Source organism: Procambarus clarkii, chromosome 38 (assembly GCF_040958095.1).
Source record: "Procambarus clarkii isolate CNS0578487 chromosome 38, FALCON_Pclarkii_2.0, whole genome shotgun sequence".
In the NCBI taxonomy this organism is placed as follows: Eukaryota; Metazoa; Arthropoda; class Malacostraca; order Decapoda; family Cambaridae; genus Procambarus; species Procambarus clarkii.
Genome location: NC_091187.1, coordinates 20,572,092 through 20,644,180, shown reverse-complemented (window position 1 = coordinate 20,644,180; position 72,089 = coordinate 20,572,092). Strand labels below are relative to the sequence as shown.

The 72,089-nt window shown below is 40.9% G+C and overlaps 1 protein-coding gene and 1 long non-coding RNA gene across 4 annotated transcripts; one reads left to right on the top strand and one right to left on the bottom strand.

Annotated features, from left to right (window-relative positions):
• Positions 1-11,716: 11,716 nt before the first annotated feature.
• On the bottom strand, positions 11,717-23,101 carry LOC138372405 (uncharacterized). Its single transcript, XR_011230851.1, has 3 exons — positions 22,828-23,101; positions 19,194-19,293; positions 11,717-12,112 (listed from the first exon to the last, which is right to left on the bottom strand). It is a non-coding gene; the product is annotated as an uncharacterized lncRNA (long non-coding RNA).
• Positions 23,102-23,743: 642 nt separating this feature from the next.
• Positions 23,744-70,956, top strand: LOC123771921 (uncharacterized bromodomain-containing protein 10). 3 transcript variants are annotated; one of them, XM_045764723.2, is made up of 17 exons: positions 23,744-23,928; positions 31,912-32,224; positions 32,818-32,982; positions 33,264-33,553; positions 35,200-35,330; positions 36,084-36,252; positions 39,146-39,246; positions 41,501-41,688; positions 44,384-44,653; positions 46,887-47,024; positions 47,227-47,484; positions 49,160-49,582; positions 51,504-51,587; positions 52,450-53,223; positions 55,072-55,226; positions 55,595-55,722; positions 66,542-70,956. In XM_045764723.2, exons 2-17 carry the CDS (start codon positions 31,961-31,963, stop codon positions 69,907-69,909), a joined length of 6,906 nt encoding a protein of 2,301 aa, XP_045620679.1. In that variant the 5' UTR covers positions 23,744-23,928; positions 31,912-31,960; the 3' UTR covers positions 69,910-70,956. The 3 variants fall into 3 exon arrangements, with proteins under 3 accessions (XP_045620679.1, XP_045620680.1, XP_069193963.1); XM_069337862.1 differs by lacking the exon at positions 23,744-23,928 and adding an exon at positions 24,001-24,124; XM_045764724.2 differs by lacking the exon at positions 31,912-32,224.
• Positions 70,957-72,089: the final 1,133 nt, after the last annotated feature.

The window sequence follows — 72,089 nt, the reverse complement described above, 5'->3', positions numbered from 1 at the left end:
TCTTGCATCTAAGGCCAAAAACTGTCGTACTAGAAAATGGAAGCGGCTGGCGAAATTGCCGTATGTTCCCGTTTTCTGTTTGTGGGTCCTACTAGCCTAGAGTCCCGCCAGTAATACACCCAAGAGTCAGACATTAACCCGCTTGCTACACCTGCAATCAGGCACCTCCAGCCAGCCTTCACAGCTGCTTGTTACCTGCTGTGCTCACCCATTACCACCACACCCAGTACCACGAGAGAGAGAGCGCCAGCCAACCACACAAGTAGAAGACCTGAGCACTTGGGCATTCTATTTACATTTTAAGAGTTATGAGCACAAATTTTATTCATTAATTTGTTATTAAAACAGTGCCTTTAATGCGGTGTAAATAGCACAGGTAAAACGAAACCATAAATTATCAGCTAATTAAAAGTGTATTCCTCACGTACTCGCCTAACTGTGCTTGCCGTGTCAGAGGCTACAGCTTCCGAGCCTCGCCTTTCCCTCTAATGTTTATTATTTTGAAGACAGCCCGGGGAATAAGGCAAGAATATAACCTCTCTTTAGCCTAATATAGTGTATAATGCACTAGGCCTAAGATGACTTATGTTAGGCCTAGGATTGGTTGTGTTTAGATTAAGACGGCCTCGGTTCCTGTAGTTTGAAGCTTGTTAGTATACAATATAGAAATTGGGGGGATTTCTATTCCCGACACAGTACACATTTTGCGTGCGTGCGTGTGGTAACAATGATACCCAAAAGGGTAATGTTTATAGGTGGCATTTAGACGATGTGGGAAGCAGACATACGAAGATAACCAGGCTGATAACGGGTGATAAGGGGCCACTAGAGACTGCTCTCAGCACCAGCTGGGTGTCAGAAGGAGAGGCGACCTAGCTGCTGCTGGCCCAGTCCCCTACACGCACCACACACAACAATACTCTAGCACTCTCCACCAACCAACAATTCCATTTTCCTACACAATCTCACATATATGCAGCATAATCACAAACAAAATCATGGGATGCGTAACTATCCACTAGGAAAATGGAGCTTTGGTGTCATTTTCCCAGTGGATACTTACGCGCATATACATATATGTCTATATCTATATGACGGGGGGGGGTTGTGTGCTGACGTCACGGCTGTTGTGCAGCATTGTGTGCTGACTGACAATTCACACAAGGTGACCACCGCCTTACTGGTTGTAAGGTTAAGTACGAAGGCTAGTTCATGTGTCACCACCCAGGCCAGCCCCACCATGTGTCATCACCCAGGCCAGCCCCACCATGTGTCACCACCCAGGCCAGCCCCCCATGTGTCATCACCCAGGCCAGCCCCACCATGTGTCACCACCCAGGCCAGCCCCACCATGTGTCATCACCCAGGCCAGCCCCACCATGTGTCATCACCCAGGCCAGCCCCACCATGTGTCCCCACCCAGGCCAGCCCCACCATGTGTCCCCACCCAGGCCAGCCCCACCATGTGTCCCCACCCAGGCCAGCCCCACCATGTGTCCCCACCCAGGCCAGCCCCACCATGTGTCCCCACCCAGGCCAGCCCCACCCCCACCCCCCCCCATGTATCATCAGGAGAATTTAAAAGACCCAAGCAAACACCTGAACTCCTTCATGACCAAACATGCTATATATTGATGCAACAGCATTCTGAAATAATGTGCAGATTTTTGTAAATAAACTTTTAATATCGAGCCTAGTGCCAGCAAAATTGATATAATAAACTCTCATTTGTCATTTTGTTAAATTCATCAATTTTTTATACATCCTAAATTTACAACAAAAATCCATTTTCATCCGAAATAATTACAGAGTATTAAATATGACGCTGAAATGATAAGGTTGTGTAAACAACTCGAGTAAACAGGAAATATGTGGGTGACGTGTCCGGCCAGCAGCCTACATCAGATAGCCTAAGCTACGCTATCCCTTTGAGATGTATTTTTTCCTTGTCTCCATAAACGTACTTGAATTGGGAGCAACCAGTTTTGTATTAACTGCCTTAGGTATACACAGGTATTTTTTTTAGGGGACACAGGTGGAAACTGAGTGCCCAAATGAGCCACAGAAATATTAGAAAGATCTTTTTTTAGTGTCAGTGTTTGACAAATGGAATGCATTAGGAAGTGATGTGGTGGAGGCTGACTCCACACGCAGTTTCAAGTGTAGACATGATAGAGCCCAGTAGGCTCAGGAACCTGTACATCTGTTGATTAACGGTTGAGAGGCGAGACCAAAGAGCCAGAGCTCAACCCCCGCAAGCACAACTAGGTGAGTACAGCTAAGAGCCAGCTATACATTCCCGCTATGTGGCCATCTCACAAAATGGTTAGCCATACACGGAGTCAGGAGAGAACGTGAGCTGCGAGCCTAGTCTACCAGCCTGCATGGTAGGCTACTAACACACTCTGGGTCGAGCACGAGAATATATATCCTCCTATATTCCTGTGTCACTACTTCATACACTCACACACCCAACACCTGCCCTCCACTATAGCTTACAATTAGTAGGCAAATACTTCATCCAAGTCCATACAGGTTTGAACGTTTTCATTCTGTGTACACACATTGTAGAACACAGTATGAGGGAGGTGGGCTAACAGCATCGCTCCACTTCCGCAGTCAACTACACTACCAATACAACTGTTGTGACAGAGACAGTGCCCAGTCAAATTCTTGCTGCACATGCATTCACACACACTGTCACCACATGCACCCGAAGAAACTCCCTAACAAGTCACAACTTCTCATGTAGCAGACGACACTTGCGAAGTCAATCAATACACGGAGACAGGACGCGCACACCGGCCTCTCACATGCCATGCACACTTTCCTCACTCTCTCTCTCTCCCTCCCTCCAGTAGTGCTCAAAATACATCAGATGCTCAAGAAGAGCAAAAGCCAAACCTACATGGCCAGAGCAGGCCAGGTTGTCAACGTATCGTAGAGCATTGCACAGCAGTGCTCACACATCCCCCAGGCCGGCCCTGCAACACCTCGCCTCAACGTGTACATCTGACAAGCGGCAAGCTCGTCTTAACCACTCTTACAGTCTTCCACACCCTCACTCACAACTATGAATGCAAGAAGAGAAAGCGATGACATGCATCCCGACAAGCAGACAGGCACCCCCCACCCCACCCCTGGAACCCTCCTCCACGCCTCCACATACTGCCACAGGAGCAAAAGTACCATCCCAGACTCACTCCCAGGCACGGCTTGCCACGAACGAACAGCATCACATACACAGGTGCAAGTCTTCTACCACTTGAGCGCTCACATGTACACCGCACATGGAGAACGTCAACCACCTATCCAGCCTCGAGGGTAGACCCGTCCTCCTCAGACAGGGGGTGCTTTAAGAGGGGACCAGTCCTCCTTAGACAGGGGGTGCTTTAAGAGGGGGACCAGTCCTCCTTAGACAGGGGGTGCTTTAAGAAGGACCAGCCCTCCTTAGACAGGGGGTGTTCCATGGATACTGTTTACACCAGCTCATGTTGTGGTGTGATGGCTGGCGGCCAAGAACCGGGACGTGTTTAGTGACCCAGTATTCTCCACCATGTTCTTACACACTCGCTTGATACCCAACAATTAATAACAGCGCTGATTTGACTATCTTATCTAACGCAGTAACTAGACAGATCAATGTGATATTACTTTTGGGTCATAGGTAGACAGTATAATGGTTATGGAAGTTATGTTGGAGACTGGGGTGAGGTACAACCAAAGGAGCTACTTGCCTTACACGTTGGCCTGGCCCAACCATCTTTGAACTACGGTACCCACCATGGCTTCACCTACAACTACCTCAGCACTACGGTACCCACCATGGCCTCACCTACAACTACCTCCGTACTACGGTACCACCATGGCTTCACCTACAACCATCTCTGAACTACGGTACCCACCATGGCTTCATCTACAACCACCTCTAATACGGTACCCACCATGGCTTCACCTACAACCACCTCTGAACTACGGTACCCACCAAGGCTTCACCTACAACCACCTCAGCACTACGGTACCCACCATGGCTTCACCTACAACCACCATGATTCGTGGGCAGGGGGCTGTGGTAGCCTAGTGGTACTATGGGCGCCACACCTCCAGTGTTGACGTCAAACCCCAGGAAAGTTTTGCGGCGCGACAGAATTCATACCAGTTTTTTTAAAAAGTGATAAAGCACTTATAAACCATTAACACTGTGAGCGTGTACAAGTATAGTACAATCCGAGGGACTTTAACTGAAGTACTAGAGATGTTGAACAAACATAATAATATAAAATGTGAGTCGAGACCGTTGATAGAAGTATTTGCCCGAAACGCTATGTGTATTAGTGGCTTTAGGTATTGTATGTACTAGCTCTATATATATCATATACTATGCATTAAACCATGTATCATGCTTCACAAAACTGTAACTTGCTTAACTAAATGAATTTTGTGTTGGTTCAGGTCCTGAGCCCATTATGAGGTTACAGAGGCACTGTAACCTTTACCACTACCGCTCACGTCCGCTGGGTATGGGGTAAATAATAAATGAACCAAATACAAAAAATACAGTGGCCATGTTGACTAGTAGAGGTGTGTGACGTGCCCTGGGGTACACAACAGTGTTATGTATCTCAAATGACCTTGTCTGCCCTCTCCCCCCCCCTACAACAGATGTAAACAAAGTCTCCATATTTGTCAACCAGGCTAAACTGCTGAGAAAACTGTACATACTGAAAGGGCATTGCAGCTCTTCCCATTTAAAGAATTAATTTACAGTTGCCGATATTTCAGCTACCAACCAATGGTTATGCATAAATTTTGTGTTATTTTGGCAACCCAACCATAGAAATAAAGATATATATGCCGTATGTTAAAAAAAACATTTAATGACATTTTATACTATTTGAATAGATTTTTAATACGCCGTTATCATAAATTACCCTCTTGCATTTTTTAATTTGATTAAGTTGTGAATGAGGAATCTCAAAAACAAAAACTAACAAAGAATTGATGAAAAAGAGGAATTTCATCGTCACCCTTCCTACCCAGCACGTTTTCTCTGATGCTTCAACACCATCTTAACCCAGATCATGTGTTAAACCGGTTTCCCAGCTGCTCTGGCTGAACAGTCATGTATGCAATACCGGTTTTCATGAATTACGGTAGAACCGGCAGGTGGCGGGTATAAATACCAGACGGTGGCAATGCTTACAGATAAGGAAGAAAGATATCCTGCGTCATTGAGATGAGCATCTTTGCTATATAAAGGCATGGCGGCGAAGATAACCTCGCTGCCACTCATGCAAACAATGCCAACTGTGTATTGATTACTTGCCACACAACCTACTGTGGCTCCACTGCTTTGTATGCCTTTACAGGAGAACAATTAGCTCAGCTAGGCGTTAACGTTGTGTTAAAAATATTAAAACGTCACCCCTATTTAATTAAAAATGCAGAAAAAGAGCTCGGCAGAAAACTATCGTCCGATCACATCTGGAAGGTCATGGAGAGAATCCTAAGGGAGGCATTCATTCACCATCTCTCTCGCAGTGAAAAATCTTGTAAAATCAACGCAACATGGGCTTATTAAAAATAGATCTCGCTTCACAAACCTGCTCAATTTTTTGGGGGGAAACGGTAACCAGCTATTCCACGTCACAATCATCAAATTAACATTACCTTGCATAGGACTGATGATGAAAAGGACCTTGGAGTCCTTTTCATCATCAGTCATCATTATTCAATCATCAGAATCATTATTCAATTAAAGTTGCACAACAGGCTGGTGCAGCAATAACAAATTATAACTAAACCCTAGGAATTATCAGGGGTGCTTTTGACTTTAAAGAAAAGAAGGTAGTTATTTAATTACACATTTTGTGTGTGTTTCATCGAAACGTTCAATATAGTGAACAATTTGGAGGATGTTGACCCAGATAATTTCTTCAAAAGGTCAGATTTAACACAAACAAGTACAGTAACAGTGGTTTCAAGCTCAACAAATCACAGTGTAGGACAGAAAACAGGAGATGCTTTTCATCCACTGGATTGTACTCATGGAACCACCTACCCGCCGAAGCCATAAATGCCAAACCTCTTGAATTTTATAATCCAGCTGGAAAAAATAATCAGAACAAATGTTTTTATAAGAATATGTTTTTATTATTATTATTATTATTATTATTATTATTATTAAATTACAGTAGTATTCTATAGGATAAATAGGGGACCTTTGACAAGCCACCAGCTTGCTATCCTCATCGAGGTCACTATTGTGTTAGAGGCCCTTAGGTAAATTTAGGTAAATAAGTAAATGATAATCTAGTTTCATAGATTTACTTGAATTTACCTGAGGGCAACCATATCTCTAGTGGCCTCGATCAGGACAAGAACCCAGTGGCTTATAAAGGTCCCCCATTTATCCTATAGAATACTAATTTAATAATAATAATAAAAGCATATGCTTAGTAAGGAACACAAATTTCAGTACATAGTCTTCTCTGAGAACAGTTGTGTGAAGTCTTGCTATTAGAAAAGATCTTAGGAATTTATAAAAGGGAACAATTTATACACATCATCGCCTTGAGGGACTCAATCAGGGGCGTACAGTACTGTATCTGTAAAAATAGCGCCCATGACAAACACTGAAATTATGTCCCTGTTCATCTGACAAATCTCTTAGATGGAGATTCTCAAATGCGAAAGTATCAGTTTTAACTTGCTGAAAGATCAAGTTAAATGTGTAATAAAAATCAGATTATATATATCTGAAGAAAATTCCTATTGTTCTCTATCAGAGAATAGCTTGTCTGACTTTAATTAGATAAGCCTGAATGGTCCCCCTGAATGGAATGGAATGGAGTGCTCTCAGCTGTAACATCAACTCTCGCCCCCAATGGTGACGGTAGATGCACACAGCATTTTGTATAAAATATTAACCTGCACCATTATTATTTAACGTAAATTTCACATGTATATATTTCTCTTTTGATTGTGTGCAAGCCAAGTGGATAAGGGGTTTTGTTTTTATTAATTGTCACTTGTCATTTTGTGTAAAAAAATTTTTTTTATTATATTAAATGTTTGAAGTGTTTATTCTCCGGTTTTTACTCGCAGCTCTCACACCGTAGAGGTATCAAGCAATATATATTTTTTATTAATGTGCAATGGACACAACACCTGCCTGAATTGCCACTGCTCTATTCCAGATTCTCGTCACAATATAACATATACTGTATATATACATACAGTATATAATTCTGAAGATTCCTTCAGAAGATGTATTATTAAATACGAAAGTACTTAAGGAAATTCCTGTTTCAATTCTTCCTTCGTCGTCTGACACTCACATTTTTCATCACGTGTTAATTTTCGTGATTTACACACACAGTATATATTATATATATAAATACTGCATAGTCCCTGTGACTCGGTGGTAATACAGTACAACCACCCCCCCTGCCCTTCACAAGTGATTTGGCCTGGGTTCGTATCCTTGTCAGGAAGGATCGACTAGGCGCCAATCCTTAAGTGTACGTCTCTGTTCACTCAGTAGTGAATGGGTACCTGGTTGTTAAACAATTTGGCAGGTTGAATTCCGGGAAAAATGAGATTAAGGACCTGCCCGAAACACTATGCATGCTAGTGGCTTTAAAAGAATGTAAGAACTCTTGTATATATACTGTAAAATAAATACAAAAAAATTTAAATAATAAATAATAATATATATATATATCACACCTCAGAATCATCAAAAGTAAATGCAGCCAAGCTTTACTCACCTTCCTAGACTGACCCTGTGATGTAACCCTCATGCAGATCCCACCAGCCCAAAGTAACGATGAATGACTAATGACCCTGTCAGCACAAAACCCACCATTGCAAAGTGGGAAGGGAGTAGATAACACGGCAACATTGCAGACTCAACAATGCATGGCAGTTGGCAAAACAATTCCAACCAACCCCCTTTGGATGCTCACAGCATAACCTTTACCACATCCTCCATCTACAGAGAGCTACTTGTTCTCCAATGTTACTACTCTTTCAGCCGACAAATCCTGCAGGCTTTCACCGCTACCATTTTGCATGACATCCCACACAGAATGGGAAAACATATCTGGAAAAACAAATACAACACCTCGTGCAACCTTCTTTAAGAATAAATGAATTTGCAGGCCTTTTAGCCTGTGCAAGGCAGCTCCTATTTACAGTGGAACCTCAGTTTGGTGAATCTGCAGTTGAAACACACTTTCCATGCTGGATTTACTCACCTGATTTGATGAACAAGACGCAGTGCATGTGTGGATTTGCTATGGATGTTAAGTTAGTTTAGCTAATTAAATATGCACCCCATAACCATTCTGTGGGCAGTAGTGAAAAGGGTTACAGAGGCACACAATGGGCTCAGAGACTGAACCCCAAAAATTCATTTAGATAAGCAAGTTACAGTTTTTATGAGCTAGTTACAAGATTCAATGCACATCGTCACATCAACAATGGGCTTGAGACTGACCACATGTACTGTCGCTAAATTCAGCAACTGACGCATGTGGAGAACTAGTGTCATAATTGATATGGTTATCCTGCACACCCCATCCACCCATCTAGTAGGCAGCCGTGGATAGGTTACAATCACCCAGTTACTGCCTACAGTTAGCAGATCATTTTGAATGAAATATTTACATATTTCTTGAACATTTGTTATAGAATTGACTCTGAATTCATGTATCTTTTTGCACTCCAACATAGTCATGCAGGCTGTGTAAATAATTTAGTTGATACAGTTTACATTTGGTCAGGTCAACATCAGCAAGTAATGAAAATTCCTAGAGATACTTATAGCCGAGTCTAAGCCGAGCAGTAGTAACATCTAGGAGTCTGCTGATTTTATTGGATGATCCAGAGATGTGTGGCTCTTCTTGCATTATAGTATGATGATAGATGGAATTACAGTACTAGTGTCAATTTCACTTTCTTCAGATCTACAAGGTTTTGTTTACATTCTTGTTGTATTATTGCTTTCAGAGTGCTTATAGGCTGTCCAAGGTACTAATGAACTCCTTTGAAGGCAGACTCTTTAGCTAACTCATTAGCTCTATCATGCATTTGGAGGCCAACATGAGATGGAATCCACATAAAATGGATTCAGTTACATCATTAATAATTTTGTTGTACTGTATTTGTATCTAGCTTCAGATGCGAGCATGTTGCAGTTGTGTTTTAAAAGTGGAGCGCAATTAAGGATGATAAAGAATCACTAACAATTAATGTTTCAAGTAAAAACATGCAACTAAATGGCTCCTGGAACTGAAAGACAAGAGCTACAAGGAGAGGTTAGAGGCATTATATATACCAAAACTTGAAGATAAAATAAAAAGAGGTGATATCATCACTACAAACAAAATAGTAACAGGAATGGACAAAACTGATAGGGAAGAATTCGTGAGACCTTTGCTAACTAAGCAAACCTGCCAAAGAAATATAGGAAATTTCACTTTCATGAACAGAGTGGTAGACGGTTGGAGCAAGTTAGGTGAGAAGGTGGTGGAGGCAAAAACCGTCAATAATTTCAAAGTGTTATATGACAAGAGTGCTGGGAAGAGGAGACACCATGAGCGTAGCTCTCATCCTGTAACTACACTTAGGTAATTATACTTATGCCTATGCTGCTTGAAGCAGCACCCAGCCAACAGGCTTTGTTATCAAGACAACCTGAAATGTCTGAACTACCAAACTGCTTTGTGACACCAAGGCTCATATTGTAACCTGAACTATCAAGCACTAATTGTCAGACTCTATAGTCTTACAAAGTTAAAGTCTTACAAATAACATCATGGTTTACCTTCCAATGCCAATTAGGAAGCCAACCTCTCTTTTTTCCCTCTTTGGGAATCCCATCATAACTCTGCCATTGTGAGATTCTTACTGTAATTACCTAAGTGTAGTTACAGGATGAGAGCTATGCTTGTGGTGTCCCGTCTTCCCAGCACTCTTTGTCATATAACACTTTGAAACTACTGACGGTTTTGGCCTCCACCACCTTCTCGTCTAATTTGTTATTAAATAAAGGTCGAACTGGTGATCGTGTGAACACTAGGTCCGACCTCCCTGTCTAGCCACGACTTTTCCTTACAGTTACTCTGGTCAGTGTCCCTTGTTACTGCCATTGCTGTGTGCAGTTGACATCATAGTGTTCACGAGTGTTCTGTCAGTTCACTTTGTGCCCAAGCAAGCAACCTGTCTTCAGACCAAGTCCATTCCATCTTGTGGTCGACCCCAAAGACACATTATTAAATGTGTCTTTGGGGTCGCACCCCAAATTCATAAATTTTAACATGCAGTTCTTTCAAAATAGTAATTTTCTCAAATATAAATTAATATTATTTTATATTAGCATATTGTGCATATTTAAGTATTTGTTAGGCTAGGTGTTTAGGTTCTGTAGGCAATTATTTGTATTTGCAGTACGTAGGTGAAGCATTTACCGTGTTTTGGTTCGAATAAAAATCGTCAGCAAAGCACTTGTTCCGGAAGTGATTAGACATCATCAATTGTAAGTCGTGTGTAAACCGTTTTTTATTCATAAAGAGCGGGTTTGGCAGATGCATGGAATGGACTTTGGCCTTTGATTATAAGGACAGGCTGAAACTAGAGGACCATGACCCAGTGTCTCGGCATATTAATTAATGCCATGGGAACGAGTCCTGCTGTGCATGTGCTTTCGTTTAGCTTTCTGCAATTGACGCTCGTGATTAATATAACGAAAGCTCCCTGTATACTAGAAGTAAGTTTACTGAATAAAACTATTTTTGTAATAATGGTAACTTTTCATCAACCCTTCCATAAGTACTGCTCCCGCATTCTTTTACTATTTATATATTTCGGTACAGGCTTTGGGAATCGATGTGCTACAGCCTTAAACAGGAGGTACAGTATCCATATGATCATTGGGAGATCAACATCTTGCAACACCCTTTCACCATCTAAGATATGGTGAACCTCGGCAGCTGCGGTCTCATACTTTAATTACTGCTAATTAATGGTGGTGCCTGTGCACAGGCACCACCACTGGGATTGGTGCCATTGTATGCAGTGCAGTCAATACAGGTAGTTAAAGCACCCTCACACTATCTTACACAATTTAAAAATTTCCCATAAAAATTTTCAATCTATTATTTCAATGTATTGTATTTACTTACCTTTATTATGAATTAGCATCTCCTTGCCTTGTTTGATCATGTCACAAAAAATGAGGTTTTCCAAATTTGATGTATACACACGATGCATTTTTTCTTCCAGATAATAATAGGTTTATGTTAAAATTAGATGAAAGTTTTGCTGATATATGTGAGAGAAGTAATGATTATGAAGAGAGAGAGAGGGGCTTAGTGTTAAATTTGGGCAAAGAGGAAGTCCATGGTTAGTCGACATACAGTACCTATATTACCATAAACATAAATTCTGCAAACCATTTAAACAAAAACACTAGATCAACACTTATAAACCAGACATAGATTAATATAGGTATCATCTACTATGCTCCAGGTTACACAAATGTAATAAAGTAGAACCCCCTCCCCACTTCCTTTTCTGGATCCCCACTTTATGGATTCTTGTATTATCCAGACATACAAATTTCCAGTTCTTCACCACCATTAATCTGTGCATATCTGGTAAATGAGGATTAACCTTCAATATTGTCAAGCCTTGATACATTTCAGTGGTGGAGGGCACTTATTTATACCAAATACAGGTTTCATTGGTTTCCTAAATATATATTGACACATTCCTTTCAAAATACCGATACAAGTACTTTTAGTGTGGCCACTTCTGTTGTAGAAAATAATAATAATAAAAAACATGTTAAAATACTAAATATAAAATTAACAAATTAACGGGAATTACGCAACACAACCATATATTTGATCATCCAGACTTTCATCCAAACATCTTGGAGGTACCAATTGGTTGAGATAATCATGGTCACACTGTATACTGGAAAGTCAATGTTCTGCAAAAAAAAAAAAAAAAAAGGAACATCATGTCACTTTACCTTCAAGCGCTTTGGTCGTTCATCTTCAGGAATATCCATACCTTGTGGACTTGGGCTATGGAAAAAACCCTGCAATAAAAACAAAGCTGTTGAAGAACACAAAATTTGCAAAAATATTATCCATAATTATATAAAATTAAATGTATGCAGTAAATTATATTTACTGTACAGATAAACTTAAGGGTCCCGGAAGTACAGTCGGGTTCATTCTCGACTCACAATTGAGAATTCTGGGTTAAGACTCCCAGGCAGGACAGTATTAGGTTAGTTAGACAAAATTGGCTAAACTAGCTAAGCAATCAGAGAAGAAATGGGTCAACAAAGAGGAAGCCACACTGCAACTGGGGTGTGCAAGGTTCCATAACAAACAATTTTGGGTGATAACATCCAAAGTGTATGTTGTTTACTAAAGTTTGGTTATTAGGAGTAGGATGTTAGAAATGCTACGATGGTGTCATAATAGGTTGAGATGCAGATGCTTGTTATGTGCTGCTAGTGGAGTTAATCCTGCTGGCAGAGTATGGTAGGATGTAAAGCTGCAGGTAACCAGAGACCTTGTGTGAGGCCTGAAGCAGAAAGCAGAGCTTGAGCGAGGCTGGGGATTGAGAGTTCGAAGGAGGGCGAGACTGGCGAGCTCAAATGAGGACGAGAGCGGAAAGCTCGGATAAGGCCGAGATTGGCTGTCTACTTTGAAGCAAGGCAAGTAGCATCTTGTGTAACAGTTGAAACTTGACTGACTCAATGCTGTGATTCTGGTGGCTTATATTCTCACTCACCTGACTGGTTTCTAGGCCCAGGTTACTTGTAAATTGACTGAAGGGAAAGTTTGCTTGCTAGACATTATCAACAGTTTGTATAATTCCTTTGGAACATATGTTGATTGTAATTACACTGTGATTATCAGAAAACCTTTAAATTTTAATTGATTACAATAGAACTTCTGAGAACTTGGAATAACTATATTACTCTTAACACAGTTGCAACAGTTCCAGCAAAAAGAAAAATAAGAATCCCTGGAGAAACTAGCAGAGAACCCCCACAGCCAAATTCAGCCCAGTTGGTACCAGGCAGGCAAAATTTAGGCTGTTGCACATTTACTTGATATGCTGACAAGTAATCAGTGTTCCCCATCACAAAATGGATGCAAGCAGTTGGCCAAATTAGGGCTGGCAACAGCAGAGAAAGGAACTTGTAGAACACAAGGATTCCATTATCAAGGGAGCCGGCACAAAGGCAATACCTGCTTGATGGGGTTCTGGGAGTTCTTCTACTCCTCAAGCCCGGCCTGTGGCCAGGCTTGACTTGTGAGAGTTTGGTCAATAAGTCAGGGTCTATGGTACAGAGTACCTTTCTGAAGTTAGTAGACTGAGGATTTTTTTTATGGGGGGTTTCCTTTTGGCTCTTGCATCTGACCTTTTGTATGGTTAGCAAGCTACACACTCTTCTCTGGAAACATGGTTTTCTGGATGAGCCGAATGGCTTCCCACTAGCGAGCCACACCAGCACTACAATTCCTGTATGGTCTACAAGGGACCAATGCCAGAACCTGGCCCCATTAAAGAGCCTCGGGAACCAGGGGATTGTTAAGATCACTATCACCAAGAAAACATCCTAAAGAAAGTGATGCAATATAGATAACTGTAGGGTTCACTGAAAGCAAAGACTAAAACAGCCAAATGACACTACAAATGATTTGCTCAGACTAGGTCAAACCTTCCTAGTAATAGCATGCCATCAACAGGTGGCAGCACCTCCAGGAGCTCCTAGCTTTCACTCCATTTTAGCCTCAGTCCTGTTACTGACATCTTTGAAATTGGATGTACCCGAATTGCCAGCAGTAGTGAGTCCCACTTTTTTTGCAAGTGTAGGACATCTCTTGGACATTGACATAGGGGCCCATTTGTGTGCCATTTTCAACTTGGCTATTTGTTTCATGGGCATGATTTTCAAGCCTCACTTATTTATTTGTATTTATTTATATATACAAGAGTTCTTACATTCTTGTACAGCCACTAGCCCGTATAGCGTTTTGGGCAAGTCCTTAATACTATGTTCCCCGGAATATGACCCCGCCAAATCGTTTATTAACCAGATACCCATTTTACTGTTGGGTAAACAGAGGCTACAGTTAAAGATTGGCACCCAGGCCAGAATATGAGCCCAGAACAAAGTGCTCGCGAAACACCAGGCGAATGTCTTAACCACTATACCACGGACTATGGGACTACAGTTCTGAGTGGACCCAGTATATTCTTCACATTGAGATGCATACTCTTAGGGCAGCTCTTTTCTAAGCACTCGTTTTGGCATTGCTCTTGCTCTGAAAGAGTGACTTCTCCTGAAAGCTAGGAGTTTGTCCCCCTAAGAGGCATACAGTACTACTGTGTAGGGTGCCACACTCTGGATAATGGAAGAATCTTGGACTCCTCTACAAGGCCTTGTAGTTTGGGGGCATTTGGGATTTTTGCTGTGGGTTAATTACCTAAGTGTAGTTACAGGATGACAGCTATGCTAGTAGTGTCCCATCTTCCCAGTACTCTTTCATATAACACTGAAATTACAATGCTGACGGTTTTCACATCCACCGCCTTTTCACTTATCTTGTTCCAACTATCTACCACTTTACACACAGAAATCACAATAGCGTGATGCATCAAATGAATAAATCCGTGACGAGGATGCTCTCGGATGCAGGTTCGAATTTTCGTCACAGCCTTTATGGATTTGTTCATCTACCACTTTGTTTGCAAAAGATAATGTTTTAATATTTTTTGGCAATTTTGTTTCCTTAGCTTGAATCTATGAATTCTTTGAGTTGTAGGTTTCAAGAATTCCTCTGTCAATTTTGTAATTCCCTTTACTATTTTATCTTTACTGTAGTGATTGAATTGCCTCTCACTTTCTTCTAGCTTTGGCATAATTAACACTTCTAACCTTTCCTCGTAGCTCTTGTTTTTCTGTTCAGGAAGCCATTTTGTTGTATGGCTTTGCACTTTTACCAGTTTATTGATGTGTTTTTTTGAGATATGGGCATCATTCAACTGCTACATATTCCAATTTTGGTCTCACAAAAGTCATGAACAATTTCTTTAATATCTCACCATCCATGTACAGTATTTAAAAGCAATTTTGAAGTTGGAAGCATAACATATGCACCTGACACAATGTCATTTATGTGGTCCTCTGGTGGTCTACTACTCAGAACTACTGCTAGATCTCTTTCTTTGTCATAGTTCTTAATGCTTTCTGCATAATTTATATGTTGTGTGCGGCCTATTTTCTCCTAGGGTTTGCGTGCTTGTCTATACTGCATATCTCCGATGCTCTTCAGGCCTGTGTTTGGCATTAGTACTTTCGGTGAGTGTCCATAGTGCCTGGATATCCTGCTTGGATATTTCTTCAGGCCCTGATAAGTCCTGTAGGTCTTCTACATGTCATGAAGATTGAATTGCTGAGTATGAGGGTTATCACTTGCAAGTTTAAGGGTTATCAGTCAGTTTTACTATAGAACAACGATCAATTTTATTGTCTCCCTCTGATATTAGGTATCAGAGGGAGGGTAGGTATTACTCTCTTCCCCAACAGCCTGCAATGTACTGGTTCGCTGGTCTACTGTTTGATTCAAGCCTACATCTTTTAGGTTTTATTTACTATTACGTACAGTAATGAGGTTCCCCAGGCGGTAGCCACTTCAGGTTTGTTTACCTGCTTTTGTGTGTGGCTTGGTGCTCGTATAGTTGCCCTGGAGTTAGCCTATTTCATTTATGGGGTTTTGGGGATGGAGTGGCTAGTGTTTTGTCATACACTTTTTGCTGTTCCTCATTCTGTTGCCTGTCTGGTTTTGCTGTGTGGACCCCTTGTGCACCCTCCTCTTAATCCGGATTCTGGGGAATCTGAGGGTTTCAGAGCCTAGGCTGTGTTTGTTGTGGGTTTAGCCTTCTAGCTCTTTTGCAAGGTTCCTGTTTCATCCTGGCTTAATGGCATCCCTCTGTTTTCCTTGGGGGAGCTTGATATGGTATTTGCCATACCCCAAATACTTGAGCGGTGGAAAGTTAGAACCATCTTTCAGGTGTTCCTGGGCAGTTCTTTTTTTATGCCCCTTGAGAACTGCTCATTTGCTTTGGTTTTAACCAAGGACATGGGCAGAAGGCAGTTCCATGTACACCTGCCTGCCTGCCTCTCTGAAGCATGCACTGCAGAGGATTATTACTCTATTATTATCACTCTATGTTCTCTTTGATCACAGGGCTCGTGCTTCCCTGGTGGCCTGGTCAGATCACTCTGACCAGGCCTCCTCATTGCTGGTGTGATCCACCAGGCTGTATGATGCAGCTGCTCGCAGTCTTAGGTATGAGTCTCAGCCTGGTTGGTTAGGTTCAACGATCTCCGCCAATCTTCATGTCTGGACTCTTTGACCCAATTTCTATACTGTATGTACTGTTGTGTGTAGATGGCCGAATGACATTTCTTGGCACTCCTTTTGCCTCTTTGTCTCTCTTCATTATGTCTCCTCTGAACTCATTCTAGTTGTTTTGTCCTTTTTGTCTTGGTTGTTTGTTGATCAGCATCTCATGCCTAACACTATTGTCTCTTATAATTTTGCCTTGATGGAGCTGGCACCGACATCTCCTTGGCACCGCTTTGAAAGTTATCTCTCATTAGCTCATTACCCAATATTCTTAGTCCACATCGAGCTAGTGTTGCCCTGAGTTGGGTACCTCCTGGAATCTCATCTTCAAGAGAGCTGTTTTCACTCTCTTCCCTGAAACCTCCTATATGTTCCTTCTCCTCCTCTGTTGTTAGTTACCTGAATTTACCTGGTTAGCTTCAGGGAGCAACCATTCAGCTCCACCAGAAAACCAATACTGAATGTAATGAAATGCCTCTTTCTGGTAGGGACTTGAGGCAGTCCCCCCCCCCCCCTCCTCCTTTTCTCCAACCAGGGAGAAAGGTTAGGGAACCTATCAGGAAAAAGTGTTAAGCCATTATGACTTTAAAGCACTTAGAAGGGGTCAGGATAAGGATTTGGGATGGGACGGGGGGAATGGTGCTCATCCACTTCATCGGGGATTGAACACCGACCTGCATGAAGCAAGACAGTCGCTCTACTGTCCAGCCCAAATGGTCGAACATCCCCCTCCCCACTCAGACCTGGGGTGTTAGTTCATGGTCTTCAGCATTGGGCTGAGGTCAAGATGTCATGGAAGCAGGAGCTTCCATGACACGGGAAGTTCCAGGTGGTCCTGTCACCTGTTGGAGGTCAGACTTAACTAGGTGAGGTTTTGACTTAATCTGAATGAATCTTTTGTTGAGTTATTTGTCTGTTTCAGTACTTTGCTTTCTGTGAGCCTTGCAGTTGTCTGTATTACTTCATTTATTTTATGGATGATTTCTCGGAAGGAATGATTGTAACACACACCTGTTACCTGTGCCTTTTTGAGAGGACAAGGCTCTAAGTATACTATACACAACTCCTATGACTGATGTGACTTAGCAGGAGGAGCTATTTCAGTGAGCTAACTCCAGGGAGCCACCAAGACCCTACCAGAAACAGGCATTTCATTAGTGAACATTCAATGCTGGTTTTTGTTCCTTTATGTCAGTTTTCTGTACCTATAGTCTTCTCTTTTTTTTTTTGTATAGCTAAGAATGAGATGTTTGCCTCCTGGAGGGCTTTTACCATAGAAATTGTCTGACCAGAAGTGCACATCACATGCACTGTCCTGTGGCCACAGTGCAGAGTTGTTTGCATGCTACATATTCAAGATGTGCACTTTAATGATTTGTCAATCCTGTCTCACATTTCTAGTTCCTAGACCCATTTCTCTAAGGTAAGTTTAGTCAGCCGGTGGTTTATTCCCACTCTCACGATGTGTGGAAGGTTGCTGCTTTATCGTCTTTCTTTGCCAATATGTGCACTGTGAATATCCGGGCTCAGGACTTTGTAGTCCAAAAGAGTATTTACCTCCTGCTACTTGGTGGATATCCCTCACCATGTCTGTGTGGCACTTGAGCATCTGGCATTGAAGTGATGTTGCTCTCTTCTGGGACCTCCTCTCTTATCATCTTCTCCAACAGGTAAGCCCAGTCAATCTTTACTGTTTTATCATTTTTTGTTTTCCTTTCAGTAAAGGCAGCTTTTGCTGAGGTGCCATTAAGCATTAGCAAGGTGAGCTACTGAGGAAGCCTTCCCAAAAATCAAGTATTTAATATAATGAGGCACTCTTTTTCACTGACGGGAACTCGGTAGCTGCCAGTACGTGCCCTGTTCCTTTATTTTTCACGTGAGTTGAGGAGTTTGCATTTCTCTAGCTGGCTAGCTATGACCCTAGGTGACCTGGGCTGCCATCTGGTGGCAGTCAGGCACATTACAACTACCTGTACTGTATCTTGAGTTATCTTGAGATGATTTCAGGGCTTAGCATCCCCGTGGCCTGGTCCTTGACCAGGCCTCTTTTTTTTTTCTTACACACCCCTAGGAAGCAGCCCGTAGCAGCTGTCTAACTCCCAGGTACCTATTTACAGCTAGGTAACAGGGGGCCATCAGGGTGAAAGAAACTCTGCCCATTTGTTTCTGCCTCCACCGGGGATCAAACCCGGAACCTCAGGGCTTCAAATCCGAAGCACTGTCCACTCAGCTGACAGGCCCCTAGGGAGTCAGCTAGGGTGTTTATTCTGCAGCAATGATTGTTTACTTGGTTTTCAAGGTTAATCATTTCCCTTCAAACAGTTGCTTGTTTTAATATATCTATTATTTCTAGCAAGTTTTTTTTCTCGGTTTTCAGTCGTTATATAATACCCAGTCCTCCTCATCCCATAGATATATGCAGTCAGATTTTGGTACTTGTTTCCAGTAGGCTCAGCTGTTCACAGATCCCTGATGCATATCCCTAGGATTGGAAGCTCCATTGTAACAGTTCAGAAAGCTCCTGATTGGCCAACCAGAAAAGGCAATATTACTACTTTGACACTTAATTTTATAAAAATATAATAATTATGAGAAGATTTAAAAGAAAACTTGATCTTCAATCAACAAAGGAAGCTGTTATCATACTATGTGGGAAAACATGTAGAAGAAGTCATAGCACACATACTACAAAGACAAATGTGCCGTACCAGGTGGCCATCTTGGAGTAATATTATGACTTACCCCACGACTCAGTGTGTACTTGAAGGATGGGTCAACTGTTCTACTCCCTCGGCCTCGCCCTCGGTTAGCACCTCGTGGCCTTCCACGGGTGGCCATCACACTGGAAAGTAAATTTAACGTTGAATTATAACAATGTGTTTTATATGTGATTAAAGCATAAACATTTTGTATTAAAGATGAACACAAACATTTTTGCTGTACAATATTTTTAAAGAATGCATGTGATAATGTTATATGGTTTATTTATAAATAATATTTTTAATGAATCTATACTTCTCCAATTTAAATACATTGTTTTATGTTCTATTTTGTGTTGATATATATAAAACCTTGTTTATATTCCCTTTGTACTTTATACTCCCTTTCATCAATTTATATACTGTACAGTAATATTTAAGCAAAGTGCAGTATATAATGGCAATAATAACACTGGAGATATAGTTAACTTTATAGATTGAGAGAATCGCAAGTAAATTTGTAAGATTTATATACATGCTGATGTGGCTCTATGCTGTTGGCACTAAGCAAGTGTAATACACAAGTTATTACCAGACTTCAAAAAGCAAGGGTGAGGATGAATAGTTAATACAGTAGTGTTTTGGATATATTATACAGTATGTATGAAGGATACAAAATGGTAGACAATTAGATGCTTGTTAATGTGTTTTAATTAAGTGACTTATTCAATTCTTTATTTCTTTTTGGAGAGTTACCCTATTTCTGGACTTTAATTTTATGTCATTGTAACAAGTACTGTATATTATATCAGTAATATACTTGCTCCTATATATTGTAATATATAAGAGTAAGTATATATATTACTCCTATATATATACTACTCCTATATATATTACTCCTATTGTAATATATTTATGTCAGTAATATACTTGCTCCTAAGCTTATGTGCAGATAATGAGAGTGATTTGTTAATTCTACTTAGTCCACTAATGACAAATGCATAACGCTTTCCTAATTACAGTTAACACTACTTCCTAACCTACTAGTCTGCTGTGTGTGGAAGCTGAAGGGTAAGGGTAAGCTGAAGGGTAAGGGTAAGCTGAAGGATACCCTCTTGTGAGGGTAAGAACTGGACCCGCCGAGTGTTACATTGTTGTTGGTGAATGTTGAAGATGTGACGCATCTCTCAAGCGTCTTTACTGAACCACTCTTGGAGTTAGACTTATGGTTAATCGATTGATAAAGATTAAGCCACCCCGGAGGTGGCACGGGCATGAATAGCCCATAATATAGTTATTCATGTTGTTGTTTTAGATTTAGCTACTCGGAACAAAAGTTGCAAGTAGCACGGACTATGGTGAGCCAGTAGTGGACTTCCCTGGCACAGGAGTGAGGCTGTATGTGTATGTATTCGATTGATAAAGATTAAGCCACCCAGAAGGTGGCGCGGACATGAATAGCCCGTAATGATGAGTATTTGCTATAGATTGCTTATATAATTGATCCACACCTCCCCTGAGTATCATCTAGTAAGTTAGGAAGTAACCTTCCCCCCATTCCCATTACTGTTGATGATCTAATTTCTTTATCTTATTAAGCATTATAATATAGCATTTACAGAATATTTTGTATTGTATTGTATAAAACTGTACTCCATACATTATACCTTGGTGACATACATCACTAAACTGTTATATACGTACTGTGCAGTAGGTGAAAAATCACACACACAGACACTCAAATAACTCACTTATTGGTTTGAAACTTGCTTAGCTAAATGACTTTTGGGGGGTTGTGTTCCCGAGCCTCTGTGCATCTGTAACCTTTTATACTGTCCTCCACAAGATGGGTGTGGGCTCCACTATCACTCACAGGATGGGGTATGGGGGTTCTGTGCCACTTACAGGATGGGTGTGGGCTCCACTATCACTCACAGGATGGGGTATGGGGGTTCTGTGCCACTTACAGGATGGGTGTGGGCTCCACTATCACTCACAGGATGGGGTATGGGGGTTCTGTGCCACTTACAGGATGGGTGTGGGCTCCACTATCACTCACAGGATGGGGTATGGGGGTTCTGTGCCACTTATAGGATGGGTGTGGGCTCCACTATCACTTACAGGATGGGGTATGGGGTTCTGTGCTATTTATAGTATGGGTGCAGGCTCCATTATCACTCACAGAATGGGGTATGGGGTTCTCTGCCCCTTATAGAATGGGTGTGGGCTCCACTGCAACTCACAGGATGGGGTATGGGGGGAGACTTTCACTACCACTCATAGGATGGGTAGAGTGTCCACTACCATTCACAGATTGAGTATCATTTACAGTACATATTAAAGTAACAATCAAAATCAAATGTAATATATAGTACTACATGATAATTAAATATTAAATATATAGCTTATGCTGTTGTAATCCTTGTGAATACATTAGTCCTGACCACTGAACAAACACATTAAAATAAATATTAAACTTTGACATTGCACTTTATGAACTCTTGGTGTACATTATGTACAGTAATTACACTTGGGAAAGTGTAATTATATGAGTTTAGGAACTGGATTCTCAGCCAAATTAGCCTGTTTAAATGAGCAAGTTAGCAATTAAACAGACCTAGAGAACATATGTATATATATGGCTCTGTGGTATCTCAAGAACTTTAAGTCAACTGAATAATGTAGAGGAGAGATATACATACAGGAAATGTTTCAAAAATATAATCTCTGGCCTCAGGGATAGAAGGGTTTTAATTAGTATTAACTTATTAGTGGTCAAATATATATGTGAAGGATCAGCAGCCTAGTGAGCAATCTATAGGCCTATACTAGAGGCCTAATATAGGCCTCTCACACGGCCTATCACAGAGCAATGTAGGCTTATAGGCCTCCATCACACACATACTGCCTCTTTAAACCCCCAAAAATACATATGTCTTCTTTAAAAAAAATATAAAAAATAAGATATTTCCTCGGTAAAACTTTCAACATATCTCATACAGCATAATTTTTGTTGATGTGTCACTAGGAAGATACGATCTTAATTATATAATCCCCCAAGTCATTAAAATTCAGGTCCCCCAAAAATATACCAGCAGTTGGTGGTATGATATTCCTCTAACACATGTCTTATCTGCTGACATATAACAAGGCACAGTACCACCTAATCACCTCGTTACACACACACACACCTGTAAGTCTTGATGTAACACAGGAAATAGAGAGATTATCAACCACCTCCTCTGGACGAGGCCATCAGACTGACCCAGAGTAATTAACCACACGTTCCTATAGTCCTTCTTCTCTTCCTCTCATTTATCTCATTTTCACTATATTACCATCTTTTTTTCCACTTTTTAAAACATTTAACAACCATTAAAAAAAATCACTTATTATTTATACATTCAACTTTCGATTATTAATATTTTTATTTTATAATCTATTTTATAAGTCACATCAAGGTATTATATATTATTAAGTTTATTATGCTTATTCTTAAGCTAATAGTTTTATATTGATAAATATAATAATATAATTGACATATTTATAATAATATACACTTTAGTAATTAAGTGCATATGAATTATTATTTATATTATTATTTCCCGGGAGAATAAACGGGATCTTGTGCTAATAATTGACTTGTTACACAATAGGAAGCGCAAACTGTAACTTGCCATATGTAGCAGTGAGGGCGCTGGTGGAGTGAGAGTGAGGGAGAGTGAGTGAGGGAGAGTGAGGGAGAGTGAGAGAGAGTGAGAGAGAGCGTCCCTGCTCCACCTCCTGCTTCAAAAAGCCGAATAACACAACCAATGGAACATTAGAGCCACTGGAGTATTCCCCCCTTAGGGGAGGTTCAACTACCCTTCCCTGGCTTATGGTGGCTGGTCTTTCCTGCCCTCTCATGCCTCTCTCTCACTCTCCCTCTCCCTCTTACTATTCCTTCTTCTGTTCCGGAAAATTGTGATGGTAACATTAGCTGGTTTTTGGTGGATTTGTGTAACGGGAATGAGTTATTTTGTGGATGAGTTAAAGCCAGATTTGTTAGGATATATAATAGTCGACGTTTGTGCAGTTTTATCTTACAGATTTGAAGATTTCTTTATTTGTTGTTAATTTTATCTTAAATTCATTGTTTTAATTCAATATATACAAGGAAAAACTTATTTTAATCAATCTTGGAAAGATAGTTGAGCTTATTGGTCCTCCATGACAGCTCTACCAATGACGGTCAGTGATTTTTATTCTCGCGAAATATAGAAGTTATTTAAAACCCTTTAAATGACCACCATTCTCACTTCATTAACCAGAGTGTTTTAAACCACGACTTTTCCGCTTGAATGGCTCTTTAACAGCTAATAAATTAATAAATTAAAGTTCCCGCTTTGCCTCTCAGGGCCGCCTTCCCGCCTTGCATCTCCAGGGTTTCTCATTCGCTCATGAAAGTAGTTCTACATTAAATAATTTAATTATAATTTATTGCTCTTTTTTCCCCTTCAAAATATTTTATTCTAGCGTCAAATAATACGAGAAGCCTTTTTGCAATGCCATTTTTGAGACTAGGCGAGAGTTGGGCAAGTGAGTCAATGTATGTGATCGCGGAAGAAGTTGTGTAGCCAAAACAAGCCCACCGTTTTCGGTCTTGTGCAACTTCACGCTCAAAGGAACGAGAGATTGGCCGATTTGTGAAGTTTGGGCGTGTGTAGGAGCCTCCGGGAGGGCCGCGGGAGCCCCCGATACCGCCCGCGCCCACATGGACGCGAGGACACGTTAATTGCGTGAGTTGTCGTGGATGGGTTGTGTGTGAAAGCTTGCGGGGGCCCACACGAGCCTCTACTCATTTTGAAGTTAGCGAAGGAGTGTAAACAAGAAACAGCTGACTGGGATGAATGAGTGACGTAACAGTGGCAGGTGACCGCGTGCTGGGTCAGCTGGGGGGTCACCCCCGGGGGGCCAGGTCAACCCCCGTGGCAGGTCAACCCCTCTTCCTGGCTCTCGTTGGCCCACCCTTTGTCCCTTTTTTCGTGTTTGTAGGCATTTAAGTAGTGGGGTTAATAGACTCATTTAAACACCATGATTGAAATGTCTGTGATGATAGCTTGTTGGTGAGGTTATGGGAGGTGTGTAATGTGGCATCATGAGGCACCTGGGATGAGCTCACTGGATGCTGTAGGCTTTTTCATATCAAGTTTTTAAATTATTTTCTTGGTCCACTTTGGTATGTAAAGCTTCTCTGTTATTTTAAGTTTTTTTTCCCCAAGGCAAACTTTTGACAATATATGATACAAATTAAGTAAATTAAGTTCAGGCATAATCTACAGCTTTTAAATTAATTAATTGCTTGCGGTGCAAGTGAGGTATATTATTAGTCTACTTAATTTGCACACAAGTAATGTTACCTATATATTTTGAAAATGAATATCCAAGTACCTGTATTAAAAATAATTTTTACGTGGATGAAATATTAGATATTTTTGAGTGAGAGCTCAGGCATGGTATTGGCTGTATGCACACAACTGAATACCTCTGGTGGTGGGGTTGGAACAGCGGGGTTCTTGCTCACCGATGTACACACCACTATGCTGTACTCGTCTCCCATATTCTCTTGGGTGAAAAAATGTGGATTCCAAAGCCTATTTATATAGTTCTAATTCATGTCTTATTCACAAAGGTTAGATAAAGTTAATTACATTATATTTATTTATGAATAAGAACATGAGAATGAAGGTAACAGCAGGTGGCCTATTGGTCTGTATGAGGCATCTTCTATGTATCTATATCCATGTCAATAAATACAATAAAGTCAAATAATACGTTATTTGAGGCTTGTAGGCATGGTGTTTTCCAGCACTTGGATAACGTCAATAAATAATCAGGAGAAAGCACTAATCCAATATAACTTGTGTTGAGTATTTTGGAAGAGATATGAGTACAAGGAGCTGAAACATGAGGATAGAGTTAAGGAACGGGACCAGACCACTTGGACAATCAGGGATAGAAGGCTAATCTGCAAGAAGCGAGGCCATCGCTTTACTGACCAATATCAAATTGCATTCCCATAAACTTAAGAATTGATGATTAGGCTCTCAATAATTGGCTGCCATCTGATCAACCATACATACAGTTTTACCCACAAAGCCCACCTATCCAAAGATTTTCCTAGACATCTTAGTCACACTCAGCTTCTCTATGACACCTACAAAAATAAACCACCAAATAAAAGGCATCTCAAATGATTGCTGGATGAATGTTCCCTCTGCAAATACAAAGAAATTTTGGTGTTCATTTCGCTGAAAATATGCAAAATTATAGTGCTCAGAGAAATTGTTAGGGGAAGTTGGTACAACATGTAAGGTTTAGTTTTACCTTAGCATTAGTAAAATAATTTATTACGCATAAATAATCAAGTTAGGAAGAAATAGGAGCAGGAAGTCAATAACCTGTTCTCCATTTAACTTAATCCTAGGAAACCAAGCCAGACCTAAGTTCTGGGTATTTTCAAGGTATTAACCCTGAAAAGGTGATGTGTGTGCAGTATATGCCCATACAGTACTGTACTCTAATAATAATACATTCCAAGTTGTTGGACACCATTCCTTCCCTCAATCCCATCCAAAATCCTTATCTTGACCCCTTCCAAGTGCTATATTGTTATTATGGCTTGGTGCTTTCCCCTGAAAATTTGCTTCCTTTCCATTAATGTAACTATATGTAAAGAAGGAAGGCAGTTTTGCTTTTAGGAGTACAGTGTATTCATTATATTGTTTGTAATACAGATCTACCTTGATAGGCTATAATTGAAAAAATACTGAAGTTCATTTCAGAACATACAATGCTTTACACAATACTTTATGCCCTGTATAATGCCTACGTAGGATATGTTAAGCTAGGCATGATTATTCTTGGTCAGGTATGGGATTGGGTGGAATATACTAGGATAGTATTTTTTTTTTAAATTGGAAAATACAAAAGTGGCAACTGGACCTGAAAAACCTCATCCATTCAAATAATGAAATAAACTTAGACAAAAAACTATTTAATGCATATCCAATTTGGTTGCTTTGATGAGGCATATGCATTTTTATGCTGTGCTTTGTCCTCAAGAAAAAAAAAAAAGAGAGAGAAAGAAAGAAGAGAGGTTGATTACTATATGCAGGTTGTGTAATGGTAATTCTAGGGCCAAGTGTTTCATACACTGTGATACTATATGCATAGTGATAATAAAGTGGTAAAGGCAATACTGTAGTAAAATAATAGCAGTGATGAATCAGCTGACTGCACCTCAACAGACCCAACTGAATCTAACTACAGTATATACGCTATTCTGTTATAACTTAACCACACATAGCCTAACCTTATCTAAAGTGTGATAACCACACATAGCCTAACCTTATCTAATGTGTCATAACTTAACCAAACTTAATATATTGTAACTTAACCTTGCCTATTAAGGCCACATTAGCCCCTAGCCCCCCCCCCCAACCCCACAAAAAAAAAAAAACGTTTGGCAGAAAGCAACAGAGGCAGAGAAAGTAGACTTTAAAACAAGGAATTGCATCAAATGTGGATGTAATAAGTATGCACAACCCTTCCTCCAAATAGACCATACGTTTTAATACTAAATGTAATAAGTACATTCCAGACTGTCTGCATAGTACATAAATACAGTACACTTAATTGTGCCCTTACATTTACCTCCCCATATATTCTCCCAATTTTGTGTTACTGTAATACACTCAAAATTTTTAGGTTGAAGTTTTTGTGTTCAATTCTATATACACAAGTTTTAAATATAAAGAATTTCTTTTTCAGTTTTATTAAACAAAAGAGATTTTATACAAAATTTGAAAATATCCTGAGTTACTTTATAATTTATTGAAAGACTTTAGTTTTGTTTTATTAGTTTTATAAAATATCACTATAGCTATAGGTTAGTACTAACTGTAATTAAGAAGCAATAAATGCTATTTACATGCTTGTCATCCTACACTCCCAAGGTTGTCTGTGGTCGTGATTTTCTATACAGCTTTTCAGGTAAACTCTAATATTCACAATATTTTGGTGCGATGCTGGCGATTAAGTGTATTTATGTACAAAGCCGATAGTCAGGAAAGTACTTACGTATTACATTTAGTATTAAAACCTACTATCTATTCAAAGGATGGGCTGCAGTCTCTACAGTCTGCTGCTAAGCAAGTTTTTTATCATTTTTAAAGTGTCTGTAGAACATAAAGTCTATGAAATTTTAATAATTGTGCAAAGTTTGCCCTCATATCACTGAGGCATTGCAAGAAAAACAGAATGTAGATGTAGTATACATAGACTTTGCAAAGGCATTCGATAAATGTGACCATGCAGTGATAGTACACAAAATGAGGTTAGTGGGAATAACTGGTAAAGTAGGTTGGTGGATACTCAGTTTTCTGTCGAACAGAACACAAAGAGTAACAGTCAACCATATAAAATCAAGTCAAAGTGCAGTTAACCCCTGCATTGCGCACCTGTTTTTAGCAAAAACTTCATAGTGCAATTTTTAAGGACATTTTTGTTGTTTTTTATAAACGTTCAGGTAAAGTTAATGTCAAAATGTATCCAAACTCAACTATTTTCATTTCAAAATACAGTGATGAAAACATTAAAAAATATGAAAAATATAGCCTAATTAAAAAAAAAACGGACAACTCTCAAAACAGCATGTGTTTGGTGCAGTGCAGTGGTTAAAGGCTCTGTACCTCAGGGTACAGTCCTTGCACCACTGTTTTTCTTTATACTAATATCAGATATAGACAAAAAGGTAAGTCACAGCTTCGTATCATCCATTGCAGATGACACAAAAATCAGAATGAAAATTACCTCTGCTGAAGACATTGAACTACAAGCAGATATTAATAAAGTTTTTAACTGGGCAGAAGAAAATAACATGATTTTAACAGTAATAAATTCCAGGTACTGAGGTACGGTAAAAATGAGGACATTAAACATAATACAGTACAGGGTAGAAAACACAGTCAGCTTTGCCCATAGTAGGAAAACAGCATGTCAAATATTTGGGAATAATGATGTTTGATGACCCAACATTTAGGAAGCATAAAAAAGCAAATATTGCGTCAACCAGAAAAATTATAGGATGGATTATGAGAACTTTCAAATCCAGGGATTCCATCACAATGGTTGTACTATTCAAATCACTTGTGCTGTCTCATCTTGAGTACTGCTCAGTACTCACTTCCCCCTTCAGAGCAGGAGAGATTGCTGAAATAGAGGGAGTTCAGAGAACATACACGGCATACATAGACATGATAAAGCACCTAAACTATTGGGATTGTTTCAAAGCTCTCCAAATGTACTAACTAGAAAGGAGAAGAGAGAAATATCAAATAATATACTGTACATGTGTAAAATACTGGAGGGCAAGGTACCAAATCTACACAGTAAAATAACAACTTACTGGAGTGAACGACATGGAATAAAATGCAGAATAGAACCAATGAATTGCAGGGGTGCCATAAGCTCAATCAGAGAACACTGTATAAACATCAGAGGTCCACGGTTGTTCGACATCCTCCCAACGAGTATAAGAAATATTACCGGAACAGTTGTGAACATCAAGAGAAAACTAGTTAGTTTTCTTCAAGAAGTGCTGGACCAACCTGGCTGTGGTGTATACGTGGACCTGTGGGTTGCTCCAAGCAACAACCTGTTGGACCAAGCTCTCACAAGTCAAGCCTGGCCTCGGGCCGGGCTTGACGTGAGAGACCCTATCAGGCAGGTATCAAACAGGTACATCACTTAGATGACAGTGATACTACTTTGGTATAAGCCTAGTAGAACACACTCGTATAAAGTTTTAGTAAACCGACATTCTAAGGGGTATTGCCTGTTTATATTCATTTATGTTATGTTATCTTTGTTTACTGTATATGAGTGCTTAGTTACATGACTCATTTAGTTGATGGTGGATTTACTGTATTGTTTAATAGTGTGTCATATAAATAATTTATAATTCAGACTGAAAAAGACTTAAATGTTTGATGTTAACATTATCTTTCTGAACCAACAGTTGAAAGTCACTGGCCTCACTGGCTGTGCTACTAAAAAATAAATAATAAATATTGGTAAAGAACAACAAACATAAATGCTATGCTAAATAACAAGGCAAATTCTAAATGACAACTAAAGAGAAGCTGAAAAACATGAAATATAGAGAGCAGAAATTTAATTAAATACTGTAAAGTGGTGAGCCGAACACATGACTGGCAGTGGAGAGGAGCCATAGCTCTAAAAAAAAAGTCAATGTCTAGGTGTGTTGCACTTCACTGTAAGTTGTATATGGTTGAATTGTGGTACAGTACTGGAACACTACAGATACTGAAGGTCCCCCACTCTACAGGAAGTGGTAAAAATTTATCCAAGTTACAACTGAGTAGTGCATAAAGTTCACCAACCCAAGTTCACATAGTTAGCCCACCTGTCAAAACACCCTGTAGGCTCTAGTGACAAGTTAAGGATGGATGTGAGATGAGACCTTATCAAGCTTAGAGTGGGAGAGGAAGGTGGAAAGAGACTTGAAAGATCAAGGTCAAAACTGAGGGGAAGAGACAATACCAGAGTAGCTCAATAGGAAGCAGTTCTATTAGGTATGAGCTTCCATTTTCTGAGAGAAGAAATGTCATAGTATAGTACACTCGCCTGGCATTCCGCGAGCGCTATGTCATGGGTTCGTATCCTGGCCGGGGAGGATTTACTGGGCACAATTCCTTAACTGTAGCCTCTGTTTAACACAACAGTAAAATGTGTACTTGGATGAAAAAAACGATTCTTCGCGGCGGGGATTGTATTCCAGGGATCTGCCCGAAACGCTACACGTACTAGTGGCTGTACAAGAATGTAACAACTCTTGTATATATCTCAAAAAGAAAAAAAAAAAGAAAAAAAGTACTGGACAGAGAGCATTGTAATGCTGGATGGCCTGTCAAGCCACCACACTTAAGATAGGAGATCTATAGACATGTGATGGATCCTCTCGAGAAGCTTGGCACAAAGATCAAAAGAGGTTCTGGAAGGGTTTGTGTAACACTGCGGCTAGTCGTGTGTATGAGGAGACAGGCTGGTAACAGAGCTGAACTAGAAAGAATAGAGCCAGCTAGATGACACCGATCACAAAGTTCTCCAGCTTCAGCAGGACAAATAAACAAGATTTGGACTGGAAGTTACAGGTAAATTGTCTCCTACTTGTTCCAATCAAGACAGCTTCCAACACAGTGGCATTGCAATCGTGGAATTTTCACATATATAGGGAGTTTCTAGGTACGCTTGAATGCAGAGATCCCACTGGGGAATGTCAAACATGTCTCATATCCTCAGAAAGAAGGCCTTGTCTATCTCTGACTCCATCTTCACTGAACAAAACTGAGAGAGGTTGTCTGGCAGCACATTTGACACCTCTTCACTGTGGATCCCTTTGAGGTTTGAAGCCCAAGAAGGCAAAAGAGAAGCTACAGCCAACGTCCAATGCCACAATGGAAAGAACTTGACAGATCCACTCTGGTCGATGCTGGAGCTGAGAAGGAAGGCTAATCCTTTTATGAGAAGGATGTGCTTAAGTTTCCACCATTTCCTGAACATTAACATGAGCTCCAACCAGCACTGGAAATCTTGGATGATATCTTAAGAGAAGGAAGTGGGTGGGCCTTTAAGGGCCCAAATCCTGAACAATTTTCAAAGAAATTTGCAACAAGAATAAGATTACTCAAGGCCATGAAAGATCAAACATGGTGTTCTTATAAATGATAATGAGCATAAAAATAGAGGAACTTAATCAGTGCCTTCAGCAAGACATGCCCTGTGAATACAAAACATGAGTAAAGTTCAGCTAGCTGTGGATGTTCTGGAGAAACTTAACACCAGAGGCGACTTGGCCCTAGAACCAACTGTAGGTTGTAGGCAAGCCAGGCTGACAGGTGGTCTCCAGGAGGAAAATGAAGATGAAAACAAGGCACTTAACTGGATCGAGTGTGCGCAGCTGTCATAAGCACCAATCAGGAAACTGTGATGGGCTCAAGGCAGGGAACCTGACTGTGGTGTGGGTGCTGCTATCTGGTGGTAGCCAGACGGGGCAACTGGCAGTTTACTTGCAAAGGCTTTTGAGTGTTTGAGTCAAATTTCTGTGCAGTATAGTCACTAGTGTGTTTCAAGCTTTTCTCCTGTGCTGCCCTAGTTTGGCTCCAATATAAAAGACATTTGAAATGATCTCTATTATGGCAGTACAGAGTGACACCCTGTCATAACCATCATAAGCTTGTCTAATGGTATGTTTCAGTGATATTGCCTTATGGAGAAATGAAAAACTCGGAAATTGGCCTTTTCCAAGAATTTATTTTGGAGTCATGATGTGCTAATAAATTAAGTACTGTATAGTACGTACTGTATTTGTCAAGGTTGAGGAATTGATGCATTGTCAGCGTAAAGATGGATGAATGCCTTAACATCTCGGAAGATGGTTGTACATAAACGTAATGTATTCATTAACAAAAATTAGTTAAAAACTTAGTGGGTAAATTTTGTAGCTTACAGGCTTGTCTATAATGGAAGTTTTACAGTATATTTTCCTGTACCTCTAAATTGAAATTGACATGCTTCTTTTTATGCCTGTCTAAATATACTGTATTGTAACTTACGTCAGAAATATGAGACATATGACACACAGGTTTGAGAAAATGTGTTTACATAGTATTTAATATTAAAATCAATTAACATTGCAGAATTGACCTCTGTCCTGGTTAGCTGAAATGCATAATGTGAAGGTCCATCATGGAGGACACTGAGTTTATTACTGGGGACATTTGTTCAACTAATGAAAGGGAATTAGATGACATTGGCACGGGATGCAATAACACTATATTCGTAGCCACTCACTTGGAACAAAATGGCCAGGAATCTACAAAATCATCTGAGGAGAAATCTGACAAGGTGGCAGAGAGTTGCTCGCTACAGTCATCGCCGGAAACTGAAGCACAACCATTTTGTGATGCCAACCTCATTTCAAGCTATAGGGAACATCAAAAGCTTAAACAGGTAAACATTGTTATATTATCGGGTATCAGAGGTATCTTAGCACTTCGTTATTTATGCTATAGTAAAATATTCAGTGATGCTATAGGTTAGGATGTGTGTTTACAATCATGTTATTGTGACTTATCCTCTGCACAGTCTTAAATGTACACAATACAGTATATTGAAGGGTCTGGGTTCTAAACTCATTGAACAACAAGGGACTCTTTAGGTACCAGCTTCCTTTTCCAGTGCCTCAGTGTGGCAATACAGAGGGGAAATGTGCACTGCATTTATAGTTCTTGCCCATTATCCAAGGAGCACAAGGAACTTGACAGCCTGTGGCAACTTTCTACCTTCTATAAGTTAACCTATGTTATGTAATAATAAAGTTTCAAATCAAATAAATACAAATTTAAGAAAAATATTCCTTGTTTACATAAAAAGATTTTGAGTTGCAATTCTCTTCTAGCTGAACTTTTAACACTTGATCTAGAATATATCACAAAATGACATTTAACTTAAGATGACCCCTTAAGTGGAGAAGAGAGAGATGCCTTTCCCAATTGTTCATCAGTAACCAGCTAAATGTCAAGTCTGTTTCATAATTTTTGCAGGAAGTGATGGATGTTGGTGAAGAATTCAGTGATGAGGATGATTATAATGGTGTGGAAGGTAGTGGGGATGAAGAGATGGAATCTGAAGAAGAACTCCAAAAACTTGATAACGCGGTCAAGAATGAAGAGGCACAAACTTCATTTGGGAAAAATGAAGAGAAAAAGGTGAAAAGAAGTATTTCATTTTATCACTTCTAGTTCTATTTAGTACAGTATAAATAATGTGATCTGATTAATGATACCATTTTAGGTAACACAATATCTTTAAATACTGTAACTGTCACTTGAACTATTCCTTATGCATTGGTATTTTCTTAGTTCTGGAAGTATGTATATTGAGGTGTATATAGCTTTATCTTTGCCAGCCATATTTCTTTCCACAATCATTATACCCATTTATTTGTCATTTTCATGCTGCCATGTAAACATTGTTTAATTTCTTGCAGGATGGTGACTGCAAAAACTCATCATTGTCACTTTACTCTGGCATGAGCGACATTATTAATGAATCATTCCGAAGTGGGTCAAATTCATCACCATCATCATGTTCTTCCACTCCGTCCCTCTCCCCATGTAAGACCTCACTAGGTGGAATGTCTCGACTGCAGACCTTTTCCTCCAGTCTAGTGCACAAAGGGGGTGGCCTCCTGGTCCATCATCCTGTTACCCCTAAGAAACGGGTTGTTACCAAGGCAAAGACGGACCACCTGAGTGATGAGCTTAATTTAGGATACAGGCAAGTGACAAGTTTGTTTAATAAAAGATACAGGCTTCTTATACTTCTTGCAAGTGAATGAATGTTTGTGTTAGTCTTTTTCTTCTATGTTATTTCACATTTGTTGCAGCTGGCTGTTTTAAATGCTGTTTTGAAATTAGATTTTCCACTACTCATGATATTGTTTGATATATATTTATTTGAGTGATTAGTATTCGTCTGATTGTGTGGGAGATGGAAGACTATTGATGCCATGCAAAATTGAAAGGATTTTGAAGGATTTGGATGGTGATGAGTAGAACAATATGGAACAAAAGGCCCAGGCCATTTAAGAACCATTTTTGGGTTCACATAACAGATCATACTACTCATGAGCATTATTTGGTGTTTGTAGTTCTACACACTACCACCTGTTGGACCAAGCTCTCACAAGTCAAGCCTGGCCTCGGGCTGGGCTTTGGGAGTAGAACAACTCCCAGAACCCCCATCAAGCAGGTACCACCTATCGTGTCATAACAGAATTTGTTAAAGAACTAAATTGAATCAGAGATTTTAGCCATTGAAACTGTACCATCCTTATTTTTTTTTAATTACAGTACTGACAATAATATAGAATCGAGCAAAGCTTTATAGCTGTGAAAGCATTAACCCCTGTACTACACTCACAAGCTATCTTGTTTAATATTCGGTGCACTCTCTAAGATAACTTGTTTGTAGGTACAGGTATAGCAAACTATTCAAAACTTGTGTGGGTACACAGGGCTCACATCCTGTTTCTCAGGCCACCAGTAAACAGATGCCATCTTGAAAATATTTGTCTGCATCCCTCCTGGCCATGAGATCCTTAGTACTGAGTGAGCGACCAAGGGTAGCACTGCAAGAAGTGGCGGACCAACCAGGCTGTAGTGGACATGTGTGCCTGCAGGACAAAGTGGGACTTGGATATCCAATTATCCAAGTTATCACAAGTTGAGCCTGGCCTCAGGTGGGGTTTTGGGCATAGAAGAACTCTCAGAACCCTCACCAGGTATGCTCCAGATATGCAGCACGAGTTCCCAGCACTGCCATGCAACTCGGGGCCACATCACCACTTGACAGCGATGAATAAAATAAGTAACTGATTATTTTACGATGATACAGGAGTGCCATAGGTAATCCTGATCATGATAAAGACTATGTATAAGGTTCAGGCATCAGTGAACACAATGCAAGTTATGATGATCGCAGTGCGAGGCAGACAGCCACAGCACACTGCTAGTGTTTCGTGCAGCTACTCATCATGAAACAACCTCGTGCTCTTTTGGAAGAAACTTGTGGAAAATGATTCATATTCAAGATTTAATGACCAGGATGCTGATGATAATAGCAGCACTGTGCCTGGAGTTAGCAATGCGCATATTATTGGAAGTATGTCAAGTCATGTGGGGTTGTCAGCTGACTGGTGTGTTGATGTTATGCTGTGTTTGAGCCCACCGAACAAGCTTAGTGGTTCGTTATGGTGCACAAAAATGTAGTCATATGTAACGTGTGTGTGGTGTATATAGTGTAATAACAGCAAAAACAGTACTGTATGTTTTATTGTTCAAAGTCTGCAATATTTTTTAAACACCCATTCAGTACAGTGGTTAAAATCATAAAACAATTTTTAATAAATTTATTTGTTGCAGAATTTTGGGTGAGCTGATGTCGGATTACCAGAAGGGCAGCAATACCCCATTTATGGAACCTGTTGGGGTGGACCCGGAGAGAAATAAGGATTACTTGGAAGTTGTGAAAAAACCATTGTGGCTTAAGAAAAGTGAGTAGGGTGAAGATATGTTTGTATTTATTTAATGCTCAAAATGCCTTATAGAAAATTCATTGGCATTAAAAAGCAAGAAATGGAACAAAACAAATTTAGTTTTTCCTGGTTTGGTGAGAGGTGGATGGGTTATCTTGAGTTACCTTGAGGTGTTTTTGGAGCTTAGCATCCCCGCGGTCCGGTCGTTGACCAGGCCTTCTAGTCAACAGGGGTCATTTTGTGGTTTTACACCAGGTGCAAGTGGTGTAATTAACCAAATTAATAATTTAGTGTGTTCCTTAATTGTATTATATACATATATTCAGGATGAACTTCAAATTGATATTAAAATTGAAGAATTAACCTTTGTAAGTGGACATGAGAGAAGTTGCAAGTTATAGAGTGAAATATTATGGTATAACACCACAAACAGGTGAAATTTTTTGGTATAACATTACAAACGGGTGAAATATTATGGTATAACATATCAAATGGGTGTAACATTTCATACTCCTATTAAGTCATAATCAATTTATCAAAATTAATTTATTCATATATAATATATATATATATATATATTTATTTATTTATTTGTATTATCATAAATTTTAGAATATGAAATTTATTAAGCAATATAATTCTCATTGATTTTTACTGTAACTTTGAATCCAAGTTGTTAAATATCACTTGTTACTTTCATATAACAGAAAGTGATAACATAACACATTCACATCACATAAAATATTTACATTTTTTGTTTTCTGTTTACAGTTAAGGAGGATCTGTTGGCTGGGAACTACCACACACTGACGGAGCTAATTGGTGACCTGCGGACGATGCTAGAGAATGCTTATCGTTATTATGGACCTTCGAACTCTATTTCTAAAAAGGGTTTGCGACTAGAACACATGATGGAACAAAAAATTGCACTCCTTCCAAAGTATGTTGTTTGAGTTTGTTGAGAGATTTCAAAGTTAATAACTGAAATTGCTTGTTTATTTTCAGAATTTATGATTGCAATGCTATAGAAGAAAGGTGTGGATTCTCATCTTGGTCCTTCCTCTAATATGATGCAGGAGGGTTCCAGGGATTTGGAGCTTCCTGAAGACTGTCCTTGGATGCCCTTAGATCCTCTTTTGGCTCTAGTACCCAGGCCTGTGGGTCTGCTGCCCTTCCAGATGGAGATTCTCATATTTCCCTTCCAAGTACAATCTTAATGCCTTCTCAGCTGCACAGTTTTGTTTTCTTCTTAAAGTTAGGCTCGGCTTGACTTGCTTCAGTTTCTGCTCCGATGTGAACTCGTTTGGGTCAACTGCCACTTCCTGGTTACTGTCCCAATTTTATTGTTACTGACAAACAATTCAGTGTTTTCCTTTAATAGGTGGCAACTTTTCCATGGTGCTCGGTTCTTAAAGTGGAAGGAAGCTGACCCAGTCCTTGATGTTTTTCCTTTGTAGTGGTCAATTGTGCCTAGTTTGCACATTCCTTTTCCTGCAATGTCAGGGTATGGCAACTTCCCTCAGACAATGTCTCGTGGTGAACTACAAAGCTCGAATTTATTTGGTAGAGGTGCATCATTTATTTAATGCAAAGGCTCTTTGCTCATACTTGGAGCTCTGTTCTGCCTTCTTTTCCACTCGTCACCGCAGGGCTTTGGGGTTTGTTTTCAGCTCACTGCTGTGGGTTGCATCTGGTCCTTGCAGTTTTTTTTTTATTGCTTGCCTGCAAGATTGTCTTGCTACTTTGGCTGCAGGTGCCACTGGGTGACTGAGCCTTCCCCAGAGGTGCAGGTTGTGTCTTGGGCTTTTCTTCGCCACCTGTGTGTGTTGGGGTGGTTTCATGGGGCTCACTTGACATTTCACTTTCATCCGGAGTATGTCATAAATGATCTGCATCTTTCGGGAGTCGCTAACTACTGGTCAATGTGGGCATTCTTTGGTGCCTGGGCCTCAGGCGGTGGTGCTGCCCTCGTCGGTGGCTTCCTCCTCCTATGTGAACTGGCATTCCTTTTCTCTCAAAAGACTGCCTATTAGCTTCTCATTGGCCTTGGGAGCTGCCCTTGCCCCTGTGGGGAGAGGGTGATAGTCTGTTGTCTGTTTTCTGTCTTCTCATTTGGTCATGTGGCGTCAGTTCCAGCACCCATTTAGTTGTGTGTTTGCCCTTTTCTAGTTTAATCATGTGGTTTTTGAGATATTGGCACCATACAACCACTGCATATTCCAACTTTGGTCTCGCAATGGTTGTGAACAATTTCTTTAATATTTCACCATCCATGTATTTAAAAATGTTTTTAAAGTTTGATAGCATAGCATATGCTTCTCTCACTATGTTCTTTGTGATCCTTAGGTGACAGTTTTTTTTTTTTTAGCAAGAACCACCCTAGATATCTTTATCAGAATTCTTTAAAGCTTTTTCACATAATTTATAGGTTGTATGACGTATTTTCTCCTATTCCACATTCCATAATGTGATATTTATTCACATTAGTTTTCATTTACCAAGTGTTGCTTCATACACATATTTTGTCCAGGTCTTCTTGAAGGGCATACCTAGTCATAAATACCTAGTATTTGTGTGTATGTCTGATACCATTCTCCTTGTGTAAAGGAAGAAATGTATATGTTTATCTCTCAGAATGTTCGGTAATATGTTTATTGTGTGTGTGTATATATATTTATGAACACATTGTACTGATCGGGGTGAGAATAGCTTGAGCTACCTCATCCCTTTGTGTGTATTTTACCTCAATAAACTTAGTTCAATTTCAATTCAATTTCTTGAAGGGCATGACAATCATCTTAAGTTTCTGGCATCCTTGGTAGCTTGGCATTATCATTATCAAACATGTTCATATAATTCTGTTTTCCTTCTGGTAGATTGTTTATATAGACAGCGAACATTACTGGTGCTAGAACTGAAGCCTCTGGTACTCCACATGTAACACTTCTCCAGTCTGAAACATTGTCTCTGATTACTGCCCTCATTTTTCTGTCAGAAAATTTTTCAGCCATGTCAGAAGTTCCCAGTCGCTCTTCCAGCATGTTCCAGTTTCCAAAACAACCTCTTATGTGGGACTCTGTTAAAAGCCATTTTTTAGGTTCAGATAAATGCAGTCAACCCAACCCTCTCTTCCTGTAAAATCTCTGGGGCTCTGTCGTAGAAACTAACTAGATTTGTTACACATGATCTTGCTGATCAAAAACCAAACTGACTGTCTGTAATTGTGTCATTTCTCTCCAGGTGTTCTACCCATTTGGTTTTAATTATTTTGTTCCAATGTTTTGACTACTATGCTTATAAATGATACAGGTCTCTAATTAAGAAGAACTAATCATCCCTGCTATCATTTTTGTATCTTGAAACTATGTTAGCCTTTTTCCATATATCTGCCAAGACTCCTGTATGCAAAGATGACTGAAAAATCAATTGAAGTGTTGTGCTGAGCTCATATGCACGTTCTCATAACCCATGGTGAAATGCCATCTGGGGCAACTGCTTTGTTTCTACTTAGTTCCTTGAGCATTTTTTCCACTTCATCTTGAGACACCTCTATGTACTCTTAAGTTGTTTTGAGATTTGTATTGTGTCCAGTTATCTGAAAACGTCATTTTGCTCACACATTTTGGAACAGTTCATTTAGCATTTCACACATTTACTTTTCATTCTCTGTGAATCTGTTCCCCATTTTCATCCTCTGAATTTTATCCTTTTCCTACAATTTGTTTTTAACGAATTTATAGAATAAACCTGGTTCCCTGCACAACATAACATGCATAAATATCTGAATGTTGCGTCCTTCAGGCAGCATAGAATAATTCCTAATTTTTTGGCAGGGAGGTTCGGGAGCTTTGCACGTTAGAAAAGACCTCTGGCCAGCCACCTGAAGACATCACCCAGAAACATCGAAATAAAACTGCCAAGATCTCTGTCAATGGTAAAGTTCAAGTTTTCTTTTAGTTATGATCTTACTTTTCAAAGTTTAATTATGAATCAGTTTGCAGATTTTTGCTAGTAAAGAACTTAGAAGGTTTGTAGGCAATAATTAGTTTTGGTATGGTCTTAGTAATTAAGTACATGAATATTTGTGGGCTGATTAAATATTAGCCGAGCACACTGGTAATTACCAAGTGTAGTTACAGGATGAGAGCTAAGGTATCCCATCTTCCCAGTGCTTTTGTATATGTTACATTCTCATACAGTAGTTATTACCCAGCAGATAAATTACCTCTGATTAACCATAGAGAGAGAGTGGTATCTGAGCATTTTTCACTACTGAAGTCAAACTGCGCTGCTCCTGTTTCACCATTTGTTCACATAGTCCTCCAAATTTCCAGCATATACTGTTACCTGGTGCTCATTGAAAGGGCAAGTTATTGACTGTCAAGCATCCTGAACAGCACAACAGGGATGGTTCCCAAGAGAGTCCGCCCAACCACTTGGGCTGAAGGGTAGAGCAACGGTCTCGCTTCATGCAGGTCAGCGTTCAATCCCCGACCGTCCAAGTGGTCAGGCACCATTCCCTTCCTTATCCCATCCAAAATCCTTATCTTGATCCCTTCTCAGGGCTGTAAAGTCATAATGGCCTGGCATTTTCCCCTTGATATTTCCCTCCCTCCCCAAGAGAGTCCAAGCCATTGAGTCCCAAACATAGCCATGATGTATCACAAGTCATGCATACATACAGTATTATGTAATTGCAAGGTACATAAAACCGACTTCCTAGGATTGATGTTCTACTGTTCATAAGTGCAGATGTATATATGATTATTTATAAGAGAAAATTTGCTAAGAGATTATATATACAGTACATTTTAAGTTGGACACTACCAGTGTCACAGTTGTGAAAACATTTACGTAGATATTTCTTGGCCAATTTTTTAATGAGCTTATCAGACTCACTGATATGCTGTACAGAGTTTGATAGTTGTTCTCTGGTGACACAATTGACATTTTCAATGGTAGAATCACTGATGTAGCTCATCGTTCAAATGGGAGTTGTACACTCCAGTACAGAGGATGCCTCTGCTAATCCAAAAGTGTATCTAGACAAAACTACATGACCATGCTGCATCACTTAGAAGTTGTGATGCAGGCTCTCACACGTTGAGCCTGGCCTCAGGCTGGGGAGTAGAACAACTCCCAGAACCCCATGAAGCAAGTATCAGTGACCTGGCCTCAGTGCATGAACATTTCCAGTAGAATAATGACAACAAATGATAATGCACGTAGTCTGTATTCTTTTATGTTAAATAATTATGTTGGTATTCAATTAACAGGATAGTATATTGTGCTGTGAATTTCTTTTCAAACTGGTGGTTGTTTTGGACCTTCTTAGAGGGGTCCAGTTCTCCTATTCATCTGATTTTTGCCAATTTTCCTTCAATTACCCATTATTGTATTTTTTATTAGTGCTACAATCAAGCACAAATATTTTCATATAGATGTTTCATTCCAAACTTACATAGAAAATGTAACTTTTTGCTATAAAAACTAAAGCTAGATTTTTATGGATATACTGTAGTCACTAAATCAGGGTCGGTGGTACAATATTGTATTTTCTTGATTAACTAGAAGCATAATATGATGCATCAGATTCTATCCAAATTGGAATCTCACAGCCCTTGTGAATTTGTTCTACTGAGGATATGATTGTGCAGCCCTCTCGAGTAACCAAAATGGACATAAAATGGTGTACAAAAAAAAAAAAAAATAAATCTAACCTACCACAATCTAACCCTAACCAAACCGAGTCACCCTAGCATAGAAAACATGATTGTTTGTGAGCCACTATAATTTATAGTAAATCATATTTTGGCCAGTGGGGCTTTTTGGCATCAAAATGTTATGTATTACTGTATTTAAGATGTTGTTATAGATTCAGCTACTCGGAACAAGTTCCAAGTAGCACGAGCTATGGTGAGCCCGTAAAGTATTTAAGAGGACAGGTTGTATTGTGACAGTTTGATATTTTAATATGAGGGTTAGTGTGGATTATAGTAATAATGCAGAGTAGTGAGGGGTAAGGTATAAGGAAGGCGGATGGAAATTGAGAAAGCCTTTTAAATATTTAAGTGGAAAACAATTATCATAACAATTAGATGTTTGAATTTTTCAAATGTCATTGAATAATAAAATATGGTCTAGTTGTGATGGTAAATATATTTTTTCTTTTTTTTTTTTACATACAGGTGACAATTTTTTCTCGTATGTTTTGTATCGTGTCCGTGGATGCAGGGTTCAGCGGGATAAAGAACTGAAGAAAAGAAGAATGGAGGCCATGCGACAGGCCAAGCGAGATCGTGAGCAAGAGGTCGTAGAATGGGAAAAAGACCTGATACGGGAGCCAATTCACACTCATATGAGAGCTATGTGGGAGGTAAGCATGCTGTTTACTCCTGTTCTCGTGGTTTAGTACCATTACATATGCCTGAGAAAGTTCAGTAAGTAAAGAGTTAGATTAACATCTCGTGTCTAATAGACATAGAAACAAAATAGTGTAGGTGGACAAAAGATTGGGAATAATGATTTAATTCAAATCATTGTAATGAATTAGCAAAGCAGGAAGATTGGAATCAAGAGGTTGCATTTAAAAGTTGTTGGTAAAAGAACAAATGGTGGCACTGGAGACTCTTGTGTTTGGTCTGGCAATTCGTTTTATTACTCTCATTTCACCCATTTCATGTCAGACTAGCAGTGCATGTTTTGACTTTGTCAGGGCCCTTTTTTTACTTAAGGCAGGGTTCCTGTGCCCTGGGTTCCTCTCACCCGTTGCTTTTTCTGATTTGTATTAAATTTTAAGGCCTCCAGGTGGCTTTTCTGCTTGGTTCTCCTTCCTTATTCCTTCTTCATGCCCTGATTCCTGACTTTGACTAGTTAGTCGCTCTTCATCTGCAGTGTGGTTCCCTTGGGTGTACCTATTGGCTCTCTCTATGGTTCCTGCTCCTGCCTTTGCTGTGGCACTGGCTGTTCTCTTCTTGTATGCTGTTTTCTCTTCAATATGGAGCTTTGGTGTTCTCGGGTTCCTTGCAGCCATTTCCCACCTGCAGTGCCATGTCTTTGAAGCACGTGTGTGCCGTCAGGAAGTTTGTGTGTCTCTCTGGTCCTCAGTCCATACCTGTGAATACATTCCTTGGTCTGCCGTTGCACACTCATAAGAGCCCTTTCTTGTTCTTATGTGGTTAGTCCATTTTAGGCACTGTGGTAAGCTGAGAGAGGCTGCCAAGGAGTGCCAGTCCAGAAATAATGTATTTAAAGTAATTAAAATTAAACTTTTTCTGGGTCACATCTTGGTAGCTGTTCCCACCCTGGAGTCCGTTTTCATGGGTAAAATTTTCACTGCGACTTGAGTGTGGGAGGGTTGGCTCGTTCTGAATCATAGGTAGCTTTAGTCATCATATGGTGACATTCAAGGCAATCAGCTTTGTAGAGATTAGTTTAGAGAGTTGTTTGGCAATTGGAGATTTCCAAACGTTTTCTCTGAGTCTAGTTTTGAAGTGCTTCCTTTATTGTCAGTTGACCTCAGTAGCGGGTTGATCTTTGATCCCCCACTATTTTCCCAGCTGTGATGAAGGAGCATGCGACGATGGTGCTTTTCACCAACGTGCTGAGTTTGTCACCAGGAACCTGCCATTTTCACTATTGTCCTATACATCCTGGTGTGGTAAGCTGAGAGAAGCTACCGAGGGATGCCAACACAGCTGGAAATATTGCCATTCAGTCATGGTAACAAGCCTATGCAACTGTAACCTCCTTCATTCTTACCCAGGTATGATTTGCCTGCATTTTGTCTTGGTTTTCTCCTCCTGGCCTGATTCGTTGTGCCTTGTATCCATCATACTCTGTCTTGTGGTCGCGTTGCCCTGCTGCTGCTCTTTTGAAATCCCCATACATGCTTTCCCCTATGCATATAATCTGTTTACTACATTACATTTATTGCTTTTTTGTTTTGTTTCCCTTTTGTAGTGTATGGACACCAGGGTCCATGGATTCTGGAAGATGTTCCTTAGTTTTAGGTCTCGCTGTTTTCTTTGTCTCGCATGTGCCTTGTTCGCAGTGGGTGCTATATAGCCAAGGGGTCACTTCTTATCCATCTGCTGCTGGAGGGTGATTGGGAATGGTATCTGCTCTTGTTCTACTTCCATTCTACCAGAGAATGGGAGAGGAATCGGAGCTTTTATTCATTTCTTCAGCTCGGGTAAGTGCCCACTCTTTTTTTCTTATTACTGTAGATTGAGGAGTTAGAGTCTTAGCTCAGAAATTGGGTGTTGAGTGTAGGGAAGTACTCATTTATGAGCTGATCTCTAACATGCTCCCTTTCCCTCACTTATTTTATCTTCTTTCCTAGAGTGATCTCGGCTAAAAATGACACTGCCAGCTCGGTCATTTCTTGACCATCAGTTAGCGGAGTGATCACTGTCTGTTGTTGTAATGTTAATTATCACTTACACGGTATGTTTTACTCCCCTAATTTGCTTGACTAGACCATTTGCAATGATACTTGTCAGGGTGGGGACAAGGTCAATGAAGAGTATAGCAGTTGATGAGAGTTGCAGGTGGCAGCTGGCAGCATCTAAGGCACTGGCTTGGATGAGAGTACTTCACTCCACTGAACTCCCTATTCTTGTTTTTTCACTTGAATCGAACTCTACTAATGATCAGTGATATGCTGTGTAGTGCTAAGATGAGTAGGAGTGTGTTATGCAAGATAAGCTAGTTTGCTTGTCTGTATGATATCCATAGGAGGCACGTACCATCAGGAACAAGAAATTTAGATAAGTTAACCTTAATGCTGATTATGCATGATAAATCTTGGTATTAGGTACAGGACAGTACTTATATTTCAAAATAAGTACCAGATTACCATGGCAGGCATTAATATTAGAATGTGAATCCTCTTTTTCCCCAAAGCACAGTATTTGTTTGGAAATTGTAACTTCAAAACAAACAAGGTGTCATCCTTTCTCTAGTCAAATTTTGTTTGAAATTTGTAATGTCATATTTTAAATAATTTTTTATTTGTTAAAACAAGATTATTAAGGTGAAATTTAAAAATGAAATTCTTTATTTTCCAGCTACCACAGATAGGGCATTTTATCTTCTTAACTTTGAAGACTCTGAACATCTATGAAGTACCACAATATGAATTGGAGCGCATGTTGTTGATGCCTCGTGCTTCCCGCACTTTGGCCATGCTTCTCACTTCATTACTCTCATCACCTCAGCAACGGCAAAAATTAAATGAAAAACCATATATGCCCTATAACATTTGGGCCCGAAAACTAGCTCATAAAACACTCTTGTGGTATAGGTGCTATTACCGGGAAAATCGAGATCCAAAAAAGGTACGTGAACACGATTTTTGTCTTGATTGCATTAATTTAGGAATTACCCTCTTGTAATTGTGCTTATCTACCATATGTGGCGTTTATCGCTAGTGCGTTCACCATTTGTTAACAATATCCATCTTTATTGAGTCCAGCATTTATTCTGGTAATGTCAAAGAACACCTGGTCTAAACTGGACATTTTTGCTACAGTATAATACTGTATTTTGCTGTTCACAGAACCTCGTCAAATATGAGAAGGGAGACACTGGAACTTTCACATTGTCAGTGGGTGAGGGGAGACACTGGAACTTTCATCATCACTTGACATTTTGTGCCTCATTTACCATTTGTATTTGTTGCACTCCTGAGTCTAGTTATTTAGATCAATTACTTATGTGTAGGTCAATTACTGTATTGTGCATTACTTGTGAAGACATGTGGCAAGCCCAGTGTCCACCAGCACACTGAATTCTCTGCGATGGATGGGCCAGAAACTTGGCCTGGTGACCCCATCTTCCTGATTTCCTGCTCAAGAAAGGCAAGGCAGCATCAGAACCATGACTCGCTCTTACTTGAACAAGAGGAAACTAAGGCAGGCTTATGTGGCTGCTTAGAATGTGAAGGAAATAACTGAAGATCCAAAGAGGATGGAAAAATCAAAACCTTTTTATGTGGGAATGTTTAATGAGTTAGATATAGATAAAGCTCAAGAGGAAGTGCGGCATTGTAAGAGCAGGAGAATAAGAGGAGAAAGCAGAGGCTTTCTCTCTGCTTTCTCTCAGAGGGCAATAAATGGTACTATTCAAAGTGGTATGTAGTAATTAGGGTTTTAGAGATAGGATTGTTGTGTTGATTGCATATGTTCCTTCTGATCAAGTAAATCATTTTTGTTAATATTTTCGAGAGCGAGGTTTGTATTATACTAAGAAGGTGCAGAATCACTATTATGAGCACCTGAATCATATTAAGGGTTAAGTGGAACTATGTTATAATGGATCCAAGAATGATGAGATGGGTTTACATGGTGGGGTAAAAGTAAGCAACAATAGCCACAGCACACTGAAATGTATGTGTAGTGAAAAAACTATGAATTATGAACCATATATCCTTGTTGAATGTCCTGACTTCCAGGACGAGCGTGTGTCTTGCTTTCCGACCGTCCCTCGCGGTCACTTGTCCCTCGATAGAATTCTAGGTGAATCAGATACTTTTGATATCGTTCGCCTTATGCGTTTTTGTTCTCGTATTGGCTTTCTTGGTGATATTTAGCGCCCTCTGATTATTTCGCACTTTGATGGTGCTACATAGCCTTCCCGGTTTGGTGCCTTCTTTTGATAATTACCTTACCTTACCTTATGAACCATATTGGTGCAATAAATAGTAGTGATTGATACACAAAAGTGTGTCGATAAGCGAGCCAAGCCCGTGTACCTAAGAAACTTATAACATTTGTGTAATATCTTACCGGCTCTTACTTTTGACACAAGCTCCAGGACCCCGTCAATGCTACCAGCAGTTAGTGGTAGAATCAAATATCACCCTTCGTGATAGCGACAAAAATCAACTCTAAGCTTGTTAGGTGTCCAGTACCACTCCACTTGTACAGTTCTGAGAAAAACATGTTCCACAAAGCACAGGCCTAGAAATTTTGACATGACCCTATCATTGAGTGAAAAAAATTAGTGTTCAGTAATGACAATCTCGGCAACCAGTCTCGCTGCCAAACTGTGTGAAGCATTAGCAGGTACTGAACTTGAAGGTTCATCACAACTGCCAATTTGAGCAAAAAATAATCGGAACAACAAATGCTACAATTACCACTATTAGCATCACATGAACCACTACTAAAAGCACGGCTCCCCTCTTCAGTCACTCCTACTTGATCAACCCCTTATTTATTTCCCACCTTTGACTTTTATACCTAGTTTGCTAATTATATAGAGATGTAATTAGCATGGCACATATTAAAATCTAGTAGGCATGTCACATATCATAATCATCACTATGGATACTAATAGCATTACCACAATGCCACTACAAACTCAACCACCCTATGCTTAAGGTCATTTGGCTCGATACATCAGTGTGTGTCCTTGATACCACTTTGGTTATATTCCGAGCTATGCTGGCTCAGGGGTATGTGTCTCGGTTGCCTTCATGTGATTTTAAATCTGACCAGTTTTATGATAATATTTCAACATGTATATTCCTAATAAATTCTATTGTTTTGTAATTTGTATTGATGACAGGTGTTTGACCAGATGGGTATTGAGCCTCAGTTTTGGTGTGTGTGTGGCCATACAAACCCGTTTGATCGCCAACTTTTCCACGAGATGACATATCACCAGCGTGTGTGGCTGCTCAAGTCCCTCTGCGACTTTCTTCTGGTTAGTCCTTAGTCCCTTTTCTGCATATGGCAAGGAATGAATGTACAGTATTACATAGTGTAATTCAGTACATTATTAGCAGAACAAAATTAAGGTTGAATTTCAAATAAGGTAGATATAATGTGTATAACACTTGGGCAGTATTAAATCTCCATCACACTGAAACTATTTGTTTTTTCTTTTTTCCCTCCCCTCTCTGCAGCACAACCACAAGACCGTACAAGAAGTTATATCAGAGCAGACGGAGTCAGACCAACGGGCATATCACCTAGGCCAGGACCGTGATGGTAATGACTACCTTCATTTCCCACAGTTTTGTGGGCAGGATCTTAGGATATACAGAAGTGCACGAGTACCGTCTCCTGAGATTTCTCGTCAAGAGGAAGAAACTGACGAAGGGTGCGTTTTACCACCAGAAAAAATTAAAGAACATAGGAAAATGATGAAAAAGTTTAGACATGTATGTATGAAATTGTTTCTTGTTGAATCCACATTTGTAATATGCAAATTCTTTGAGGATATGAACCCCTGATTTGTAGCCAGGAGTTAGGCACACTATTTTCTACATGGAAACCTGCTGGGCCAACTAGACCTGAGCTGCAGTTGTGGAAAGCCATACAATTCCATACCTGCTTTGGATACATCCGCTTGTAATTGTGCACTAAATAATGCAACAATTCAGGGTTGTAGGTTAGAGGTTCAAATTCTTAGAGAACTCTTGTGTATAGTATTTCTAAATGTTGTTTTATGTTTTTTAAAATTCATTGATTGCTTCAAGTGTGAAGGCATGGTACAGTCACATTGTTCATGCTTGAGCACCTGCAGGAATGGTGTTTAAATTAGGTAAGGAATCTTGGTGGTTCATCCTAACCTTAATTGGGTCCTTGGTGTGGCAACCAAGTTTCATCTGTCTAACAAATTGGTTGTATAATGTGGATAGTGCACTTAACTCTTGGAAGTATGCCATAAGAGTTCAACTTCTTAAGAGTTCAAATTCTGGAAGTAAGTCATAAGAGATACATTTATTAAATAGTTTACAAGCATGAAAATTTCCCAATAAACTGTTGTTATTGTTGTAAGCATCCCGGTGATTCAGAACTCGTTAACTGTTCAATAATTGTAAAAAAGCCACCAAAGATTGAGAAAATATATACAGGTAGGTTCGTAAGTGTTTGCGTAACTGCTTCGTTAATCTGGCCCCTGGCCATTATTCCAATTCTCACCAGGTAAAAGCACTCACACCAACTTCGGGCTCATTGTGTCATGCCCCCAAGACATTTTTACTGTGTTGAATTTTTCTTAATATGGTGTTTTGTTTGCTCTCGCCTCCAGCAGCAAGAGAGCTTCTTTTTCTTCTTCATAGTCATGAGTTTTGCTTCTTTGACCATGGTTAACATTTTGCATGTTTGCAGTCTTATCCTTTTCTGGTGAGGAATGAGTGTGCTAGCTTCCAGACGGGTCCCTTGGTGGTTGGTGCTTGGTTGGTCTAGCTGGGCGTACATAATTTGGTGTGTCCAGTGGCGGCTTTTTACCACTACCTGCAGGCCACCTGTTCTGCCTCATTTGGTTTGTTGTTGGTTGACCCTGTTCCAAGGCCCACATTATCCATGTCATCCTCATTGTTACTAAGTCTAGCTGGCCTAAGGTCGTTCCTCAGACCTGCAATGTTTGTAAGTATGCTGCCTTAACAGGGACCATTTCCTACATGTCCTGGGTTGATATTCAGGATTGGGGGTTTTGGTAGTTTTAACAGGGTTCTGGTAGCCTGGCATTTGGTTAGCATTTCTAGCCCAAGTTGGATGTGTTGCTTTGAGCTGTGTCTCCTGGCCAGGATTCTCTCCTTCATCTTGGTACTTGTCTCCTCTCCTTCCTGGTAAGTAACCTATCCTCCATTCCTACTCCGATGCCACAAGTCTATCTCGTCCACATTCTCTCCTGAGGAGAGATTAGGGGTAACTGCATTTTAAGTGTGTTTCCCATTGCTTTTATCATTAAAAGAACAAATCCTGTGTTTTTATAAGTTTTTCATAATATTGTGTTACTTGCGAGCTTATTCTTGGCTAAGGGACCAGGAATAACTCCTAGTTGAATGTAATAAAACTGATCTAGTTTTAATCTTTTGTTACTGTCAACAGAAATATGAAGAGGAAGCAGAATGGGAAGGTGCGAGAGGGAAAAAAAGAAAAAGAAAAAGAGGCAGAGGTCGAGGTCGAGCCGTTGATCCAGAAGAGGAAGTTGGTCTTAACAGTCGAAGCAGACCTGGCAATTTGAGACAACGCCCAAGAGCTAGATATAATGACCAGTTTGACGACTTAGATTTGTCCTCGGATGAGGAAGTTAAAACCAAATCGAGAGGGAAAAAATCGTGGGTGTCGGTGATTGATTCTTCTAGTGAAAGCGACTCGGAGAGAGGAAATGAAAGAGCTCCTAGTACACCATTAGCAGCGGATGGTGAAGAGGATGAAGAAGTTGGCAGTAACAGTTCTGCGCCTTCGCAACAAGAAGCCCTCACCCGAGCTCAGCAAAAAAATCCTAGGGCCAAAAAGGGAGGGAAAAAGGTTAGTGTACACCTCTCATTCACTTCTTTTACATTAAAGTAATATTTCCATTCACCTGGGCTGTAGGAGTCGTAAACTGTGGACCCCTACGCATGTGATGCCGAAGCTCTATCAACTGGACTATGAGTAGTCTTAATTAGGAAAGTTTCCTTATTTTATAAAGTAATATTTCCTCATGGTAAAACTGATGTCAGTAGATCAAGTTTAATGGAATTATGAGTGACTTCAGTTTTTCATAATATTAAATTTATTTTGAGATAGGAACTATGGCAGGCTCTTTAAACAGTTGTAATGCTTTTAAAAGAAATTCACTAAAATTTCAGTCATATCTTCCAATTTGTATGTACTGCCTTGCGTCTATGAAAATCTATGACGTTAGATAGATTCTCAAGAAAAATCCTCCCCAGAAATAGATGGATACATGTGGGCCTGTGGAGTTATCTGTTGGATCTCTGAGTCTTACTCTCCCAGATTTCTTTAGTGGCAACATTTGTAATGTTGTCTACTTAGACAAGAAACTACGGAATGTTGAAGGAGCTTGTAATGTTTCCTGCCTCTAAACATCTCAAACCTCCTATAGTATAGGACACTTAATGTTTATTAAGTTTGCTTTGTTTATTTCTTCATTTGTCTATTGCCACCATTCATATCTTGGTAGTGGTACTATTGAATTGTGTTAAATTCTCCATCAAGTTTTATGTAGGAACCAGAGTATGTGTATGAATTAATTGTGCCATTTTTTATGGGTATGATGGTGGAAATGGTGGAACAAAATTTGTCACACATTGCCAATTGGTACAAACTTGTTTTGGTTCAGTGCAAATAATTTGAATGTGACTGCCATAATAACAACCCCTAAAGTTGTAAGTCCTTTGTTGGTGTTACAGTAGTATCCTATTACCAGGCAGCTAGCTAAAAAAAAAATCCAGTCGCACTCGAGTGAGCGAGCGAGTAGTGTGGGTATTCTCGACTGTGTACAGTGGGGCCTCGACTTAGGAATTTTATCTGTTCCCAGAGACAGGTCGTAAGTCGAGGTCTCACTGTACAGTACTTATTTATTAGACACACTATTGATGTCCACTGCCTTGTTTGTTAGGTATCTCTTCAGAGATGCTGTGGTCCAAGATCTACAAAATTTTGATGTGCTTATCATTATTAATAATTTTTCTGCTATCTGTGCAAAGGACTGTCCTGTTTATTCCTGACCTTGGGGCTGTAGCATGCTTAAATAGCAGTTGCCAGTGGTAAGCAAATCATTGAGTTGTGTAAATGTTCCTAATCATGATTCACTGAGCAAAGTGTCTTCAAACCCTTTTGTTTTTTATGTAGTGGATGTAGCTCGTTCAATACGGCGAGATAAAGTGAGACATCAACTTTCTCTGAGCTTATTCGATCACCCATTAGTCGACTGATGTTTCTTCGTTTACACTGCAAATATCATACGTGTTTCACTACTACTGTACTTCATTTAAATTACAGTGCTGGACCATCCTCACTCTTAGGACTACCCTTCCTCCGAGGATGAACCCCGAGAAGCATCCTTTGCGCCAGTCAATTGTATATTCGGTGTAGCCACAATAAGGCTCCATGCCTTATTATGGTCCTTATGCTAGGGGGCTCTTGTATTTGACAACACTAGCAAAAGTGGTCAGATGCAAATAATTAGCATAAGGGAATTGTGATCACATCCTGCAGATCTAGTACAAAATTTACTTTGACAATTGTGATTTAGTTCAAATTTTCTTGGAATTCATCATTTACTAATGTATTTTTAATTTTCTATACAATAGTGTATTTGCCAAGTAGGATTTTTGTTATAGTTGTATACACACTCACTTGGCTTTCTTTCTAATACTGCTGGCATGTGCATTATTTTAATTGATGTACTCTGGGGTATTATATTTTCAATGGAACTTTTCAGAAACCAACGTGTGAGCTTTGTGGCAAAACATTCCAGAATATTGCAGCCTTGAAGGGACACCGAGCTGTTCACACTAAGGAAAAGGTTAGTCTCTGTTTTTGGTGTAGCAATGTGTAATATTTGATTAATTTTCCTAAAATTCTTAAACCTTGCATTGATAAGGTCATTATTCTCAACTCGTCTCTGGTTATTAGCCACTTATACCCTGAAATACCTCTAGGCCTTGCAGTGTTGGATAAACGTGCACCCATAATATAGTACTGTACCAGCAAATCATTAAATTTAGAAGTTACACGTGTTAAAGTGGAAGGTGCTTTAAAAATAATTTCTTAAATATTTTTAATGATTGTGTAAGTGCATGTTATATGATAGTCATAAGAAGACATATTTTGTGAGGGTCTTCTGGGTAGATCCCTTAAGATGATTGTTACTTTGAGCCAGAATCTGGGTCTCACTATGTGGCCATTGTTGCTTGAGGGTCAGAGATGAACCCAAAACTGAGGAAAACAAAATCCAGAAAGTCATACTGCATCAAAACTAGCAACTGCTTGAAAGGAAATTTTCTTAGTATTCTATTGAGGAAATAAGGCAATTATTGTTGCAGGGTCAATGCCCCAGTCGTGATGGATCTTGCTCTCGCCTTATTTACCCATCTGGTGCAGCCAGGGTGCACAATTAGCGTCATGCTCTCAGATTAATGGGTTTTCTTACCCTTAGAATTTTGTATTCTTTGGGTTTTTGTCTGTAGCATATATACATCAGTCTAGTGTCTCGCACCCCTGTGGTCCATTGCCTCAACCAGGGAGATTTATTTCGTTCCCTCTCCGTGTGGGTGTTGAACTTGACAAATGTTTTTTTTACTGGCATGGATTATGGCAGATGTTTTATTATTGTATTACAGTATAATTGCTTAAATATTAATTGTTTGTAACATGTTGTCTTTCAGCAAAGACTGGCAGTCAGTGCAGATGACATTCCTGTGACAAATCAAAAATCAAAAACTATTGAAGGCGAGAGAGAAACTCTTGAAATGACAAAAACTGGTGATGGTGCTAGAGAAACTCTTGAAATAGCAAAAACTAGTGATGGTGAGAGAGAGACTCTTGAAACCAGAACTGATAATGGTGCTGATAGACTTAGTAGTGAGAAAGAGAATTGTGTTGTTGAGAATGGTGAGTGTGAATCTGAGGTTAAGACACAACTGGGAAAAAGCAGTGATGGGAAGGTTAGTGATCTGAGGACGGAATCTCTAATAAATGGGGAGATAAAAGACGAACCGAGTGATAACAAAGACGATAATGTTAAGTTTAGAGTTCCATTGACAAATGAGATAAAGAGAGAAATGAATGATGAAAAAGAGTTGGAAATCGATTCTAAAAATGTTAAAATGGAAGATCTTATTAAAGTTGAGGAATGCAATAAAGGGGAAAATCAGAAATCTACATGTAATGGACTTTTGAAGGAAGAGGAGAAAGAGCAGCAGATAGACGAGAAAAATGAGCAAAAAGAGGATAGTGACGAGGAGGATCCTCTTAAATCCCCTTCACCTCCTAAGGAACTTCCACCCATTTATGACCCATCTCCGTATCTTCCTCGGTTGGAAGACTTTGAGCTGGTGGTCTCATCTGTTGAACAGTTACGGGCACTAATTCAAAAGTTTGGAGACCTGCCAGAAGGTTCAGTTGAAGATGAAGATAAAAATAGCCAAAAAAAAACAAAGGTAAGCTGTGAATAATATTGTGTACTTCAATATTACTGTATAAACTGTATTGTATATTTGGCTGTACCTCGTGGTTCCTTATTAACCTGGACACGCTTTTCCAGCTGGGTGGATAAGCAATCTGTTCTCTCTCTATAGCACATCACATTTTGACATATACACAACCGAGGGTCAAGAACTTGTGTACACGTCACATTTTGACTTGTACACTACCGAGGGTCAAGAACTTGTGTACACGTCACACTTTGACGTATACACTACCGAGGGCCAAAATCTTTTGTACTTGTCACATTTTGACGTATACACTACCGAGGGCCAAGAACTTGTGTACTCGTCACATTTTGACGTCTACACTACCGAGGACCAAAATCTTGTGTACTCGTCACATTTTGACGTATACACTACCGAGGGCCAAGAACTTGTGTGCTCGTCACATTTTGACACACACACTACCTAAGGCCAAGAACCTGTGTACAAGAAAATGGTAGCAGCTTGCAAAATAGACATAATGTCATGTTTTCTGTTTGTGAGGCCTCTGGTTAGTTTGGGCATTTTTGTACTCCAATTTCTTGACAATGGGAAAGCTCACAAGACGGATACAATTTCCATGCAGCTGTGCATAAACATAATCTTGCAGCCTTTAATTTCGTTGAAGGTTCCGGGGATCAATGTCCCCTCAGCCCAGTCCCTGACCAGGACAGTCAATTGGCAAAAATAAATTAAACAATTTATATAGTACAGCTGTATTCCTCTATGTGCAATGGTTTTTCTTTTTATATAAAAAAAAAAGATGGTAAATAATATAGTACCCCAGTGTAAACATAGGGTTCTGAGGCAATGGCTATGTAATCAACATCTGATTTCTCTCTTCAGTCACACTGCCTTTAGCACCAAATAATGTTTGAAATAGTCGTAGGAAACAGTAGGAAACTTGGGTAGAGAACCTGCAGTCTTTTCGTGGTGGTCTTTGAAAGTAATTTAAATTATTGAAACTTGTTATATATATAAGCAACAGACATGCTTAACCCCTTAACTGCGTTGCCTCCAAATATGACACCTCCAGTGCGCAGGAAATAAATTCTCTGAAAAAAATTATTTTGATTTTTTAAAGTGTCAAAAACCTTTCCCTCAGCATGGGTATGAAAAAAAAAATCAAAATGGTGCTTGCTTTGGCTGCTATGGGGTCTGTAAGTTGGCGCATGACGTCATCATTCCCCGTTCGCCTGTGACATATGCTCCCGGGGCCAGTAGGGCGCGAGTTGCAGCGAATATATTTTTGGTAATTTTTTGCGCACAGTTCCAAATACCTTTTATTTGTTTTTATGTGCTAATCCTGTGTATAATGAACGCGTACACTATATTATGGCAGTAAAACATCCGTACTATCCGAAGACACTGTGTTACGTGCATGACACTTGTGTACACGTATGCTGCACATATTTACTATGTATCATGCTAATTTATGTATATATACAATCTATTTGCACACTATACACTGTCACACACTATATACATTTACCATCAACACATTCAGAATACTGCGAGTGAGAGCAGCCACACCTAGCCAGTCTCCCTCACTCCAACATCTTACTCGCCAACATTGCTCCTCCCACCATACTGTTATTGTTCTAGGATGAGAGCTACACTCGTGGTGTCCTGACTTCCCAGTACTGTACTCTTTTTGTCATGTAATGCTGTGAAACTACTGATGGTTTTGGCCTCCACCACCTTCTCACTTAACTTGTTCCAACTGTTCACCACTTTGTCTGCAATGTGTACAAATTCTAGTGGCATATAAAAGGCTTACATGTAAGTTTTCCATTAAATCTAAAGAAAATATTTTTGCAGGAAGAAGGGAAGAAACGTCCATCCTGTGAGGTCAAACTCCATTATGCGCTTTGCAATTTGTTGAATGAGTTGAGCCCATGGGAATCTAAACTTCTTAGAGCTACCAAAAGACTACGCACAAAGCTACGACATGAATGGAACGATTATGAAAAGAGGTGAGTACATAGGCTCTCCTTCTTCTGGTTAGATATATCTAAAAATAAAAGACTGACACACTGGCACCACCCAATCAATTGTGCAACTGTGTTGCATTTGTTGTTTATTTAGGATAACTGAAAAATATACAGTACGTACTCAAGACAGTTTTCAACCAAATCATTCCTAAATGTTAAAAAGTGAAATCTTGATATGTGAGGTTGCACTGTGATGCATTCTACATTTTTTTCTTATTTATACAGTATATTTAGTCTCGATATATTTTGATTTCCCTGTATGTATTTATTGCATTATCTCTTCTGCTCTCTTAATATAATGCTGTTATGTATATTAATTCAGTTTAATGTTTGTTTATTTGTTGATATAGGGATGCGCTCTATGTAGACCCAGCAGAAGAAGCCTGGATGAGTGACCCCGAGCCAGAACCCGAGCCACCTACTCCAGCGGCCCAGGAGTCATCATCTTCCTCGTCTTCCAGTGAGGAATCTCTTGACGGTACGTTTTTTTATGTATGCTTGTGTATTTTTACTTTACCTTGACTGCAAGTGCATGCAATGCCACTTTTGCATTGTGTCCAGGCCCAAGGTGTGCTAGGTCCAGTAAGGGTCTTTCTCTGGGGTAATCGCTATCGAGAGGCTTCACATGGTCCCGAATCACTTTGGTTGTGTGAGTCACTTCAGTGTAAGAGAGGCACTCTAAAGCACTTTCCAATGGGTCCTTATCAATATTTGTATAATGAAGGTTTAACAAATTAGAGCTTTGTGCTGAGGGCACTTCATTTAGCAGATAGTATTTATGAGGGTTTTACACAAACACAATCGTAACACTTACAAAGCTTGTTTGTAGGACTTGCGTACTAATACATGGGTGCTTACGTTACTTTTAAGATTGGTGTCATCAAATCTAATAACATATCAAAGAGACATTGTGATCCCTCAACTGACCAATCATGTAGTTCACTCATAGACAATTCTGTCTTAACACTGTCTTGGACAACCAGTCACAAACATGGCTTCCTAACACTGCCAGTTACAACATAAGGTAAGGTAAGGTAATTATCAGGAGAAAGCCGAAGCCATTATGACTATATAGCAAGGGGAAACACGGGAGTTCCTTCAAGATACTCGGGTAATCAATATAATGAGAAAATCAATTGAAGCACTGAGGTGACTTGAACTAGCAATCAGGGTACTCTCAGCCATGCACCTTATCCTTGTACCACAACAGGGTAGTAAGTTATACAACTTTGGAGTCCACTGAATCCACAGCAAGTTTAGATGCTTCTGTTGAAGCCAGTCCATGTTTTACATATAACCCCCCTCCCCCAAGCACTCTGGTGTAGGTAAAGTAGCTCATCAGACATAAGTTCCAGCTTCAGAATTACACACACAAAAATCATCACAATTGATTTTCTCATTGATACAGTATATATATATATATCATATTAGTGTGATTTCTATTATAACTGGTTACCTAGTACAAGGGTAAGGTACTCTTCTGGGAGTACCTTGATTGCTGGCTCGAATCACTGCAATGCTCCCAATTGATTTTCTCATTGGTATATATCACATTTGCATGATTTCTTTGTGAATCAATATAATGGCATGCACAATCAACACAGTAATGACCTGTCGAGCTGGCAATCAACATAACATCTAAATATGTTGTGTGTGTAAAGTACACATTCACTGACAGGTTGAACAGCGTGGTGCTGCACAGATAATCACTTGTTCCCCCATTGGTCTGTCTCTAAACTCAACCTCCACCTGTTGCAGGTGTGTAGCGAGGTGAGTAAATCTTTGGCTGATTAGCAATTGGCACGAAGGTAGACAATAATACAGTAAATCGGAGTACAGTACTTACAGTAATGTCGACCTCACATACTAACACCTTAACTCGTTCGTACAGTTTGCAGAAGGTCTCAACGGCAGGTCTTAACAATCGTCAGTCTCGTATAATTTGTGTTCTCTCTCTCTCTGCAACAACCACACATAGTATTTAGTAGATTACGCACATGGGAATATAACTCGCAAAAGGTCTGAATCTTTACAATCGTCGGTATCGTAGAAGTCGTGCCGGCTCTCTACGATGACTGCATATGTTACCTAGTAGATAATGCACGTGGCAGTTTAAGCAGACATGCTTAAGGGTTAAGTGGAGTACGAAGCATATATAGGTGAGCAGGTAATGTGAATGCAGACAACAGTGAGTCACTATGGCTGGAACTTCGTCACAGATGCATCTGTAGACTGGGTAATACGTGGGCACATGGGCAACTAACACTGATTCATGGAAGAAACAAAGTGGCAGCTATAGTCTTTCTGTTCTTTTTAACTTCATTTTAACCCTTAGAGTGGTTACCATCACATGAGGATTCATGGGGGTAATGTGGTTATCATATAATAATTTTAATTATTATTGCTTGGGTGATGTATGATGCAAATAAGGATAAAATAGCTCTATATGGATGTACTGTAATAGTTTACCTTGGCCCATGGAAAGAATCCTGCTATTGTTTCATGGTTATGTTACTATGCAGCCCATCCTGTTTTGGTAGTACTTATGGTAACGATGAGGACCATAGTATATACAGTATACCGACATACAACAAAATTAGAATGTAGAAATCTGAATTATTGAGCTGGACAAACTGGAAAACTATTTTCTGGGGGGAGCCCCGTCGGCTCCCCGGAGCTATCCAGTCTGAATGGATATGTATAACTTTCTGGCATCAGTCAAAGTGCTAGGAGTTCTTACCTACCGTGGACCACGAGCCAGAACCTGGCCCCCTCAGAGAGGCACGAGGAGCAATGGCCTATAGAAACCCCCTTGTGATTGGGAGCATTCTATGTCTGCCATCGACCGGGACAGGCACCCAGAAAGGTAGGCGCCCCAAAACAAACCCCTATTCTGGTGAAATTATTGCTACCGAAAGCCGAACAAGTGGACAGAACTCCCCAAACAAAATTATCAAACTATCATGACGTCATCACGTCGCCACGCCACCGTCTGCGCACCCCCCCCCCCCCCTCCCCAAGAGGGGGAAGGGGGAGCCCCAGACCCTCCACGCCGGCGATCCAACTGGCAGTTCTTGGCTGATGGTCTTACTGGCTGGTCAAGTGCCTCTGGCTCCAGTTTTTGTTTCAGTTCTGTGCCTTGTGGTGTGGACTGTCTCTACCGGTGGGGTGTGAGCCAGGAGTAAGATTCCACAGTACTCGGGCTGCATGTGCCTAGGGCTATCTTCCCTAGGTGCCTTGTAAGTACTGCCCTTAGGGCTTGGGGCCACCTTCCACAAGTCACCTTGGGTTCTGCCTCCGCTGTGTCCTTACTGCTCGGTACTGGGCCGCCCTTGGAGTCGGCTGGGGTTTTGTTGCCCTGGTTTGTCTCTGGGTAGATGGTAGTTTTCGTCACTGGTAGGGGCACGGGGTACTGCAGAGCTAGTTTTTACCATTAACAGCGGCCGGCTCTGTATCGCCTGGGTACGTTGTCCTCTTGCGGGGTTTTTCTTTTGTTTTTGTTTTTGCCTGGTGGGGGTCTGCTTTTACTATGGTCTCCCCTTTCCTGTTCTAGGTGAATTTCTTTCGAATTCTTCTGTTGGCGGTACTCCCCGCTTGGCCCCCGTGAGTGGACACGTCCCGGGGGTTCAGCTTTAGCAGTTTGTTGGTAGATTTGGGCGCCGGTTCGCGGTACCCTGCCTGGGCTTCCCTTAGAGTGTACCAAAGGCTAAGGGCCCTGGGAAACCCCACGGGGGCTCCGTGGTCCTCTAGATGTGTCCCCGGAGTCCCCCTCGCGTCCTGCGAGTTTGACGGTTGATCTGTCCCCTTGTCTCAGGGTGACACTCACCTGTTGTGCCTCCACCATGCTGCCTGTTGGGTCCTTGTTCTTGTGACCCGATGCTGTTCACAAAAAAAAAAAAAAAAAAAAGTGTTCAGGTAAGGTACATCCATACAAGGTGTGTAACAAACATTGATGGATTTCTATCTTGGCCTAGTACGTAGGGCCTCAACCGTTTCGTATCATTGTACCTGCAAGTTCCTTGGTCAGGGGTGCTTGTCGTGGTTCTAAATAAATAATACAAATAAATGTTTATTTAGGTAAGGTACATCTGACTAACACCCAGGTACCTATTTTACTGCTAGGTAACAAGGGGGCATCAGGGGTGATAGAAACTCTGCCCATTTGTTTTCGCGTCCACCGGGGATCGAACCCGGAACCTCAGGACTACGAATCCCGAGCGCTGTCCACTCAGCCATCAGACCCCACAAAGTAACACAACTGACACATGTATCATTCTGGAACACATGAACATACATGAATGTATTACCGTATACATCTCATGATTTGAGACACGTACATATACATGCATATTTAATACATACGGGTCGGGGCCAGCAGGAAGCATGGGGTCCACACATCTCCCAAAGATGGCCCCTAGAAATCAATACCATCTACATGCATATCAGTATTCAGTAGGCCATTTAAAGGCAGTTTCAAACGAACGAAACACATTGGAAAAAAATTCTCTTAGCACTATGTAGGAGGCGCTCAAAGGTGTTTCAGAGTGTGGGGTGGGGGTTACCCCCACTCTGAAATCTGTGGGGGGGGGGGTGAGACACAGGGCATATATGTGGGGGGGGGTAGGTCTGCCTGTGGCTTCTGTAATGGGTGTAGCTGTGCATTACAATTTCTCGTCCATAGAGTGGCTCGAATGTTAAAAGGATTCGCCACTGAACTCTATGTTAGACGATGAGGACAATGATGAGGACGACAATGACCCCACTGTCCCAAATATAGCAAAAGTTCTAAGGACATTGTAACTACAGATAATGTAAAGAAGATCTCGGACGTAGGTTCGAATCCTCGTCACGGCCCTTGGGGATTTGTTCATTGTCAAACCTTCAAAGCCTCTTGCCCAACAGCTTAAAAAACAGTTGAATACAACATGGCCAGGTACAATCCAGGTAGATTATTAAACCTAGGACTGATATCCTCTATCAGAGAGGCACGATAAAAGAGAACTTGATAGGAGGATATCTGATTAATTGGTTGATCAGATATCCTGCAAAGGATATTTGATCAACCAATTTATACGTCAGGCTAAGAGCAATAGCGTCCAACAGCCTGGTTGACCAGTCCAGCAACCAGGAGGCCTGGTCGACGACCAGGCCGCGGGGTAGCTGAGCCCCGGAAGCACCTCAAGGTAACTCAAGGTAACATACGTCCAAGAGATTTTACAAAGAATGATGGATTTATAGATAGGGCTAGTACATACAATGCCTATAGCCACTATTACACAAAGTGTTTCGGACATTCGTTTCGGGTAAAGCGTTCTCATTGGTTCACGAGTCTCTTCGTACCTTCCAATATTATTGGAATGTCTGTTGATTTTCGATGTGGTTTCCATCGGGTCTTTTGTTGGCCTTGTTGATTCCCTTCCATCATCTGTTTTCCTTTGCTTCATTTTCGCCTTGTTTTGTTTTCGCGTCGTCTCTACTTCCAGTTTCGGCATTCTTTGTCTTCGTTCCGCACACCTTCCTGGTGTTTGTACGATGTCTGTACGTTGTGTGTACGATTTGTGTGTCCGCCTGGTGTATGAGCCACGCCTCCCGGTGGACGGGTGGTGCGTTTCATACCTCATGTGCTGGGGCCGCGGTGTGCGTTTTGTTTATGGGCAGTATGCTCGTGTGTTCGCGTCGTTTCTCGTGGTTTTCTACGGCTTCTTGCTCGTTTCTCCCTCCAGTCGTGGCCCTCTGGATGCTGAGGGTGTTTTGGATTTATGTCTGGGGGTGTCACTTTGTTCTCCCTCTGTACTGCTACGTCTTCTGCAGGGCGCGCACCTCTGGCCTTATTCTCCTTCGACCTCGCATTTTATTCAGGTAAGGGAACATACTATGCCTACTGCCTCGAGTATGCATGGCTTTCGGGCACACCTTTAGCGCTGCTCCTAGATTGTTACTTGGCTCGCCTGTGTTGTGGCACGGTCGTGTGTCTGCTCTGCAGGTGAGGTTGTCTTGTCTGGTGCTTCTGTCGGCCTAGTGCTGGTTCTCACTTTTGGTGGGGTGCTTGCCTAGTAGTGCTTGCGGGGGTTGAGCTCTGGCTCTTGGGCCCCGCCTCTCCTGTCAGTTGATGGTTGCGCAGTTTCCTGAGCCTTCTGGGCTCTGTCTTCTTGTTTGCTCCTGTGGGTGGCGTCTGCCTCCTCCACATGGCATTTTGGTGCTTTTGGCTTCCTTTCCCTCTGCCATTACTCGGGTTCTTTTTAGTGTCTGTGGCTCCTTTGGGTGCTCACTACCTCCTGTGTCCCCTTGTGCGTACCTGCATACGGACATACGTACAATGGCCCTTCGTAGGGCCTCTTGGCCCGTGCGAGGCAGCTACTACTTTAAATTAAATTTTGCTCCGAGGGGCGAGTTTATTGGGCAGCGCCACTCTTCTTGTGAGTGGACACCGCCATAGCAGCATGTACAACACTCCCCAATAGGAGGAAAACCCGCTGGGTTGTTCATCCTGTCACTTGTACCCAGACACAGCTGGGATTTGCTTAACTGTCTCAAGTGAACAGCTCCTCAAACAAGAAGATTAACATACATTCTCACTCACTTACATGTCCAACCCGCCCTTGCACCAATAGTGGGGTCCCGCCACCACGTTACGTGGTAATTGGTTCCGCACATCACCGGGCCTGTTACTGTGCCGCACAGGTGGTGTGTGCCACTGTCCCAGTTTCTATTGTTTCGTGGAGATTGGTCAATTTACACAAACACTAAGGAACTACTTATCTTTTGTTGCACATACAGTAGTTGTGGGTGATCGTTGGCGGGCAATGGTGCGGGTTGGGCGCACCGAGTGTCGGTACGGTGTCTCGAATTTCTGTTCTAGTCCACACTTGCCGGTGGACTAGTTATTATTCGCTACTCTGCTGGTTATATGCTTGGGCGCCGCCTCAGTTCCCCACAGGTTGGCAGGACTTTTTGTTGGACGTACGGAACGGTTTGAGTTCCGTCGTTGGTACTTTGTAGAGCTTTGCTTCTCTCGTTAGGCTCATGCTTTTGGAGCGAGTATCTTTTTGGGATACTCTACTCCTTCCGCCACCCTTGTCACTGTTCCATCCTTGTTTACTCTTCCCCGCTTGGCGGGAGTGCGTCTATGGCTCCTGACTGGGGTGTTGGGTGTGGTCACCTTGGGTGCGTCTTTAGTGCCTTTTGTCCATCTTTTGTTCTTTGTTGTCCTGTGGGGCTCTGCCCCGCATTTCGGTGCTTTTGTTTTCATTGTAGACCCCTGGGTCTTTTCCCTGTCTGGACACTTTCCTTGCCTATCTTCGGTGCCTGACTGCACCCTCACATAGCCGAGGGAGAGATCTTCTCAAGAACCTCAAGATAACCCTGCTGTCCATAAGGTCCCTCGGGTATGTACGTGCTCCTCTACACATTTTGTGGTTGGTCATGTGCATTACTTCCCGGCCGCTCCTTGGGCCGTTTTCGTGGTTTTCCTTCCCTAATTCAGTTTTTCCTCCCCCCTGCTACACTTTTTTGTGTATCTGCGTCAGTGCTTCTTGATTATCCTGTTTGGTGCTCCGGTGGACCTCTGTCCATGTTACATGTCCTGCTTTTGGACTTCTCCGGTGTTCCGTTTTGGTACCGAGTTCCTGCGATTTCTGTGTGGTTTTCTGCAGGCTTCGGGTTGCGCTGTGTGTGGGGGGGGTGTGGACTTTTCGGTCTGCCGCTCCTGCCTTCCTGGTTCCTTTTCTTGGAACCGAGTTTGCTGAGTTCCGGTCCTGGTTTCGGTTTTTCTTTGTTCCTTTTCCGGACCGGGTGTGTTTGTTTTCCTGTGGTTCTCGTCCTCGGTGGTTCTTCTCTTGGATGCCTCGGGGATGCGTGTATCATTCTTCCCTGCTGGAGCTGGTTCTGTTGCTCCTTTGGGTTGCGGGGTCGCTGTTTTTAGATTCGCGTTTTGCGCTTTCGATCGTGGTGTTTGTTTCTCGTCGTTGTGTCGGCACAGGTGGGTTCGTTGTTGGTCTTCCACCTGCACGTTTCGTCTTGGGGGCGGTGTTTGGTTTTCCTATCGCTGCGAAGGGTTCTTCAGTCTTTGATAGGGTTGGTTTGTCTCCCCTTCAGGGTTGTTCTGGGACTGTTGTTTGGGATTGTCCTGTCACCTCATGTTGGGTGGTGCTGGCAGGGCCGCTCCTGCTTACGTTCAGTGTTGCGGTTCCTTCTGCTCCATTCCACTTGCTGTCCTGGGCATCGTTCCCCTCTGGCCTGCTCTTGAGTTTTGGGGCCGTCCTGGTCGTTGACCTGGGTGGTCTTTTTCTTCTCGTTTTGGTCTTTTTGTCTCTGGTTTTGGTTGTTCAGTTAGGAAGTGTGGTATCCGCCTCCCGGTTTCTTCCCTGTTTTACTTGTCTTTTGGTAAGGTAGCTCCGGGGAGTCGACGGGGCTCCCCCCAGAAAACCAGCGTTGAATGTAATGAAACGCCATTTTCTGGGCGAGTCCCGGAGGCTCCCCGGCATCCCTCCCTCCCTCCCTCCGGTCGGCGGCGTTTTCGCGTATTTTGACATCCAGCCTAGACGACGTGATGACGTCATGATAATTTGATAATTTTGTTTGGGGAGTTCTGTCCACTCGTTCGGCTTTCGGTAGCAATAATTTCACCAGAATAGGGGTTTGTTTTGGGGCGCCTACCTTTCTCGGTGCCTGTCCCGATCGATGGCAGACATAGAATGCTCCCAATCACAAGGGGGTTTCTATAGGCCATTGCTCCTCGTGCCTCTCTGAGGGGGCCAGGTTCTGGCTCGTGGTCCCCGGTAGGCAAGAACTCCTAGCACTTTGACTGATGCCAGAAAGTTATACATATCCATTCAGCCTAGATAGCTCTGGGGAGCCTCCGGGACTCACCCAGAAAATGGCGTTTCATTACATTCAATGCTGGTTTTTTACTTGTGTTGCTTTGACAAACTAAACTAACTTATCCTAACCTCCTTAGGCCTAATAAATGATATCTGAGGCCTAATATAGTACATGTGTGCTATACTAGGCCTAGGAATATTTAAGTTTGTGTTTTAGCTTCATTTATTTTCAAAGAATTCCTTACTAGTCGGTGTACTATTATCTAAAAGCTCAGAACGTACGAATTCTGACTATTGACGATCGTCACAATAGGTACTATCTAAACAGGAGGATGGGTTGTACTGTGTAATGCAGTTATCATGAGTGTTACTAGGCAAATGCAGTCATCGTCATTGAATAAAAAAATTTTATTTGAGCCAAATTTTATTTGGCTCATTGTAAACCAAATAGGCTAGGTTTTAGTCTAGTAATAAGGGAGATAGGCTTTGTGCACTTGCCCTGTGCACTGTGGGCCAAAATGGTTAATTTTGCAACTTCACTGCATGTGCAATATGCCAGTTGAAATCAACCTGTGGGGAACTGAGAGACCATTCTCTCACAATGAGAGAATTTTCAGTATCCTGGTTGCATGATAGCAGTGAGACAAACTAATTATCATTGTTTGTGGATGTGATTATACCAGTGGTTTCGTGTGCTGTAAGATTTTCTCAATAATGTGGAGATACATATATATATGCCCTCTGATTTGTGACTAGCAACTACCGATTTGGTTATCTGTGAGAGTCAACTCAAAGAAACTAGTACACATAGGGAGCCGGTCGGCCGAGCGGACAGCACGCTGGACTTGTGATCCTGTGGTCCTGGGTTCGATCCCAGGCGCCGGCGAGAAACAATGGGCAGAGTTTCTTTCACCCTATGCCCCTGTTACCTAGCAGTAAAATAGGTACCTGGGTGTTAGTCAGCTGTCATGGGCTGCTTCCTGGGGGTGGAGGCCTGGTCGAGGACCGGGCCGCGTGGACACTAAAAGCCCCGAAATCATCTCAAGATAACCTCAAGATAAAGTGGCATGTAAGCTTGCAGTAAATGTGGTGCCCCTTTTCCGTTCTCTGGTACGTGACTGGTATTCTGTGCCTTCTGCCAAATTCTCCACCCATTCCATTTTTTCTTTTTTCTTTTTACTCTAGAACATTTAATCATTTCTGCACATGATTATTCATCAACATTAACATATGCATTTCTTCATCAACACTTGTCAATAACTGATGTACTCCCATCTTCTATAGCTGTATCAGCTGTCCTATGATCATGCACCCGTCGTTCTCTCCATGAGGTTCGTTCCTGTTTACATTAACACCACCTGTCACTTTCACCCATTAGACATTGTTATGTTGTTGCGACATGTATACAGTACTGGAGGGAATGGGCTGCTATAAAGTTTTTTAATCATTGAGGGAATGCACTGTTGCACACACAGATGCTATGTCAATACATTATTGATGACATTCAGTTATGTAAATTGCAATTTATGATATGCCAATTAATTTATTTTTTGTTTCATGCCTTTTAACAGCAGCTTCTTAATTTGTAAGATCTTTTAAGGGGTAATTTGTAAGTCTTTAAATTAAAAGGACAATAATAAAGGAAACAATAATAATTGGTTGATAACTTAGGTGACACTGACTGCTGGGTGATGAAACCAGTAGTGTGTTACATGTAGATTAAATACCAGTAGCAAGAATGGAAATTCTTAACAATGTTGTTGTTTTAGATTCAGCTACTCGGAACAAAAGTTCCAAGTAGCACGGGCTATGGTGAGCCCATTGTGGACTTACCTGGCACAGGAGCGGGGCAAGTAGCACGGGCTATGGTGAGCCCGTAGTGGACTTGCCTGGCACAGGAGCGGGGCAAGTAGCACGGGCTATGGTGAGCCCGTAGTGGACTTACCTGGCACAGGAGCGGGACTGTGTATTTCTTAACAATGTGTAACTAGCAGTCAAAGAAATTAACACTTTATGGAAATGAATTTAGCTTTGACTGTATAGACCAGTACTGCAACTGTACTCACTTAATTGTGCTTGCGGGGGTTGAACTCTGGCTCTTTGGTCTCACCTCTCAACTGTATGCACTGTTAGTGCTGAGTTAGTGTGAGTTAGTGCTTACTATACAGGACTCTAGACTCTCTCCCAGTTTATACATTGCTTGTAAAGAATGTTCCATATGTAGTACCAGTCATTTTGTTAATGCTTTGAGCCAAAATTTTGTATTTTCATGTAAGGTTATAGATAAAACTGTCTCAAGGTATACATACATAGAAGAGAAAGTTGAGATATATCACATTTTCTAGACAACCTTTGTGACTGGTTTTGCCTACTTTTTTTGTTTAAGGTTATTATAATATATAAAATATTGTAAGTTACTTTCTTCCTTTATTTATTTTCAAATATGATTTTTCTAACCTTGAAATTTTCACTTTACAGAAGAAGGAAACCCAAAGCGCAAACTAAGGAAAAGACGCGTAAAGCGGCAAGCGGTATCTCAGGTAACGGAAACTGTTACTCCACCAGTTGAAACTAGCACAGTACCATCAGAGGAAAGTTCAGAATCCTATGCTGTTTCTTCTCGTGGACGTGTGCGCAAAGTTAAAAAGATGATCAATTATGATGGCCTGGACTTTGAAAAGCTTGCAATACAGGCTTCTGAGGAAGCTGAACAGGAGAGGGTAAGGAAAAGAAGAAAGAGAGAAGAGGAGGAGAAGGAAAGAGAAGAACAAGATGTTGATGAAGAAGAAGAAGAAGAAGCTGAAGCAGCAGCAGCAGCAGTAAGCTCTCAGCCATCTGGTGTGAGACGTTACCTCCTCTCACACACAGGGCACGTAATGGGGTACATTGACAATGATGGACAGGTCCATTCAGGGAATGCTCTTAAAGACACCAGAACTGAAAAAGGAAAAATTGACATATCATCCGTTAGAAATCTTGCCAATCAGCTTGTAAATAATGTTAAAAAGGAAGGCTCTCAAACTCCTGTAAGGACGGGTGTAATGGTCCCAAAGAAGACCTTCCAAAATTCCAATTTAAAGCCCGGTGTTCCCACTGTAGTTGTGGCAGCCATCAACAATCAAGGGTCTCCTGTATATGTGAGAGTTGTGGGAGAACAAGCACTGCAACTAGTGAAGTATATGAAACCCAGTGTGAAGGGACCTGTATCTCAGATTAAACTTCAACACCATGGACAAACTTATACTGTTAATACTAATGCTCATATGATAACTCACAACATTCCAGGTCTGCCTGACGGTGAAGCCACAGAGAAACCTACTTCCAGTGTTAGTCAATCAAGCATGACTGCAGCCAAATCTACCTCATCGCTGGTTGCCACTAGGCCTTCAACAGGACTTGAGGGTTTAGCCACCAGCAATTCTCCAAGCGTGCCTCGGGTTGCTCCAATAACTTCAGTGATTAGCAGTGTCTCTTCTCAACCAAATACTTTAGCTCTGGCCTACAGAGGGATGACAAGGCCTACTAGGCCAATGACTGTTAATGCACCAGTGCGGACTCAATGTTCGCAAGCTCCCGGGACTGTGATGCATCAAGATCCTAATCGTATTTCAGCAGTGGCACCTACTAGACTAGTTACAGCCTCCCCATCAGTAGTGTCATCAATAATGTCTCCAATCAAAGCACCTGCTAATATAGGGTCGTCACCAACAACTCGTAGTCTAATCAATATAAATCAATCTGCAAATAGATTACCATCTCCTAATTTGATGGCTTCTCCCAGACAACATGTTTCACCAGTAGTGAGTAGGATTGCAGTATCCTCGGGTGTTACTCCTACTAATGTTGGTGGCACACATCAAGGTACCTCAGTAATGCAACATCATGCTAGTTCTCAACAACAAATACTAGCAGTCCAGGCCCCAACAGCTGTAGCAGTAGCTCCAAATCAACCTATGGGTCAGACTGTAACGGCAACTACCATAGCAGTTCCTGGTCCTGGAGGACAGCCACAAGTACAACTTAAGCTAGAATCTGAATCCTTAGCCCAGTTGATTCAGAGAACGGGAAGCAAGATAGTGGCTTTACCAAATGGTCGAGGAGGGTATACCTTGTCTCTTACACCAGGTGCTGTACAGCCGGGCCAAGCAGGACAAAAAAATCAGACACATTTATCAGCCAATGCAGCAGCTAAAGTCCAGGTTGTATCTTGTAGTACTACTCCACTACTTCAAGATAATCCACAGACTCAGGCTGTGCAACAGCCCCAAGTCATCCAGCAACAAAGTCATGTTATATCACAAGGAGTAGCCCAGGCAGCAACTGTTGTTCAGCAATCATCTCAACAGTTTAGACAGGTGATGCCAGTTACCCAATCCCATCCTCCAGGCACAATCATCAAAGATACGAGTGGAGGTACTCAAGTTGTTGTTAGTGGACAGCAAGCAGTTTATTCAAGGGTGGGTACTCAACAGCGAGTTTATAATCATATAGTATCATCTCCTCAGGGTACAAGATGTGTCCCAGTCTCTACAACAACCGTCACTTCCCCACAGCAATCTGTAAATAATGTATACACAAGCCAGTCATCAGGTGTGCTGCAGAAAGTGAACACTGCAGTATCTCCGAGTTACCAGACTAACCAAAACCAGCAGCAGTATGTTCTGCAGCAACGTGTAGTGGCAGCAGGTACTCAGGCAACTGTATCTCCCCAGTCTACCCAGACTGTGTCACAGCAAACCACACCAACATATAAACCAGTTGTTGTGAATCAGCAAGGTACTCAGCAAGTAGTTCGAGTAGCTCAGGCACCTGTTCTTCAGCAACAGCAAATTGTAAGACTACAGCCTGTGAGTGGAAATCATCCCAATGCCACCACGCAAAAACTCGTGCAAATTGTACAGCCTGGCGGAGGACGCCAGGTGGTCCAGATGGTGCAGCAAGTGGTAGCAAGTCAAGGACAAGCAAATACAGGACATCAGGGGTTGATTTATGTACAAGCAAGTGGGCAAGTATTACAGCAACATCAAAAAACTAATTTGGGAACAGTACATCATACACTGCAAGGTGCCACAGCTGTGCAACAAAGCCAACCACAGCAGAAACAAATTGGTCAGCAGAAACTGCAACAACAAATCATAGGCCAGCAGCATTCAACATTGCAACAACAAATAACTGGACAATCGCATCAGCATCTTGCACAACAACTTGTACAACAGCAAATTGTACAACACAAACAGCAACAAGTAATACATCAACAGATATCACAATCACAACAGCAAATTGTGCAAGAACAGCAGCAACAACAGCAGCAGCAACAGCAACAACAGCAACAACAGCAGCAGCAACAACAGCAGCAGCAACAACAGCAGCAACAACAACAGCAGCAACAACAACAGCAGCAACAACAACAGCAGCAACAACAGCAGCAACAACAGCAGCAGCAGCAGCAGCAACAACAGCAGCAGCAGCAACAACAGCAGCAGCAGCAACAACAACAACAAATAGTACAACAACATATAGTACAACAGCAGACAGTAGTCCAACAACAACAGCCAATTGTCCAGCAACATGCCGTGGTTCAACAGCAGCAACAGACAGTAGTTCAGCAGCAGCCAGTGATCCAGCAACAGACTGTGGTTCAACAGCAGCAACCAGTGGCCCAGCAGCAAACGGTGGTCCAGCAGCAAACAGTGGTCCAGCAACAGGGTCGATTGGTATTGGTGAGAACAACTCAGGGAGAACAGATGGGGTTGCAGTTGCCAGATGGGCGTGTATCATTGCTTACCCAGGAGCAGCTTCAGTCAGCAATCAGAAATGGTTCCATCAAAATCAACCAGCAGACCTAAACAAAATTGAATGTTTACATAGTTTCAACCATAATTATATAAATACAAATGATTGTGCAATTCTATTAGTCACATATTTAAAAAGTATAATTATTTTGCAGGGAGAGGCAAAGGTAAATTTTCAATATCTACCTTAGAAATGCATTATTAAAACCACAAAGACTGGATTAATATTTTCAGAATGCAACAGTATATCACTGGCCATTGTGTTAAAATACACAATTTTCTTTTGCGTGTACTGCCAACAAACCGTGTCACCAGTAACTAAATACCTGTATATGCTTTATTCTATTTACCATTTTATGATATTGATTTTCCTTTCTGTGCACGAAATCCTGAGTGAAGAGCAGCATGTTGTATCGCCCTGCATGGCAAGCAGGGTGTTGTATCGCCCTGCATGGCAAGCAGGGTGTTGTATCGCCCTGCATGGCAAGCAGGGTGTTGTATCGCCCTGCATGGCAAGCAGGGTGTTGTATCGCCCTGCATGGCAAGCAGCGTGTTTTATCGCCCTGCATGGCAAGCAGCGTGTTGTATCGCCCTGCATGGCAAGCAGCGTGTTGTATCGCCCTGCATGGCAAGCAGCGTGTTGTATCACCATGCGAGGCAAGCAGCGTGTTTTGTTTCACCCTGCATGGCAAGCAGCGTGTTGTATCACTGAGGCTGCATTTGGAATCATTTCTCTTTTTTGAACTATGATGTAGCATATTTTGAACTATTTGTTAATTTTCCCCCCAAAACAGTATTGTATAACTTGACAGATGCACCAAAATTATTTATGAAATGGCTTTTAGGCCAGATATACTTAATGCAAAATAGATAAAGAACTGTCATTAATGTGTCGTAATGGAAACTACGCAAAATTTTGTTGCATAACCATGTAAATAGACTGCAAATTCAATGCCTATTTGTGCAGTTAGGCAACAGAATGTTTTCTCAACATTTGTAAATTCCAGGCAACTAGATGGGTTGCCTACGTAGGTAACTTATTATGTAAGAATATAAATTATATCTTGTACAAATTATAAAATAAATTTTCCAATGCAAAAACTGTTTATAAAGGCATAATTATTGTCTACAAACCTGAAAATTTGTGTTAACATTTATGCAGTATGTATGTTTTTTTTTTTTTTTTAAGTAAGATTCTTGGGGGGGGGGATTTCGTGGGCTGATTATTGTAGCATGTACAGTGCGTCGAACATTGGTGCTAGTAACAAGTTTGAGGTTTAATTATTGTTCATTTGTGATAATTTCCGAGCAGATGAGTTCGGTTGGTAAATTTTTTGGTTGCCAATTTAGTTGGCAAGAAGAAACCATAATAATTTTGAATGATGTTTGTCAAGTAAAAAAAGACTAAAGGTTGTAATTTGATGCATTAAGAGTAAAGGGAACAATTCAGATCTAGTCAATTTACATATATCAATAGTGAATTCATTTTTTATAACTTGGTTAATATTTATAATTGTATTATTTAAAACAATGTATATTTGGATACAAATGAGGTTGCTGTGTTCAGTTTTGTGTAGTATGTGATAAAGGTGAATGATGAGTGCACATACCATGACAGTATTGAGGGTTGACAACTTAGGTAGGGAGCGTGAGTGTTAACAAGAAGAGTTGCTGATATTGACGACTTGGGTAGGGAGCGTTATTGTTAATGAGAAGAGTTGCCGATATTGACAACTTGGGTAGGCAGCGTGATCACCGTGACCAGAGATAGTAATATACCACCAGTCCTAAACTAAGCAACTTATATTCTCACTACTGGCGAATGCCATTTTGTGGCCATAAAAAATTTTGTATGAATGCTTACAGAAGTAACGTTTACTGGTTTTCTAGCAAGTTAATGTTTCATCTTGTACAGGGAGATAATCTGGGGAGTTGTTAAATGATTGAAAGCAATATACTACTTAAAATGCTTTTGTCTCTGATATTTAAATAAAAAAATCACTGGTTATTTCCTTAAAATATAGGAAAAATGGGTTTGGCATTTTAAATGACCAATTAATTTTTTATATCATTAGAAAACATTGGATTTTTTTTTTTTTTAGTGTCCTTTGATTCTAGAAATTGAGCTGTGTATAAAACTTAACAACATGCTCCAACATATAACATTTTATTTAGGATTCTGTTATTTGTTTGTTGCATGCACCTCTCTTGCACCCGAACGGATAGTAAGTTTT

What these genes read in the sequence shown, in the direction of transcription:
- LOC123771921 (XM_045764723.2), top strand. Translation starts at nt 31,961, where the DNA reads ATGGAGGACACTGAGTTTATTACTGGGGACATTTGTTCAACTAATGAA. An exon ending in AAAATTGCACTCCTTCCAAA is followed by an intron (nt 36,253 to 39,145) that starts GTATGTTGTTTG and finishes ATTTTTTGGCAG; the next exon opens with GGAGGTTCGGGAGCTTTGCA. An exon ending in ATATGAGAGCTATGTGGGAG is followed by an intron (nt 41,689 to 44,383) that starts GTAAGCATGCTG and finishes TTTATTTTCCAG; the next exon opens with CTACCACAGATAGGGCATTT.